The following is a 72,089-nucleotide window of genomic DNA, read 5'->3' as shown; positions in this document are numbered from 1 at the left end:
TGCCAATTCGCTATCGTTTTGTTACAGGAGTTGTAATATGGCTATGGTGTAATTTTGTTTTAATTTTTTAAACAAATATTTGTTTAAAATTACAAAGAAAAATATGTACACACTGCGCTGGTTAGTTTTCAAAGCTACCAATAGGACTTTTTAGGTTCGGGTGTTGAGCGGTTTTTAATATCAAAATCGAAAAGCTTCTGTAATTCACTGAATCTCGTTGAAATTTTTTCAAAATTGCTTTGGGATTTACTAGAGCCTGCCCGAATACTTTTTTTATTGTATATAAGTTACAAAATGGAGCTTTATTTCTTACGAAAAACCATCAAAAAATAGCAAAACTTGTACACCAGCGCCTCCTAGCGTTAATTTTAGGTAAAAATAAACATCAACAAAGAATTTCTCGATCTCAAAAACAGCAGGATGACATAACCTTTCAAAGGAAGTCCGGAAAAAAAGCATGTTTTGATCGAATTTCACTAAAATTTTCCTATAAAAATCAGCCACTTTAAATACTTATATATAAAAAAAACAACAGGTTTATGGCTAAAAAGTATTTTGGGTTTCTATTTTGGGAGGTGTATTTGGGTCTCATCAAATATCTGCGTCGAATCTTGTTGCAGTGTGCCATTTAAATTTTCATACCCAGAGTTGGCTTCGTACTCGGCATCGAGCGAATGGTAGTCATACACAGACCCACTCGGCTATGGCGACCGACACTGATTTTTTGTTTCATGACGGAAGTAATGCGAATATGTCGGATGGCACCGATATAGGTAAGTCTTGAGCTTAGAGCGCAACGTATGACTATAGAGCAGACGTTCCCACGACAGTCGGCTCTACGTTACCGGAACGACCCAGATTTATATCCAGCCAATGAGTGTCACTCCAGCAGCAGTATGTATGGGAAATGTTTATGATGCTACAACAACAACAACTAAAGAGCAGACAGGATGAGGCAGGCATCTAAGCTAAGTCATGAAATAATTTAGAAAGGAACACAGATAAAATCAGGATCGACTCCCTTTGGTTGCGATGGTCTGAGTTGAGGCCCTCGCCTCATTCGAAGTGATGTTTTTTGGGTGTTTCTTTAAAAGCGGATTGCAGGATTCACAGGTGTCTGAAATCAAAGAGACAAAAATGCTCTTGTTAAGTATGAATTTCGTTATCGTGTGCACTGTGATCTTAAAAAAAAAAATTGACAAAATGGCGGACGTTCAAAGATGAAAACCCATTTTTTTACCCTTTTTTACTTTAAAGGTCCGAAAAAAATTACTAAAAAAATTCCAAATGATCGTATTTCACACGATAACGACATCAATTCTTCGTCATTTAAATTTTATTTCATCAAAATCGGTTCAGTAGAACCGGCTATATCTGCTTGCATTATCCATGTGAAGACCAGTTTTTGAAGGCTGACAACTTTTTGAACATACCAAATAAAAATATTTTTTCGTTTCCGTTTTACACACTTTTAAAGAAACTCCCAAAAAACATCGTTTCAAATGATGCGAGGGCCTTAAATCAATAACTTTAAGAGCAAATTCTATATAGAATTAGGAAATAGGTTAAGCTGGAATGGCTCTACTTTAGATGAAATAGTCCCACTTGAACATCATAAAGAGCTACACAGATTGAGCAGCTTCGGAACTGGAATTTTTTAATCCAGAAAAAGCTTGCGAGAATTTTCCAGGCCTCAATTCATGCTATAAAGATATAAATGTATACATTTATCCTCACCATGGGTATATTTTTATTCTATAAGAAGTAGGGATAGTCAGGACCGTGCACTTTTTTTCGTGTGAGATAAAATCCTCATTGACGTTTGAGTGATATTTGCTGCATCTGCAAAAAATACTATCTAGCTTATCTAGGTCCCAATGCAAATAGGCATAAAGTACTTAGAAAAGCTGTTTGCCCTGCAAAAAATACTTCTCTGGGGCTCCATGCAAATAGACAAAACAAAGAAAACAGATAGTTTGGTCAGAGAAGCTTCGGCAGAAGGGAAGCAGAGAAGAGCTTGATTAAGAAAGCAGCAATGAAACCAAATAACAGGGAGATAAAATAATCTACTAAGTACAACAAGAAAATGGTTCACAGAACCTCTCTAGGAGAAGCTGGAGGATGGTGGCAGCTATCTTCGCAGGTCAGTGTAGACTCAAAGCAAATCAAAGAACGATAGAATGCAAAATAAACAAGATACTAGTCATGACGTAATTGTAGATGCGATGTGTGAGAGTACCAAGAAGAGTGTAAAAATAGTGAAAATTTATAGACGAAAGTGAAAAGTTGGGTTAGATTAATATAAAAAAAAGAAGGTAATAGAGTAGAGAATAGAAGATAAAAAATTGGTTTGCAGACAAAATAATTTAAGCAAGCCATTATATTAAATCAGTTCAACTCTTGATTTTGTTAAATTCACTGAGTGCCAAACAGCAGTATTGAGATGCCAACCAAACAAGTGCGCTGGGTATAAAAAACATGTCTTTTATTTCTGACACACTTCTGCGTTGTTTACAGTTACCACTGACGTATGCAGGTAATTCGCTAAGCTTTTGTACTAAGTATTTATGTACCTGTGTACGTCTTCTGGGCGATTAATGGGCATTAATTGGCCTTTGTTTGCAGTCGTGGAATACAAGGCAATAAATTCAATTACCTTATCAAGACAAACGGCAATATTAGAAATTTAAAGGAAACTTTTGTATTTATTTACGCAAGCATTTGTGCTATTTTAATGCTTTACAGGGCTGCATATTTGCTTTGGCATAAATATTTTAAGTTTGCATGCAGTGGTAAGAAATAGGGTTTTTTTGTGCATACATAAACAATTGTGTAAGGTGAAAGTCGGCATTAGGTTGTTTACCAAATTAAAGCCACACAAAGTAAGAATTAATAGTAAAGTAAATTAAAAAAAAAAATTAGTTCTTAAGCTAAAAGTCAATAACTTGGTTCCGAGCAACTTAAAAAAATTATTCTCGGATTGTTTTCCCTCCATTCATGGAAAAGTACAGTTCCAGTACAGTAGTCACCTTGTGGAAACAGATACAAAAAATTTTAATTTTTAAAATTTTTCAATTAATTTTTAATTTTTAAAATTTTTTAATTACTTTTTCATTTTAAAATTTTTTAATTAATTTTTAAAATTTTTTAATTAATTTTTAACTTAAACTTATTCTTAAACTCGCTTTTGTGGTACTAAAATTAATTTTAAAAAGTTTTCAATTAATTTTTAAATTTTTTAATTAATTCTTAATTTTTCAATTAATTTTTAGTTTTTAAATTTTTTTAATTGATTCTTAATTTTTCAAATTTTTTAATTAATTTTTAATTTTTCAAATTTTTTAATTAATTTTTAATTTTTCAAATTTTTTTATTCCTGAAATGGTTTTAAACTCGCTTTCGTTGTACAAAAATTAATTTTAGAAATTTTTCACTTAATTTTTGATTTTTAAAATTTTTTAATTAACTTTTAATTTTTAAAATTTTTTTATTCCTAAAAAAGGTCTTAAACTCGGTTTTGTGGTACTAAAATTAATATGTACGCATTTATAAAGGCATTTATAAACAGGATCTCTATGCCTCATATTGCTATTTTTGCCCTAAATATGCACACACATACATACATATATACAAATTATACCAAAATATAAATCAATTATTAACCGTTTATCACCCACAAATGGCAATGGCATTCACCCAATTGACTTGGCAGTTGTTCTGAATTGGCACTTGAACGTTTTGTTTGACACATAAAATAAAAAAAATTAAAAAAAAAATGTACTCAAACAAGTGTTTAATCTATTGAGTACACTCTATCTATACATTAATTACGTGCATCCGTACACACTTGAAGTATGCAGCTAATTAAGATTAGACCAATTTTTTACATTCATTGACGTTGTCGTTTTGCCGTGAAGAAAAATTAAAAAACAATAACTAAAAAAAATTAATTTTTTTTTTTTTATTTTAATTAACTAAAATACAATATTATCTAGGAAACGAGCAAATTGGAACATGAAAAAAAGGTTTTCGAAGCCAAAAAATACTCAAGTACTCGAGTTATGCCACTTTTATGTGACGGGAATTTTTATATACCGCCTCGGAACGGCAGATCGAATTTATGGGGTACTTTCTCATGGCAGAAATACATTCGGAGACTTAGCAATGCCTGCTGATGGGCGAGGATTATTAAAGTTTACACATTAATTAATTGACATACGTGAAAGCTAAGCCTCGCGTTCACGCTCCAGTTTCTCCAAAAAAAAGTTGTTCGTCATTTTCAATGACAGTGAGGGTACTGTTCAAATTGTCAAACCACTCGTTTTTCATATAATAGTTAGAGAAAACGATGCCCTTTGTTGTAGTTGCGGTAGCAGAATAAACATTCCCCACACATATATGAGGAATGCTGCTGAAGTGACAGTCCTTGGCCGGATATAAATCCGGAACGTTCAGTACAGTCCGGTGCCCTTTAGTACATTCCGGTTCACTTGATTAGAGGCAATAATTTTTATGGAACAAAATGGTCTTTAAAGTAACCGTATTTGATCTAGTAGCGCAAGCGGTTCTGATAATCCAAGTGAAGGCTGTAGTTTGCTCGAAACTAAACATGCATCAAAATATATTTAATATTATTCCATCTAACGGTTGTTGTTGTTCTTGCAGCAGCTCTGTCAGTGCAATATATGTAGATTACTGGGACTTGCTGTTCCGACAAGTTGGATCCAGAGGGAGCGGGTGTTAGATGAGTGCCAGCCGGTTCTACATTACCGGAATGACTCGAGTTTTCCCCGACCAAGGGCTTCCGCCCCAGTACCAGCCCTACACCATACCTATTCCATCTAACGGTCTTTCGCAGCAGTAAAACTTCAGCAGTTGTAATATTCTGCCTGAATTATTGGTTCACTTGAGTAGAGGCGCTCACGTAGCCTACATTATTTGCGCATTTAAACTGTAACAAAGGACCGTATTCATTGTGTTTGGTCGAAAACTTCTTAATTCAAATAAAATGGGAAAGCAAAAAGGTTTAACAGGCCGTGAAAAAGGTCCTCAGAAGGACCTTCAAATCCCAAAATGGCCAAAAAGATTGGTCGAAGTCCAAATGTTGTGGGTATTTACGTGAAATAACGTGCCTCCTATGGTAAAAACAGAACTGCGATTGCTTTAACACCAAAGGAAACCCCCAAAATCATTAGGATTGCATCAAATTCCACCCCTTCAAAAGGAAAAAGTAAAGAAATGGCAAATCTTGCAGCGAGAAAATCCACTGTTCAAAAAGATATTCTGAAAGCGCCACAAGCATAAAAAATTGCAAAAAAAAACAACCTTAGAATTAATTTCGCAAAGAACGCCGACTCGATTTTGCCGCGGACCACATGGCTGGGAGAATAAAATACAGTCTGAATCAGAAAAAAGGAACCGCGATTATTCATGAAGTAGAAAAGATATAAGTATATTTTAAAAATATGTACAAAACTACGAGTCGCAATTACTCAATAAGCCGTGTATTCTCCATAGTTGTCGAGTATAGCCTGACATCTTCTCGGCATGCTTTGAAGCTTTTTTGCGTAGCTCGTCGACAAAGAGGACCAGATTTCGCGAACTTGACACACGAGTCCCTTTAAACCGTGGACAATCTTTTAGACAAGATGCGTTTTCATAATTTCCACACATTTACAATGGGGTTGGCGTCTGGGGACTGGGAAGGCCAGTTCATGTGTTTTTCTGAGAGTAGTGGTTTTGACGAGGTGGGACGGCAGGCTATGTTCGCCTCCTTCAGTCGTCGTCCGCTGATTTTGATAGTCACATCTATTCCCTTTTTAGCAAAAATTGTGGCGTGCTTGGCGTAGTCACAAAGAAAGGTACCGCTTAATAAGTTGGACGATCACTTTATCCTGCTTTTTTGCTCGGAAAAGTCATCAACATTTTTGTACACTTTATACCGCTGATTCGCTAATTTCGGCCCTTTCGAATGAGTGCATAAAAATGCCACCTCAAAACGTCTCGGTGTACTCCTCACTCATTTTTGTTTGGTTGCGTTTACGGGAAAGTGTCGAACGACACTAACCTGAGCTAGCACTGGCGTCGTGGCCCTTGAGTGGGACTATTACGCAGCAAAAAACAGAACAAAATATATCTTGAAGTTACAAGAAAAAAACCGGTAAATTATGGAAATTATTAAAATTTATAAAAAATAAATTAATCAGTATAATTAAAATAATTTTTGGTCCATTCAATTTTAGTGCACTTGGTGCAAGTCGCAACTGGTTACAAAAAAGTTAGTAGAATCTATGTCAAGACGCTTAGAAACTGTTTCCAAAAAAATAATGGTTATCATATTATATACAAGGTGAAGTCCAAAATAAACAAGACTGAGCTAAAATGGAAACGACAGGAGCTTTATTCTGATAACTTCAAGTTTATTTATTCAAAATAGTCCCCTCTGGCTTCGATACATTATTTTGCGCGATCTAAAAGCTTTTCGAAAAGGTGTTTCAGCTCGTTGACCGGAATGTCCTTCAGTACAAGCCTTTGGAATGGTCTCTACGGACGCAAAACGTTTTCCTTTCACGGCCAAATGCAATTTTCCGAATAGGTAGAAGCGATTTCTAGTCAAAAAATCAGTCACAAGAGTGGATCGATAAGATGGTGCATTTTCGTGCAATAAGCACCAGCTTCCGCGGTATTCAGGACGAGTTCGATGAATGCGATGCAACAAACGCTTCAAAACGCCAAGATAGAAAATTGCAGTCCTTGCGGACAATTCCCTTGGAATCGTAAAAACAATTGAGCATCAACTTGCTTTTTGACTTCTTCAAACGCGATTTTTTGGAAGGTGGCTAGTCTGAGACTTTCCATTTGGCACTTTGACGCTTAGCTTAAGGTTCATGTTGGAAACACTACGTTTCATCACCAGTTATAATCATCTTTTGGCTCTACAGCTCTTTGTGACCTTTAGCCTGCTACACGTGGAACCTCCATACGTCTCGAACGCTTGCGACTTTTTTCCAGTTCGTTATCCTAAGTCTCTTGATGTCGTCCTCTAGTTCGTCAGCCCATCTTGTTCTCGGCCTTCCTCTTGCTCTAGTGTTGAACGCTTTGGCTTCTATGTGACCCAGCCATCTTTACCGCTGCGCTTTGATGAAACGTATAACATTTTCGCCCTTTATTAGTTGATCTAGCTCGTCGTTCCATCTTATCCGCCACTCGCCGTGATCTTTGATTGCTCCAAAAATTCTTCTGAGTACTTTTCATTCATCACCAGTTACAATGTTGTAAAGGAAGTTCTCGCCTTTTCTCGCCTCTTTAATGAAATCTTTCGAATATTGAATTCTGAGCAATTTTTGGTCCTCAGTAAACTTGTGCGGAATGAAACGTGCACAGACTTTTTGTAAGCCCAAATGATCAGTTAAAATGCGATAAATCGATGTTTTAGAGATATTCAACTCCGATTCCATGAATTTCAACGATGATTTTGGTTTATTTTTGATAAATTTACGAACGATTTCGATGAAGTTTTCGGTGATTATTGATTTTGGACGGCCCGTATGTTCGTTGTGATTTATGTCCTCACAACCATCTCTGAAACATGTAAACCACTCATGAACTCTGGCACGAGATAGACAATCATCGCCATAAACTTTTTTCATCAATTTAAATGTTTCGGTAAACGTTTTACCGATTTTAAAACGAAATTTGATATTAGCTCTTTGTTCGAAACTCATTTTTGTACCGATGACACAAACATACTGACACTTGAAACGCAATAACTTCGCTTCCACTAAACCGAATTTCACCAGGCTTTCACTGGAAGTAAGCTAGGGATGTAACTTCCAACGCAATAACTCATTAAAAAGATGACCCCAACAAAAACATTTTTATATCATCAGTCTTGTTTATTTAGGACTTCACCTTGTATAATTGGCACTTACCCCCTTTTTGGGTGATTGTCCGAGCATCTACTCCTCTTTGTGACGTGCGTATTTATGTTGCTCCACAAATGAATGGACGGACCTACAGTTTTAAGCAGAATTTTTTATGAGGAGCTTTTTCGTAGCAGAAATACACTTGAAGGGGCGAGGGGCGACCGCTATCATAAAAAAAAGTTCAGCCTTTTTCATGCCATTTTGGATTTTCATGCACGGAGATTCGTAACTACGAACTTCTGAAAGGTAGTCACGCACCAACCTTGAATACTCATTAAGTGCTTCCAAGAAATTGTAACTTTTGGCAGCTCTTTTCCAGTGCTGCCAACATTTGTTTACTTATGCCAGTGGCGTCATCTATTCGCCACTCGCCAACATTTGGCGAATCTAAGGCGCCTATATATTCGCCAAGTTTTATTTAAAATTCACCCTTTTCCCTGTACCATTTGTTTACACCGGGAAAAATACCAAAAAATAGCTTTGTAATCACAAAAACAAAAAGTGGTAAACAACCTTTTTATTTGGTATGATGCTTGGTATTAGTGGTAAGGCAGTACACAATTTTCCACTTCTGTTTATAAATACATACTTACATTGCACTTATAAATAATATATATATTATGCAAATAACCAACAAAGGCACATATTTACCGCCAACCAATTTACACTTGTATTAACAATAACAATAAAAAAGGAAGTGATGTAAACATTCCAGATATTCAATGAATTCTAATTAGAAAAGTGTAAGTAAACTAAAAATTTATGCAGGTAAATATGTACGCAAGTAAGTCAAGGTGAAATCAGAACAGAATCGCCAACCAGCAGTTTTTTCCACGAATTATGCACTCAACCACATAAATTTCGAGGTACGTAAATATCAGCATTTGTAAACACAACTTCATGCACTTAAGCCTTTATTTGCATGTATTAGTTTGCATAGCGAAGGAAGAAGTAGCAAAAAATATGAGTTAAAACACTAAAACGGTAAGAAAAAACAGATGCAGCAACATTGCGGCGTTAGTGCGGTCAAATTTGTTTTCCGCTTTGTTTGGCCTTTTTGACGCGTTGACACAGTTACCGCGTTCCATGTTTTCGGAAAAGGTATCAAGCAGAGCAAAGATTAAATTTGTTATTTTTGCGTTATTATCTCTGTTGGTTAAACAACAATTTATTATAATTTTTTGTGTTTTTATGAAATTGATCTGCTTGGGTGTAAACACAGTACCGTTGTTTATGTAAGCAACAACGGGACTTTGTGTGAAGTGAACACTTCCGTTTTGCCATTTGAAAGTTGATAGCTGTCACAATCAGCTGATATGCCAGGTATCTACTATACAAGGCACGCGTGTCATGCATGAGAGCGCACCCACATTGATGACAGAGAGCAAAGGAGAGGTAGCGTGCGATTATATGAATGAAATGTCACAATGTTTCGATAAGATTGTCAAGCACAGCAGTGTGTTTTATAAGCGTGTAATGTGGCAGCAAGCAAACGAAAAATTCAAATTGAAGGAATAAGTCACTAAAAATTTCAAAAGCAATTGCAACACTTTAACAGTTTGCTGGCAATGTACTGACTGCATTTGGGAATTAGATTAGATTAGAGTAGATTAGATTAGAGTAGATTAGATTAGATTAGATTAGATTAGATTAGATTAGATTAGATTAGATTAGATTAGATTAGATTAGATTAGATTAGATTAGATTAGATTAGATTAGATTAGATTAGATTAGATTAGATTAGATTAGATTAGATTAGATTAGATTAGATTAGATTAGATTAGATTAGAATAGATTAGATTAGATTAGATTAGATTAGATTAGATTAGATTAGATTAGATTAGATTAGATTAGATTAGATTAGATTAGATTAGATTAGATTAGATTAGATTAGATTAGATTAGATTAGATTAGATTAGATTAGATTAGATTAGATTAGATTAGATTAGATTAGATTAGATTAGATTAGATTAGATTAGATTAGATTAGATTAGATTAGATTAGATTAGATTAGATTAGATTAGATTAGATTAGATTAGATTAGATTAGATTAGATTAGATTAGATTAGATTAGATTAGATTATATTAGATTCGATTCGATTAGATTAGATTAGATCAGATTAGATTAGATTAGATTAGATTTGATTAAATTAGATTAGGTTAGACTAGATTAGATTAGATTAGATTAGATTAGATTAGATTAGATTAGATTAGATTAGATTAGATTAGATTAGATTAGATTAGATTAGATTAGATTAGATTAGATTAGATTAGATTAGATTAGAATAGATTAGATTAGATTAGATTAGATTAGATTAGATTAGATTAGATTAGATTAGATTAGATTAGATTAGATTAGATTAGATTAGATTAGATTAGATTAGATTAGATTAGATTAGATTAGATTAGATTAGATTAGATTAGATTAGATTAGATTAGATTAGATTAGATTAGATTAGATTAGAATAGATTAGATTAGATTAGATTAGATTAGATTAGATTAGATTAGATTAGATTAGATTAGATTAGATTAGATTAGATTAGATTAGATTAGATTAGATTAGATTAGATTAGATTAGATTAGATTAGATTAGATTAGATTAGATTAGATTAGATTAGATTAGATTAGATTAGATTAGATTAGAGTAGATTAGATTAGAGTAGATTAGATTAGATTAGATTAGATTAGATTAGATTAGATTAGATTAGATTAGATTAGATTAGATTAGATTAGATTAGATTAGATTAGATTAGATTAGATTAGATTAGATTAGATTAGATTAGATTAGATTAGAATAGATTAGATTAGATTAGATTAGATTAGATTAGATTAGATTAGATTAGATTAGATTAGATTAGATTAGATTAGATTAGATTAGATTAGATTAGATTAGATTAGATTAGATTAGATTAGATTAGATTAGATTAGATTAGATTAGATTAGATTAGATTAGATTAGATTAGATTAGATTAGATTAGATTAGATTAGATTAGATTAGATTAGATTAGATTAGATTAGATTAGATTAGATTAGATTAGATTAGATTAGATTAGATTAGATTAGATTAGATTAGATTAGATTAGATTAGATTAGATTATATTAGATTAGATTAGATTAGATTATATTAGATTCGATTCGATTAGATTAGATTAGATCAGATTAGATTAGATTAGATTAGATTAGACTAGATTAGATTTGATTAGATTAGATAAGATTTGTGGAGGGTTCGACAAGTCCAAACACTTAGTCAGGAAGGTCTTTGTACTACAACCGGATAGATTACAAGGGAAAGAAAATAGAGAGACAGGATAGATACGGAAAAATCGGTTGGAGGTCACTTTTCTACGAATCTTTTGGATTCATTAATGAATCTTAAGAGATCCGGAAGTGTACGAGTATAAACTTTATCCATGCTCAGTACATCGTACTCCAACAGACAAAGTCTGATTCTTGAAAACGCTGGACAGCTATAGAAAAAATGCTCCGAAGTGTTCTCATTCTCACGACAAGATAAGTATATTGGATCGTCAATGATTCCCATGATAGCCATATGCTGACGACAGACGTTGTGCACCAATACTCTCAGGTCCTTTCTACTAAGTTTTAGTAGAAAGGTCGGTAATTTCTTGTTTGGTTCTTTCACAAAGCGCTTAGCTACTCTGCAGGAGCTCAACTCAGACCAACGTCTTTTATGGGTAGACCTCTTGAAGTCGTCAATCCATAGTTAAACCGGTGCAGAATTGACCCCTACGAACAGTTCAGGGCTCAGTTCTATGCTTGAAAAGCTTTCATTAGCCAGTTTATCAGTCAGTTTGTTCCCTGTAATACCGCAGAGTTCAGGCACCCAAATAAGACAAACTTTGTTGTGTTTTGCAACACTGTTCAGTTTTGTCTTACATTCACCGACTAATTTCGAAGAGCAGCGTGGGTTAGCAAGGACTCTTGGTGCAGCTTGATTGTGACTACAAATTCCAATAGTACTACCCCGCCACTTTTTCGCAACTAGTCTGAATGCTGCGAGATGGCATAGACTTCCGCTAAGACTACCGTAGTCACCTCTCCTGTAGTGTAGGAATACTTAGTGTCTTCTTCTAAGTACCATCCACATCCGCTAACATCACTGGTTTTGGAACCGTCGGTGTAGAAAGTGTGTTGAAATTCCGTTAATAGGTTATCTGAACTTAACCATTGATCTCTATCTGGGATCAAAACATCATACTTCCTACCGAAGCTAACGTAAGGCACCCAATTGCCCGCTGACATCGAGAACAGTGTGCACCGCTCCGACAACTGGTGGCATATCTGGCAGTGGCCAGTGTTTTCTTCGTTTCCCCAGACTCCGTTTAACTTGAGTCTGTACGCCGCCGTAATTGCTTACTTCTGGATTTAAAGATCTAGAGGCAGCAAGTTCAAGATGGCCATAATTTAGGGATTAGTTGCTATGTAAAAGAGCTCCAACTTTATGCAGTTTTCTTCTCTTTCGCACCACGCACAATGCATATATCAACATTCAAGGTAAAATTGATCGGTGGGGACAATGCGCCGCTGCGTCATATACACTTAAAAAAAAACTTACAGCCAACAACGAGTGTCAAAGAACTGTCGTTTGCAAATAAATAAGTAGTGAATCCATAAAAGCTTGTGAGTATGAATGAATGTTATGTAAATTTGTTTTACTCACGAATGTGGCGAACCTTGTGTGAATGTCAAGCACATGCATTGAACTGTGGACTTGAGTGCATTCCACATTGGTAGTTACTATACCTTTGCGATGGTAAAGGAAATGTGCTAATGCGGGCGATTGAACTATTTCCTGGTAGGCTATGGCTGCAGCGGCTTTTAAACCAAGTAAAACGTTCGCCCGGTCATACATACATGCGCATACATATGTGCATATGTATTTGTAGCCATGTCTTCGTATGTCTCACCATTCAAGACAAAAGAGGATTACGAACGTGCACGCAGCTAGGTGATCACAGGGTGTGCCAAAAGGGGGTTGATGCTTGAAACGAGGCGAGCTTTTCCTCGACGAAGTATTTTTTTCGAAAGTAGAAAAAACTAGCATATAGAATTTTTCCAGCGGCACACTAATATAAATCAAAATTCCTGAAAAGGTTCTGTAGGAGCTATAAATTTTCGGTTATAAAGTATACGAAAACATACTCATGCCGACATACGCTGCACACTGACCTACTTATCCAACTGCCATCAGCCCAAAGAAAACACAAAAGCAATTTAATTTACGAAAATCGCAATAGGAAAACCAAAGACTTAATATGTGACCGCAATATGTAATAGAGCAAAAAATAATAAGAATAGCCAAAAATAGCCATTATGCGTAAACTCGCTCGCTCGTTACAAATCAAAATATTTACTCATGCAAATGCGTATGTTTGGGGTGTTCCATTAAGACCGCATATTTTGCAGTTTGCAGAAAACAAGTGTTTATTCGAAAAAGTTTCATATTTTTATTGTAGCAAAGCGTGCTGACATTTACTCATATATACATACATATATTTGGGGTGTTCCATTAAGACCGCCCATTGCGAAACCAAAAAAAAATTGTTTATTGAAAAAACTATTTTTTTTTTATTGTAATAAAGCGCGCTGGCTTTTCCTCATGCGTATGCATATGTTAGGGTGTTCCATTAAGACGCCCATTTTGAAAAAAAAAATTGTGTTCATTAAAAAAAATATTTTTTTATCGTAATAAAGCGTGCTGGCATTTACTCATGCATATGTAAATATTAGGGTGTTCCATTAAGACCACTCATTTTGAAAAAAAAATTGTGCTTATTTAAAAAAAATATTTTTTTTTTATTGTAATAAACCTCTGTATTTAGGTTACGTCCACCGCATAGTCCAATGGATTGGTGCGTGACTGGCATTCGGGAGCCTGTAGGTTCGAAACTCCGTGCATGAAAAAGTAAAATAATGTAAAAAGTTTTTTTAATAGCCGACGCCTCTCGGGCAATGGCAAACCTCCGAGTGTATTTCTGCCATGAAAAAACTACTCATAAAAAATCATTTGCCGTTCGGGGTTGACTTAAAACTGTACATCCCTCCTTTTGTGAAACAACATCAACACGCACACCACAAATGTAAGAAAGACCTCCACCAAGCACCTAACAGAAGTGTGCGCGCCAATTATTTATTAATTTTTTAAATTTTATTTAGGTTATGTCTCGGATAGATTATTCGATAAATGGCCTGCTTGTGACGCTGGTAATTTAGGTGAAATTTAACATAGCCCTGGAACTCATTAGCTGTTTTAGCAAAATTTTTGATAATAATTGACATAAAGCCGGCTAAGTTGCGTTAACGGCTCATCAAATCTCATCGTTCAGTTCATGAATTATTCTTGAGATCTTATAATTACTGATTTTATTTGTTAGTAGTGGCCCTCTCCCATTGCCACGGCGCGAGATAATGGTATTTATGCACTGTTTTAGCAAAACGCGTCGCTATTCGTTAATGAAGTTTTAGAATTTCTAGCCGTTGTGCCTCCTTTAAAAATGACTAACTAACTTTCAATTTCACTAAAACCCGAATACGCGCACAGGACAGCTGACAAGCCACAATGCTGAACGACCGATACAAAAAACGTTACAACGACAGTCGGTTCTGCGTAACCGGACGACCCAAATTTATATTCGGCCAAGGATAGTCACTTCGGCAATAAACAAAAAACAAATAGCGCTATATTAAAACAGAGCGTTCTTAATGGTGCACCCTTTACATGCATATCTATGAACTTGGCAAAACAGCTTAAGTTAACTTAGCATTTACTACCTTTTAAGCATCAAGTTACGGGATTCCGTTGCAATATTTCAACTGTGGAACTTACATAGCTATAGCTTAGGTCTCTATTTGAATCAAACCTGAATAAAAATATTACATTTTTTCGTAAAAGTTTATGATTGATTAATTTAAAAGCAAAATCTACTAAACTCAATTATGTTGTTTTGTCGAAAATTCACGGGCGGAAGATATTTATGTAGTGTTGCCTCACGCATTTATTATTAGCAAGCCAAATAACGTACAATGAAGCCAGTGATAAGCCATATCACACGCCTTTGTCCCTTTAGCTGTCAGACAGCCTTATGTTTATGCAGCTTTGACTGAGCTGTGAAAGGGAAAAGTGCGAATGGAATGTAAGTCAGTGAACTTTTACAGTAAACACGCGTCAATGAAGACAAACAAATGTAATGAGTCGTGTACACGCTTTTGTGCTATTTTAAAAATAGCTGATACTCATACTAGCAGCGGGCAAATCTTGCGTCGAAGGTATCGAAGTACTGTTGGCTTTTTTGAGATGAACAAAATTAGCACTGCATATCAATTTTATTTGTACACTAAATTGTTAAAAAACATTGCAGATTTTACAAGTAAAATCTAGGCTGCATTAACTCTCCGTTGGGCGCCCGAGACTTTTGTGGCCCGACTTTTTCGACTTTGAACGCATTGGCTTGAGCTTTCAGGTAGGTTGGGCTAGGTTGAAGCGGTTGTCCACTGTGGGACACACTCAGGCTCATGGCCCATTGTGATGCCGAGTGGAAAACTAGCCCGTATCCCTCGTAAAAGCAATGTGTTGGTTGGTTGATTGGTTAGAGTAGTGATTCATCCAGAATCCAACTAGCGCATCCGCACCATTTAGTTGCCACATCCTCGTTACCAACTTGTTTAACAGTTATTTACAGCAAGACTATATCCAGTATGTGCGGTTTAGGAACCTTATTAGGCTGTTGACGTCTAAGCCAGACAGTTGCTCGAGATTCTCGAAGAGCGGTCTGCCCAGGGTTAACATTCTGTCATTCCATAGGGCAGAGCATTCGCAGAGGAAATAGAAGATTGTTTACTTTTTCCCCGGTTGTTTACATACCAATGTGTACTTTTAAAAAATTTTGTAAGATCCTTAATTTCGACAGAACCGAGATCTTCCAATTCATTTAAGGATTGTCTACCCAAAATGGCGAGTCCACGTCTGGATAGAACAGGACAGTGTCACAGAAAGTGCGGAATCGTCTTTTCCTCTTCCTCGTCTAGATAACTTCTGTAGAAGTCATGTGCCTACCGATTAAGCAGTGCCCCGTAATAACTGAAATCAGTGTGTTAAGACCGTGCATATCTCTTCTTAGTAGAAGTTCCGTGCGTTTAGCATTGAGAGTCGGCCACAGCTGTCGGGCGATTTTGCAAGTGGCTTCATTACGTCATCTTTCATTCGCTACTCTTACAATTTCTTCGAGAATACGTAGTTTACATAATTTCAAGGGTATACCTATATCATTGTTTATGTACTCGTCAATCAATTTGGTACCGATTTTCGCTACTTCATCGTCTCTGCAGTTCCCCTCAATGTCGCAATGGCCATCAACCCATACTATCATTGAGTGAAATGACTCAGCCATCTCGTTAAGAGATGCGCGGCATTTCATGGCTACCTTGGAGGCTATCGACTGTTTTGTGAGGGATTTCATAGCCACCTGGCTATTAGTGAAAATGTAGATATCATCTCCAGGTAGCGCATCACACTGAACCGGCTTTCATTATTGCCACCAGTTCATCCTGAAAGACACTACAGTAGTCGGGAAGCCGAAAACTGAAGGATATGCCCAGATGCTCGGAAAATACACCTCCGCCCACGCTGCTCTCGAGCTTTGAGCCATCTGTATAGGTAGCTTCCTACATTTTAATTTTCTATCGATTGATATAACCTTTTAAAATGGATCCTCCTACAGGACTAAAAAAAGCCTGACCCGGGTGCTCAACCGAAGATTTTAAAAAAGGTGGATTAAACAACTATAGCCCTACGACCTGTAGACAAGTTTTGACAATTTCTTTGTTTTTCATTTAATTTTTGTAACTTTTTATTGAAATAAATTTTTTATTATTTTTCCTCCTACAAAATCGATATATAGTAAATCGAAATTTCAAATTAGTGCAAATTAAAAAAAAATAAGCAAATTACCACACTTTTTAATCAGAATTTTTTTTATAAAAATTCCGACTATGCAATTTTATAGCCCATTGAATTTTGTCATAATAAAGTGCAAGTTTCAAGTGGCTCAAAATTCGCGTTGACTTTTGACAATTTTTTTTACTGGCTGTCAAAACTTCTCAATGCCGCCGTGTGGCATAGTTTTTTTCAAGCAGTGTATTAGCTCTACATTATACTGAAATTATTAACTATGCATTTGTACTTATTGAAATTCCGCGGAACAATGATCTCATACACTCGGTATAATTCCATTTCGATTGCGGTAGAATCGACGTGCAAGCAACAGTCTAAACATACTTACAGTAATACATTTCGCCTAATTAAAATTAACTGATTATTCTATTAATCACTGTTCACTAGAAATGCCATGTTATCAATTAATGGAGCTTTACTAGCAGATAAATAAAGTGTTTGTAAGTGCGTGTGTGTGCGAATAAAAAACCATATTATTAGTTATCATTGCTAGTTTCGGGATTTCGGGATAATTTTAACGTAGTCCCGGTACGAATTAGCGCGCACACTTCTATTAGGTATATGGCCGAGTTCCTCCTCCTATTTGTGGCGTGCGTCTTGGATGTTGTTGCACAATGGAGAAACTTACAGTTTTAAGTCGACTCCGACGGCAGATATTTTTTATGAGTAGTTTTTTCATGGCAGAAATACATTAGGCGGTTTTCTATGGCCTGCCGAGGGGCGACCGCTATTATAAAATTTTTTTCTTCATTTTGGTGTTTCATGCAGAGACATTCGAAGCTATGTACTCCGAATGGTAGTCACGCACCAACCTATTCGGCTACGGTGGGCGAGTTTGCCAATAAGTCGACGAACATTGAAACGGATGTCTTTAAGGTAGTAAAACCTATCCAACGCAACCCAATATTCTCACGAAATTTCCAAATGGTTTTGTGGTGACATCCATTTGAAACAAGCACCCACAAGCATTTTCGTAATAATAAAAAAATATAAATATAAAAAATATAGTTCCATGTGTCCACTAATCACATGTGTCCACACTCTCAAATTTCACTCCAAAGTTCACGTTCACTGTTTGTACTACTCATTTCAACCGATCCCGCACCGCGTAAGCTGAAACATGCTTAGAAACACAGTTCTCGGGATTAGCATACCTAATGTGTATTATTTCTATGTGAAGGTTATTGAAAAAGATCGCATCTGGTTTTTGATTTCATTATAAAAACCCGATAATTAGAGGTCATTGAGGGCTGGCACATATGACGATCTTAATGGCTGTAAAATGCTAATTTTATGCATTGCCTTTGGCTCGGCTGCAAGCGAACAAACGGGTCGTTAACATATAAAAAAAAAGAAAAAAAAATACAAAAAGCTGGCTAAAATAGAAAACAATGATTTGAGGGTATCCACTGGGATTCTCTATTTATAAAGTGTTCGTTCCGATGTATTTCAGATTGACCTGCCGGCTGAACATAAATCAGCTCTTAGATTTTTATCAAAGCAAACTAGCGCTGATCAACGTCTGTCAAGGATTCCGGTCCCAAGATGCCTTAAAATTTCTGCTAAGTGAAGAATTTGAGGCGGTTCTACCAACGGCAAAACGTGGTTACTATGCACAATCAAATCACTCAAAGCCCTGCCGATACGGTGTAATCACCGCTCGTCATCATCTATATCATCTAACAGTAGGCTCAAATGTGCCGACAGGTTGGGTCCAAAGGAAGAAGGATATTAGGTGAAAAGGTTTAAGTTAAACGGGTCAAGTGAATACGTGGCTAGTATCGTTCGGGATATCTTCACAAGTCGGACATGTATCGATTATGTCGGGCTCAATTCTGGGTAGGTATTTGTACTGCAATATCTTGGACGTAATTGAACCAAAGCAGCTGAAGCCGTGAGGAGTGGAGTTCATCACACTAGAGAGGCAAAACTTACTGAGGCAACAACCCTCGGTTGGGGAAAAACCCAAGTCATTCCGGTAGGTAGAACCGGCTGCTTGGGAATGATCAGGTCGTTATACCGGCTGCCACATAGCTGTAGCGTCTTCGAAGCATTTTCCTTTGCTACAGGTAGCGTTACCAGTTTTCTGAAAGGTGGCAAAGTTTGTGCTATCTATCCTAGCTAACGGCATAGACATAAGAAGTAAAGGATATTTTAAGATTGAACTAAACTTTTGTTAAAAGCTCTTTCCGGCATCCACACAAGATGTTGTGTTTTTGCATTGATTATTAGATGATGCCGAACTCAACAAGTTCTCTCTGCCGTAGTTGTCAAAATAAAGAAATAGCAGTATCGATACCACACGATTCCAATCAAAGTGACTCAATTATTTGGAGTAACGCTGCTTGACGATATTGGCAGATAAAATGTCGTACCTCTTCAATTTCATCAGGGATGGAAAGTGCAATAGTTTAAGAGGATTGTGTTTTGAAATAGTGAAGGAATCCCAGTTAGAGAAGAGCAAGGCGGCTCAACAGCTTACTGAGCAAAAAGGCTCAATGATTTTATCGCAACTTCTCCCAGAACTCACATAGGGCACCAAAAACCACCTTCAAACATAGCCTATCCCAGTCAGAGTGGGAAGCCTGTTAATATGTAATTCCTGAACGTGCGCCCAATCTAGAGACTCTAAAATCTTCAAACTGGTAACTGGTGTCAGCCCAGAACAGCAATAACAACAATAAGCTATTCCATCAGAAAACTTAGCACCTAGCACGAAAGGGTAGTGATGTGCAAGTTGAAAGGGTATTGATGTACTACGAAATTATGCTTCTCACCTCTAACAATCAGTCTCCTTGCTTTTCCTTCAAATTGGTGATGCTGTTAACCTTTACTCGAGACTGGGTAGGCCATCATTGCAGAGAAAATTCCAGTGGAGAGTAAGTAAGGTGGAAATAAAGTAAGGTCAACACCATCCGGAGACGGACTAGGGACTCGAGACCGACAACCTCCTACCCGAAACTAATTGTCGAGAAACCGCAACAACAGTCACGGAATGATAATCGAACCCAACGATGCAGACCAACGCAAAAGTTCAAAGCCAATGATTACCGACTTTCAAGATGGAATATAGGATAAAACACGGAAGCAGTGGTCCACCCAGGACTGTCATGCTAGGAAAGAAGAAGCAGGTTTTAACTCGGCAACAGAATTTTTTAGGCAATGAAGAATGCGGGTTCTCAATCGCGAATAACAGAATGAATAATGTCCATTAGGTGATTCTGGACCATACAGAAGTAAGCCCAGAGTCCGATAATGCGTCTGAACTAAATATTTATTAAAGTTCTGGCTACCTAATGGTACTTAATTGAGTTCAGTTTCATTTCGAAAGAAAGTTTATTTTGTAATTTACTTCAATTTACTTCTGCAGAATCTGAATTTTTAATATTATATTTTATGAGAATGAGAATGAGATGCTTGAGGACTTTTTTTTAATATTGTATTTAGGATGTTTTTCGAGTTGAAATATTTTTGTTATATTTTTTTTTTTTTGTTTTTTCAATGTACACAGTTCATTCTTTAACAAAAAATATATAAATCAGACTTTCAAACTTTATATAAAATTTAGAAAAATGCAACAAATTTTCATCTTCGTTTTGATCTGATTTTTTTTTTTTTAATTTTCGGGTACAAAGAAGCATGAAATTTAAATGAAATAAATTTAAGTTTTTAAGCTTCAATTTTATTTTTTTTTTCTGATGCCTTCTTGAACTTCATTCCAAATAAAAATTAATTTCTTGTGGAAGAAAATGCGCAAGACTGTTTGCATAAAAAATTAAAATAATAAATTATTAATTTGCATAATTTGCATTTGTAATATGAAAAAAATCGCAGAGCCGTCACCAAACATTTTTGTTTTTTTTTTTCAAATCAAAGCTATTCTTTAGCCGTTCAAAACACGTACTTTTTTATACCAAAATTCAATGGGCTATAAAACTGCATACTCAAAAATTTGTCAAAATAGGTAGATGGTAGGTCTGGTGGCTGCCAAAATGACACACTTAGACCTGTCGTAGGTCCATTGTCATATCACTGGAACTTTTTCCCTACACTATGGGATCCCTTTCAAACTATCCTGTGGCTTTTATAAAAAAGCTTAACTTCGTTAGTTTAAGATGCGCTATATTCGCTACATCTGTTAAAAATGCATTACCAAGCGTGTGAAGTCTGCTTCTAGCTAATCCTTCACACTCGCAAAGGAGGTGTTTAATAGTTTCCTCTTTTTCTGTATTGTAACAGCCTCTAAAATAGTCATAATATGGAACTCCCAGCCTTCTTGCATAGTTAAAATTTGCCAAAAAATTAGATGAAAATATTAAAAAAGAAAAAAAGTTTACCCGAAAAACTATTAGGGTATTCACAAGAGTGTCGTGTTGTTAGATGTCGTAAACTTAAAAGGTTAATAAAAATTGTACGACATAAAGCAAAGCGGCACCTTGTAAACCACCGAATTGTATGTAAATATAAAAAAAATCGCCATGCACTGTTACTCTCGCCACCGTAAGTTTCCATTGAAGGCATTGTGGAAAAAATTAAAGTTCACCTTTTTCCCCCTGAGCGGAGGAAAAAACTGACTGCGTTTGGGAATCACCTGAGCATCAGCTGATTCAAGGCCGCTAATAATGTGAGTCATAAGTGTATTGTATTCACTAATGTGTGGATTCACACAAATCTGAAATTTTTACAGAAAAAATTCCTCAATTGATTTCGGAAATAAGTTACATGAAATTGAATTGTTGTTTTTGTTTTTTTAATTCGCTTGTTGTTCTTGTTATGACAGAATTACCAAATCTTTTCTCCCTGGTTGCGCACACTGCCAATATCAAGTAAGTGGCATTAAGGGGTAACACCACTGTAGAAATTTCAAAAAATTGATTTTTTTTTATAAGCTTAAAAAATTCTTTGAACCTTTTAAAATACAGAACAAAAAGTTTTATGCATTACCAAAGTCTATTTCATAAATATTTTAAGCTTTTAACCAAGCGTTAGTGACTGCTACCTAACGACTTCTCCAAATTTCCAAACTTTAAACGCGTTTTTTCTCAAAACACGTTTTCTGAAATTGGCACGCAGCATAACTCAAACAATTTTAAATATTTTTAATCAGGTTTTTCACTACGTCTGTATAATAACCTTCTTAAGAGAAGAGCGTAGGGGATTTTCGATAGATTAATTTAAACGATTGTTATAATTATTTAAGTGCCGTTTTTTTAGTCCAAAATAGAGTTTTTTCCTTCAGATGCTTGCTAATTCCCCAAAAATAAATATTTTTTAAATCCCCTACGTGTTTCTCTAGATATTCTTATCTAGATTGAGAAAAAAAATGTTTCTTTGTTCCAGATTAAAATTTGCACCCTCTGTGCTGCGTGCCGCGGAGCTCCTTCAAGAGAAACCACATTACAAAAATGTCTCCAATGCCGCCATTTTGTAAAATTTTTCGATCAAACTTTGTAGTTTTGTATTTTAGTATATAAGTAATAACTTCCCAAATCAGAGTGATTGTTTCCCCTTTCCTTCTATACAAAAAAATTCTTTAAAAATCGTGTTTATTTTACGCGTGTACAGTGGTGTTACCCCTTAAATGAGTCGTAGGCGTGGAACAAATTTTCTTTCACTGACTATATAAAAATGTACACACCCACTTTGTTGTTGTTTTAATGACTCTTTCAAGAAATATTTGTGTGAATGTATGCATGGCATGTATGTATGTATATATATATCTGGTGAGAAATGCTGCTGAAATGTTACTGAAATATTGGGTGAACCACTTTTATTGCGCATCCATTAACAAATGAAACATTGCGGAAAATATTTACTGTGAAGAAATCGAGTTCGTTTTATCGAAGACTTTTAAGCAGAATGCAAGACTGTTTTTTTTTAAGCACTTTTTTTTATTTTTTACGCATCAGATGATACATTCCAGCGTATGTTTTCTTAAAATTTAATTAGGGCAGATTATTCATTTTGGCATTTCTTTTATTATTCCGATATTTTTCTGCTGTCGGTAGCACACCCGTTTTTCAACCAAAGATAATCTGTGCTCCACGATACAGGGTTATATTATCTGGTTCATAGCGGATACTGTCGTGCGAATTCGACTTTTGCTATTATTTTTTTTTTTTTTGCTCTAGCGTACAGTTGCAGACATAAAAATTCGGACAAGTAGTAAGTTTGCATTCAAAAGGTGATCGAATTTAGCAGGTATTAGATTCAGCACGTAGTCGAATATAATATTTTAGTATAAAAAGAGGAGTTGGCTCTCTCATGTCATAAAATTATTATAAAAAAAATGTTTTCTAAAATTTTGTTGCTTCATACAAACAGTAAACATAGGAAAACGAAAATATGACTAAGCTGGTGTAGGACGGATAAATGTGGCATTATTGCGAAAAAAAAACACTTAGATGTCCATACTTAAGGGGCCGAAAAAAAGCGAATTTTCCAAATTTTTTTTTTTCAAAGAAAATTTTTAAATGTATTGATCTAAAAATGTGTACACATATTATGTTATCTTTTAACTGTATTTTAAGACTTAGTATTAATCATAATATTTATTTGGAAAGGGGCTACAGCTGATCTCCGGGAGCTTCTATCAAAAACGACGTTTTGCGGGGATCACTATATCTCTGAACTGGATCCTCTAAAATTAAAAAACCAAACAGATTTCGTTAAAGTTAAGTCAAATCTAGTAATTAATCGAAGGAATAAGCAAATAAATCTTTTTGACAAAATGGCGGTTTCTCAAAATAAAAATCGATTTTTGACCAAAATATCGGCCTTAAATTGTTTATAAAAATAAAATATTTATTGGTGGGAAAAAATTTTCGATTAATTACTAAAAAATATATAATATTTAAAAAGCTCGTGTTAAAATTTGAGACTAATCGGTTTAGCCGTTTTCGAGTAATGTTGGTCACCGACTTGGAAAACACCATTTAAAAAAAACGCGTTTAAAGTTTGAGAAGCTCTTTACAAGCACACTGAAACGCCTTTTCAAATTTGCTTGTAACTTCGAAAATATTCAACGGAACGATATTAAATTTTCTGCGTGTATGCTTAAATATACTTATGTACATATTATACATTAAGAAAAAAAAACATTAATTTTTTCAAAATTCTAACTGCATATAACCCCTTAAATCATAGCTTTTCTACTCTTTTAATGCGTAGAATTCGGTGCAAAAATTTTATTTGCCAAAAGAAATTCTCACTCTAACTTGAACACAAAATGCAGCAAAGAAATTCAAAATAATTTACTCGAATTCATTTCCATGATTTCTTCCATTTCGCAGTTATTTCAGTTACTTCGTGTCGCCTTTGTGATGCTAATTACGTGCAAATTTTAGCTGAAAAAATTACTTTGGTTTTCTATGGCCCAAAGTTTCTTCGCTCGCTCGTGAATTTTTCTAAGCCTCCTTTCATTCTTTGATATACTGAGCCCCCTGTGCTTTGATTTCTTACACAAAAATATTTTGACCCAGATTTCACGACAAACTTTAGAGCTTTGACAGCTGAAATTAGTGATTCAACCAAATGAAAATGTAAATACAAAACTTTGAAATTTGTAAGAATTATTTTTCTTTATTTTTATGAGATGCATTTAATCACGAAATACTTATGTATGTATGTATGTATGTATGTATGTATGTTTGTGCTTGCCCTAACGACTATTACATAATTCGAACTGCTACGATTTCTTCTCATTCGCAACCGGGTGTTGTAAAATTATAAGCACACCAATACTTTTTTCATACTACAACAAAAACCCTATAAGGCAAAATTTCGTAAGAACTTGGTACACAATTTAAACAAAGCTTTCAATTTTTTAATCAGAATTTTTCTGGGTTTTTTGTAGCAGCATAAACATTCCCTATACATATTCGGGGAATGCTGCTGAAGTGACAGTCCTTGGCCGGATAGAAATCCGCGTGTTCCGGTTACGTGGAACCAACTGTCGTGGGAACGAATTCTTCTGGGTATTTCGGTATTCAGTTGTATAGCCCATTGAATTTTAGTAAAGTACAAGTTTCAAATGTCTAAAAAAATACCGTTGATTTGTGACAATTTATTTTCGCCTTTCATAAAAACTAACTTCCCGGAATTTTGTGTATTTAAAAAAAAGCTGCGCACCATCAAGAACTGTCACTCCAGCAACTTTAACCAATATTTAATTTTTTTCTACCATTCTAAAATGTTTCAGTTCTTCTTCTTCTGAAATATCTATCTCTCTAATAATGTTTTATTTAAATATTACAAATTTTTTTTAAATAAAAAAATGTTTAATTGATTAAAAATACATTGCATAAAATGTGCATTTTGTCTAAAGCCTGATTTTCGCGTTAATTATTTACGCTTTGTGCACAAGCACTTCCATCCTGATCATACACATCTAAAAGTTATAAACAATTTTGTTTAATTCAGCAACTGGTAAGCAACTCCGACAATTACACACACGTAAAATGATAATTACTTGTTAAACAAAAAACAAAAAATAATATTATAATAATATTATTAATGCTAGAATAGCTCTTAAACACGTTCTACTGATGACGGCAACGACTTGGTTATAAAAAAATTGTTTTAGAATTTATAAATATTATGTGAGGTTTGCTCTTTTAGCAAGCAGTTTCAATAATTTTTTGAAAATTTTAAATTTTATTAATATTTTTATTAAAAAGCGGTCAACCACTTTACCAAAAAGTATTAATTGGAAGATTTGTGTCACTTTATCCCATTTTTCAGGTGGATCGCTGTAGTCGCGCATGGAAATGGTTCGGTAGAATAAAAATTGAGTTGTCAAAAAAATGTAAAACTATACGTCTATCCACGAAACAATAAGGGAAGCAAGTAGGCAGATGCCAAAGATGACATAGGTACAAAGCGATACCGTCCGGGAGTTATTCACTACTGACATCTAGGCGTCAATTTGAACGATGCTTTAATTCCATAACACATGAACAAATATTTATGAGCAAAATTTCAAATCTGAGTATTTTTCCAAAAAATTTATATTTATATAACACATGGGCTGAAAAGTCCCGGGCATAACGAAGAAATCACTGTTTTATTTTGATCAAAATTAACTTTATTCAACAACATAATTTCCATCAAGAACAACGCAATAATTCCAGGTCTGCTCTAATATTTCAAAACCACTTTTTGCAAATTTTTGGCAAAATTTTTGCATTTGCCTCAAAATAGGCCTCAGTTTCAGCGATAACCTCTTCATTCGATCGAAATTTCTTACTGGCGAGCGTTTTTTAAGTCTGCGAACAGCCAGTAGTCGCTGGGAGCCAAATCTGGCGAACATGGTGGATGTGGGGCAATTCGAAGTTCAATTCATGTAGTAGTTTTACCATTGCTCAGGATCAACACGTTCTTGTTTCTGGTCAACAGTGTGCAAACGCGGCACCCACTTTGAACAGAGCTTTCTAATAGTCAAATGCTCATGCAAAATAAAGCTAATGCGTTTTTTTTTGATATCTTTACGATGTCAGCTAACTAACGCAACTTCACTTTTCCATCATTCAAAACGATTTCGTGGATTTTTTGATGTTTTCTGGTGTTGTCGCCTCATTTGGACGTTCACTGCGTTGTGCACTACCGGTGTCTCTACGACCGCGTTTGAAGTCAGCAAACCATCATTTTATTGTTGAACGGTATTTTCCCCATCAAGAAGCAGTGTAAAATTAAAATTTTAAAATAACAAAAGTAGCATCACTCTTAGCACAATAACTCACAAACTAATGAATAGAATACTATGAAATGTTAACAGCTGTGTTTTTAAGGTTAGAACTAATTGAAAAAGAGGTGAATGTAATAAAACGAGTGCCGTGTATGTGTTAGGCCCGGGACTATTCAGCGCATGTGTAAACCACTTGAAGTTGATTACCTACGCAAACAAACTCAGGAAAGTCAAGAATAACAAAGAAATAGATTGCGCCTTCCGAATTCGTTGTGTCGTAGGAGTCCATGAATAAAGAAATAATAGGAAGAGGAATTACTTGTGTGTGAGGAAGAAGAGTAGGCGAAAGCAAATGAAACTACCAAATACAATTATTAATTACTGTTAAAACAACAACAACCAAACACAAGAAGTTATACGCACACACGAATACTTTTTTGCCATGACGTCTTTTGCATAAAAACGCAAGCAAACTGCATTTGGAAGCTTTATTTTAATTTGTGCTATCACAATTTTACAGAAGGCCCTACGTTTTCATCAGCTTATTTACAGTATGCAAAGTTCGTATTAGTACACCCTCTTACAAATAAAAATACCACGTATATTTTCAAATTTACTTTAAAGCAATTGATTTCAATCGTAGTGCGTTATTATATAATTCACTAGCAAACCCCGCCCCCTTCGCTGGGCACACTAAAATAGAATAGATATGGTTTAGAACAGAAAATATATGATTTTCATATTATTTATTTCTTTATTCTTTATTCAATCGCTTTGGCATAAACAATATTTTTTGTTTTTCTATTTGTTTTTGAGTAAATATAAAATACAAATTGAAAATCAGGAAAAAAGAAGATTGTTTTTAAATTTCAAATCAACGCAAATGAATAACTAAGAAACAACCGTCTTTTTCCTGATCATCCATGAATTTTTCGTTTCAATTTATATGTTTTATTAAGCATTGGAGCTTTTTTAACCATTATCCATTTATATTTTTCAAAAAAAAAAAAACGAAAAAAATTGTTTTTTCCACGAACACATAATTTCATTCGGATTTCACATTAAATTCTCAAATTTCGTAAGAAATTATTCACTGTTCCAAAATCCACTCCAAAAAAATTCACAAACAATTTTTACATGTTGCACTTACGCTTTTTCCTTATGGCATCCAAATCAGAAAGAAATATTGACACATTGTAACTCACACTGTCAATTTGACAGTTCAGTTCCGCCCCAAGCGTTAAAAAAGTAAGCGACATTATGGCTGGCTCAAAAGAACGCTGTACCCGTTGCCAGTGCTCCGAATTACAACCAAACTTTACGAAACCCATTTTCAATACTTACTTAACAATGTGCGTAAGTTTGGTTTAATTCGGTGCAAAGACACGGCGGGTCCACGTTTTGGCATATATTTCGAGACCCTAGTCATCAATAGGTATGAAAATTACCTCGTATTAAAGCACTTATCAACAGCTTTCATTTGATATCAATATTGTACAAACACATTCTAGGGTCCACGTTTTGGTCTCTATCTCGAGACCCTAGTCACGGAGCGGTATCCATACTATACGGAAACCATCTTCAATACCTCCTAAACAATGTGTGTAAGTTTGGTTTAATTCGGTGCAAAGACACGGCGGGTCCACGTTTTGGCATATATTTCCAGACCCTAGTCATCAATAGGTATGAAAATTACCCCGTATTAAAGCACTTATCAACAGCTTTCATTTGATACCCATATTGTACATACACATCCGAAGGTTACCCGGGTCCACGTTTTGACCTATATCTCGAGACCCTATCTACCAATAGGTATCCATACTATACGGAAACCATCTTCAATACCTACTTAACAATGTGTGTAAGTTTGGTTTAATTCGGTGCAAAGTTACGGCGGGTCCACGTTTTGGCATATATTTCGAGACCCTAGTCATCAATAGGTATGAAAATTATCCCGTATTAAAGCACTTATCAACAGCTTTCATTTGATATCCATATTGTACAAACACATTCTAGGGTCCACGTTTTGGTCTCTATCTCGAGACCCTAGTCACGGAGCGGATGGAAATACTCTGAACTAAAGCATTCACCAACAGCTTCCATTTGATACCCATATTGTACATACACATCCGAAGGTTACCCGGGTCCACGTTTTGACCTATATCGCAAGACCCTATCTACCAATAGGTATCCATACTATACGGAAACCATCTTCAATACCTCCTTAACAATGTGTGTAAGTTTGGTTTAATTCGGTTCAAAGACACGGCGGGTCCACGTTTTGGCATATATTTCCAGACCCTAGTCATCAATAGGTATGAAAATTACCCCGTATTAAAGCACTTATCAACAGCTTTCATTTGATACCCATATTGTACATACACAACCAAAGGTTACCCGGGTCCACGTTTTGACCTATATCTCGAGACCCCAGTCACGGAGCGGCATGAAAAATACTCTGTACTAAAGCATTCACCAACAGCTTCAATTTGATATCCATATTGTACAAACACATTCTAGGGTCCACGTTTTGGTCTCTATCTCGAGACCCTAGTCACGGAGCGGCATGAAAGATACTCTGGACTAAAGCATTCACCAACAGCTTCCATTTGATACCCATATTGTACATACACATCCGAAGGTTACCCGGGTCCACGTTTTGACCTATATCTCGAGCCCTATTTCCAAAATAAAATATGATCCATGTTACTCGTGGATGATGTAGCTTTCGAATGGTGAAAGAATTTTTAAAATCGGTCCAGTAGTTTTTGAGCCTATTCGTAACAAACAAAGTTTTCCTCTTTATAATATTAGTATAGATTAGTATAGATAAAAAAATTGAATAATAACAAAAACTCCGAAACATTTGCATAGAATTGAAAAAAATAGCTTTAGTAGCAGTGTAGCCATTTCTACTGCAGGCAAAATACGTATTAGTACACTTAGTATGCGTTGAATTTGTAAACAATTTGTTGGTATTTACCGTTATTTTCGAAACGATTGTGTTAAACATTCAATGCTTAACCTTGGGCAGTTGCGTTTTAGTAGCCATTTGTTGAAGTTCGCGGAGTTAGTTTGCAATGTCGCCTAAAGTAAGTGAATTATCAAACGAAACTAGGGGATTAATAATAAATATGAACAAAAACGGAAAGTCCTTACGCGAAATTGCGAGAACATTGCAGAAAAGTGTGTCTACAATACCAAACGTAGTCAAAATTTATAGAGACAGTGGAAGGATTGACAAAGAGCTTCGAAATGTGAAGACACAAGACTTATTTGAAACGCCTTATCAGGAAAGATCCCACCGTCAGTGGAGTTTCACTAGCTGCAGAACTAGAAAAATACTTTTCTATCAAAGTTACAGCTCAAACAGTGCGTAATTATGTAAAAAAATTGGGATTTAGAAGCAGAACTGCGGTTAGAAAACCATAGCTCAGTCAATAGAAGAAAGCGTGTTATATTCGCTAGGCAATATTTAAACAAAAATATGCGGTTTTGGAAAAGGGTAATTTTTTCGGACGAGTGTAAAATTAATATAAAAATGTCCGATGGAGAGAGTGTAATACTAGCCTTCAAAAACGTAATCTGCAGCCTTCTTTCAAGCACGGTGGTGGTTCTCTGATGGTATGGGGATGTTTCGGGGCAAACGGAGTCGGAAAGTTGCATTTTATTGATGGAATTATGACTGCGAGGCAATATATTGATATTTTAAAAAAGAATGTACGCAAAAGTGCCAAAAAATTGGGTTGCAAACAAAAATTTATATTCCAACAAGATAACGACCCTAAGCACACGGCGTTGGATACAAGGTTACGGATCCTTTATAACTGTCCAAATTATCCCAAAACACCACCACAAAGCCCGGATATTAATCCCATAGAAAATTTATGGTCGATTTTCAAAAAGCAACTGAAACATCATCAAATAAGGAACCGAGAACATTTAAAAAAAGTCCTCAAATCAGAGTGGAAGAAGATTTCTCCAAATCTCACAAAAAAGTTGGTGGAATCTATGCCGAAGAGATTGTCTGCTGTTCTAAGGCAACGAGGGTATCCTACAAAATATTAATTTTCTGAACTATCTTTTATTTACTCTTAAAATCATTAAAAATACATGTGTAGTAATACGAATTTTGCTTCTGTGAAAAGTGTTAATTTTTTCTTTCTTATTTTTTTTTTTTTTGCAATTCAATACACTTTGTGAGCGGTTTTGTTATTTGGCCTTATTTTAATTAATTATCTATAAAATAAAACGGATTCAAGCATTTGTTTTAAAATTAATTTGAAAATATACGTGGTTTTTTTAATTATAAGGGGGTGTACTAATACGAATTTTGCATACTGTAGTTTAAATTTAACAAATCCCAATATTACGAAGACATTCACTGACATGTATATTTTCTCCTCCTTTTGTTTGTTTTGTATTGGCAAGGAAGCTGACGTCAGACTTGTCAAAATCGCAAAAAATAAAGTAACTGTTTTATTAACGCGCCACCTAAGGTACTCAATTAGCCTTGGGTGATATCTGTAAATCAGCTGATTTGTTTTTTTGTTTTACTTACTTTCAAAGTGTCAATGTGGCTGTCAGCCCAGAGTGAAACAAGGCGAATTCATTATTTGTTTTCTAGTTTCCCAATACTTTGCTTTGACAAGCAAGCGTACAATACTTTGTTGTTGGTCTAGTGCTACCACCTTTAAAGAATGCGCCTTGGCTGTCCACTTTGAGACAAGCGATTTTTTCGACAGATAATTTGATGAGTCACCATTTACTTTTGTTGACCGATGTAGAATTCCTCGTGTAAATACTGCATTAATTTGAATTTTATGTTGACAATAAATTATGTAAAAGGTTTTTCAATAAGGGCGGGTAGATGTAGAAATCGTCAATCGTGGCGTTTGCTGTGCGGCACGTAGCGCCGCCCTGCTGGAACCACATGTCGTCTAGGTCCATATGATTCAATATGGGCCATAAGAAATTGGTTATCATCGTTGAGTAGCGCTCGTTGTTGATGGTGACCGCCTCACCAACGTCGTTTTCAAAAAAGTACGAACCAATGACGCCGCCGGCCCAAAATCCACATCAAACGGTAACTTTTTGAGGATGCATTATCACCTGGTGAACCTCGTGTGGATTGGTGTCGTCCCATATACCGCAATTTTGTTTGTTAACACAGCCATTCATCCAAAAATGCGCCTCGTCACTAAAGATGATTTTTCGCCCAAAACTGGGGTTCTTTTCCAAACGATTCGAAGCCCAGTCAGCGAACAAACGGCGTTGTCTATGGTCATCAACTTTGAGCTCCTGGGTCAGTTGGATCTTGTACGGGTGTAGGCCCAAGTCCCGACGCAAAATTCGCCAAGTTGAAGTCTGCGAAAGGCCAAGTCTACCGAAAAATGGGCGCAATGCGCGCAACGTTTGCGTTAATGAACACTCATTTTGATAATAAAGTTTTATCATTTGAACGTGCTGTTTAATCGTGTAACTTGCCATGATGATTTGGCATAAACAACTGAATAATAAACAAAAGATTTGACAGATATCACCAAAACAAAATGGCTGCCACAGGGCGCCAATATCGACCCGCGTCAATTGAAAAACCCTTTACTAAAAATAAAACCGATTTGGTTATTGCAGGGGTTTTTTATGGAAAGCAATTTTGATTGAGACATTTAGAACTTATGGTGAAAGATTGGTTTATTGTGCAACTTCTAGCCATATTTTGGGATAAGTGTTGTTGGTTCACTATAGAAACTCAAAAAGTATGCACGGATTTGCACCAAAAATTAGGTAATAATCGATTACCAATCAAGACAGGAATAAAAGGTATTAAATTGGTTGAATATCGTGGACTAAAAGTAACAGTAACTAAAAGCAGTAATTATCAATAAATCCACAAAATTAATATACTACTCATTCACATATGTCAGATTAGCTGCAAAATTGACAATGAGCTGTCAATACTGTTTTGAAGGGTGGTAGAAATTGGTTTGGTGGAATATTTAAATGATTTTGGTTTGTTTAATTATTATTAACGATATGAAGAAAATACAAAGAGAAAAGAGTTAATTTAATATATTAATATGGCAATAATCTCAGATTTAGGGAGAGAAATTTTGTATGGGTAATCTCGCTTTTTAATTACGCTTTGGGAGTGAAGCACGAAAAAGTAGATAATCTACTTATATGTGAACGTATTATAAGAATCCAAAGCAAGGATAGTGTCGATAAATCTGCTGATTTGTTTTTTTTTCTTTCGCCATGTCCATTTGGCTTTCAGCACAGAATGAAATAAGGCGAATTCATTCTTTGTTTTCTACAGGGTAGGCCATTTAAAGCGGGCCCATCTGGCAACCCTATAACTTTTGACAGGAACGTCAGATCGACTAATGACATAGCGCGTTGGAAGCGTCAGTCCAAGACAATTTTTACCATGGAGCAGTACACTCCAAAAGAACGCGCTGAAATAATTCAGCTTTACATCCAAAATAACTTCTCAATTGTGAAAACTCAACGTGCGTTTAAAAAAAAAAATAAAGTTAAAAGTGCGCCATCCAAAAGCACTTTACAGCGTTTATACGCAAAATTTATTAACCACGGTAGTCTCAGCAATACCAGCCACGCATCCAGACAACGTACACGACGTTCTGCTGAAAATATCGAGGCTGTACGAGCCAGTGTTGAGGAGGCTCCGCGAACATCGAGTTATCGTCGTTCTCAGGAATTAGGCATCGCCAGGACAACACTCAGGCGCATAATTCGCATCGATTTCAAAATGTTTCCGTACAAAATTCAAATGGCACAAAAATTAAACCCGGCTGATTACCCGAAACGGCTTGATTATGCCAAATGGGCCGTCGAAACCGTTCGAAATGAACCCGACTTTTGGCAAAAAATCATCATGTCAGACGAGGCTCATTTTCAGTTGAATGGAGGCGTAAACAAGCAAAATTGTCGCTTCTACGCTGCCGAAAATCCTCAATTAGTTGAAGAACAGCCTCTCTTCGATCAAAAAGTGACTGTGTGGTGCGGTGTTTGTGCGGGAATGGTCATCGGACCGTTCTTTTTCGAAAATGAAAATGGAGCCTCTGTCACCATCAATGGAGAGCGTTATCGTGCCATGATACGCGATTTTGTTATGCCAATCATCGAAGAAAATGACATGGAAGGCTACTGGTTCCAACAGGACGGGGCTACATGCCACACTTCACGCGCTACAATCGATTTTTTGAAGCCATTGTTCCCTGGAAGGTTGATTTCGAAAAATGGTGATTTTCCGTGGCCACCGAGATCACCAGATTTGACGCCACCGGACTTTTATTTGTGGGGTTATCTGAAATCCAAGGTATACATCAACAAGCCAAGGACTCTAACTCAACTTAAAAACAATATCCGACGCGAAATCGCCGCCATACCGGCCGAAATATTGGCCAAAACGATGGAAAACGCCGAAAAAAGGACACATTTGGCCATCAAGGCCAGAGGCAAACATTTGAAGGATATCATTTTCGAAAACTAGCTGGAACAAATCTCCTTGAATCAAAATAAATGATTTTTCATATCAACACAAAAAAAAATGTTTTTTTCAATGTTTTTTTTTTCAGAAACAAATGGGCCCGCTTTAAATGGCCTACCCTGTATCTTGCCATGACAATCAAACGTACAAAAACATTGTTGTTGCTCTAAAGCCACCATCTTTAAAGAATGAGCTTTGATACCAAGGTTATTTTCATACAGATATATAGAAAATTGAGATTTTTAGCTCTATTTTGCATTCCAAACGGTTCTCGGCAGACAAATTACAATTATATTTCAACAAATACCCCTATTCGTATCCTTTTCAGCACGCATAAAACCCAATATTTCAATATTTTTAATATTCGTTGCTTTATTTATTACTAAACGTTTTCAAATATTTTTGTCATTTCAATAATTATGTGTACGGTAAATTTTGTATATTTTTTAAAAATAATTTCTTTCTTCGTTTGTTTGTTGGTTTATTTAATAACATATACGTGTAAATGTATTAGTCACTATTGAAAAATAATTCTATATTATTTACATCTATGTTTTTTTGTTTTGTTTTAAACAAATTAAAAACTACAACTAGCACATGGGGAAAGCATTTTTCTTCAGGGAGGAAACCAATGAATTTACAAAACTGGCTGTGAGTGACAAGTCAATAGGGGTATGAGCGCAGGCATTGCCGTCTGCCTAGTAGCTGTACAATTACCCCTGCGTAACCACAATTATTGTATTGCCCGTCATGCTGCCATCGATGCAACCAGTGCCATCTATACTGCCACCCGCCGAGCCTCCAGGTTCATCATTGTCCCCTACACCGCCGCTACCATTCTCTATTGTCACCGTGCCACTGTGCACACCCGCCTGTACGTGCGTATGCAACATATCCACATCTTCAAAGTGTATGCCACATTCGCCACATTTGAACTTCGGCTGCTGTGAATTAGGATGTTTGTTGTCGGCATGCGTACGCAGCGTTTGCGGCATTGAGAATGTTTTTCGGCAATTATCTACAGCACAGGCGTAGGAACGCAGTTGATGTGTCTGTCGATGACGATATAATATCGCTTTTGATTTGAAACTTTTGTTGCAGATGTTACAGGTGGGTGTGCGCGCCGCTGACTGATGCGTCTTCATGTGCATCTTAAGCATGCCTGGACCTTTGAAACTCTTTGAGCAGATCTCACATTGCGGTTGCTTCTTGCAGTTTGCGCGTATCCAATTCGAATGCTGATGCATATGATTATGCAATGCTTTAAATTGTTTGAATTCGTGACGACACAAATTGCATACGTGACGGCCGGAACCGAGCACACTAGTTTGCTGACTTATAAATTCGGCTATTAATTTGGGATCGATTTCAAAATCGTCCGCGGCACCCGATGTCGCTATCGAGGAGGCGGTAGCTACGAGCTGGCGTGAATTCGCCACAGCCTTGGAATTCGATTTACGCTGACGCTTAGGTGTTGGTGTTTGACTGCCTACAGACGCACCACCTACACTCACATTTCCACTTGATACATTGTTGACAGTTTGATTAAAATCGACTACAGTGTGCATGTCGGAACCACAAGCGGCTTGCAGCACCTCCTTGACGTCCGTTTCAACGAGCTCATCGTCGTCTGTGCCCGCCTCCATCACAGTGTACTGAAGCGGATCACCGTTCTCGCCAACTAATTGCTGCTGGCTGACATCTTCATCACTTATGAATTCCCTACCGTCCGACTCCATTACATGCATCACGTCCGCGCCGTCATCCTCGAGCAGTTCCTCCTCTTCCATGTGTATTTCTTCAATAATATCATCCTCATCATGCAGCTGTATATGATGTTGCTGGCTTGCGTCGCCATCACAATCGCTTAACTGTTGATAATGCTGAGTATGATGTTGGTGATGTTGCGAATGTCCCGCATTCGACGTGGTCACAGTTACATCCTCAAGGTACTCCAGTTCTTGCGTTTCGCCCTGCGATAAATTATCCTCATCCACGATAGTATGGTGGCCAGCAAGCAACTGCTGGTGTGTCAGCTGATCATCTTCCACCACAATCGTCTCACAAATTTGTTCATCTTCTTCTTCTAGATCACCATCATCTGCGTCGATAAGGTGATGTTCGTCTGGCGTGATTAAGGCATCATCATCGACAATTGTCGTAGTGCCATCCTCTGCAGTGGTTACCATCACGCTGGCACCATTTACTGTTGTGGCTAAAGTGCGCTGCGGCAAAACCTGTACCAACTGCAATGTTTGCTGTCCATTCGGCTGTTGTATCAGATGTAATGTCTGCCCACTGGATGTTTGTATGATCTGCGGCGTGAATTGTGGTTGCGCAGTCACCGTAGTGGTGGCTGGATTTGTTTGCACCGCTGAACCATTCGCAGTGCTTATGATCTGCGCAATCTGTGGTGGCCCAGCGTGGGTGACAATCTGCGCAGTGGTGAGTATTTGCCCATTGGGCAGTACTATCTGTGGCGGCAAGGCGGCTGTGGATATTAGCTGTTGAGGTTGCGGCTGCGTTTGTAACGTCCCTTGTGCTGTTTGCAGATGCTGGTTAGCTGACTGCGCTTGCGTACGTGTGGGTGTAACATTTGGCACCATCGTTTGCAATGACACTTGTTCAAGAGTTTGCTGATGCTGGTGCTGTTGTTGCACAGGCTGCGGCAGCAAATGTGGTTTTTTTGACTGACGCTGAGATTTGCGTGCTGTGCTAATGGCTTTACGTTTCGCGGGCTGCTGTGATTGAAGTTGTAAATGCTGTATTTGCTGCAATTGTTGTTGTTGCTGCTGTTGCTGTTGTTGGTTTTGCTGTTGCTGCTGTTGTTGGTTTTGCTGCTGCTGCTGTTGTTGCAAAATTAATTGCTGTTGTTGCAGCTGCAATTGATTGTGTTGTGTCTGCAATTGGAATTGAGTCTGTGGCTGTATAAGTTGCAATTTAGGAGGCTTCTGTGACAAAATTTTTGGCTGCGTTGCCTGTTCCATCTTTACCTCACTCGAGTCTTCTATCACCACACGCACCGTCAGGCTTTTGATATATTCTCTTAGCTCCTTGTCGCTGCGTTCCACTAGCTTCTTGAACGCGTGGCAACGTGAGACAGAATGAACACACTGGATGCAAATTTTGTCAGGCCAACCTTCAGTATCTTCAATGTTTACAGAGGCACATTCCATCAGCATTTCCGCAATTTTCTCGCTAAACAATGGACGCATATCTTTGCGTTCAGCTATACATACGCGACATATCTTATCCAATTCCAGCACCTTTTTACGTTCCATCTTGTGTGGTCTTTTCCGCTTTTGTGTGGTTTTGGAAAAGTTGAATAAAACTTAAAGTGCGGCGACTAAAACAGAAAAATTTATAATGTAAAATTAATCAAAATTCTCTGAAGCAATGTGAAAATGCAAAATAAGGCGACAGCCACTAACTGCTGACGAGGATTGTCAATTGCGTTTGAATATGTGATTGAATATGTTGCAAAAGCAAAGCACTATTTTTGGGAATTTAATTGGAGCGAAGTGCTTTTGTCATTCGTGTAAAAAATATATAAAACCTTCAAATTATGAATTTCCAATATAGCCGCTGTAAGGTAAAATGTTACCGATTTCACAGTGGCGCTCGAACTGCTAGCAGCATGTTGCAACAGATTGCTGATGTTTATTAATGAACGTTCTCTGGCGGCAATATGCCCAAAACGTCAATTTCATGTAAATTTAAATATTTTTCTATTCGGTACGTATATCTAAGCTTCCACGACTCTAAAAATAAAACACCGTTTATATGATTGACGTCCTACTTTACAAAGGCCATGGTAGTACTTAATTGTGAACTGCCCTAATAAAACGAAACATCGGGTTAAACCAAATTGAACCAGCAACATGTTGCAACGCCCTAACAACAAAATCTTATGTTTTTATAAATCTAACTACTCAAGTTTAATTCGTTAACTCATGAAAATTGTATTCTCAAATAATTTCTATAATGCTACATTTTGTTAAGTTATTTATATTCAAATCAATTATTCTAAATTTTCATTACATTTCTGTGCCCAAATTTTTGGAACTAACTCAGATGCAACCCTGTTGTGCTGTGGTTCTCACTAATAAAACTTCTTCTTCTTCTTGAATAGCAATCCACACGCTCTATACATTTTTATAGAACAAAAAGAGAAAGTCAAATAATTTTGAGCACAAACAAAAACGTTCTCCAAATCGGGTGCTAAGCAGGCACGCACGACACTACTGCCAACGCATATTACAAAAAAAAAAAACAAAAAAAAAACAACTGTGGGAAAAGTAGCTACGCGACATACGTATTGGTCGCAACAAACACGCAGAAACGAGATAGTAACATTATTTGTATATATAGCGAGACGTGCGAATGAAAAGGAAAGTGCACTACAAAAAAGCCCCACCAGAAACAACTATTTGGTACCAACAGAAAACAACCAATTAAACTATTTTTATAATCAGTGCAGTGCACTAAATTTGACAGCACCAACAAAACACACTTAATTATTTCTACACTTCCTAATGATGCACCCAGTCATTTGCTAGCACCTTTCGTTGCATTTTCCATTGCGTTGTATATTTATCATATATCACATCACCGAACTTACAGCTGCACTCGTTCTTATTGAGCAATCTTTTGCTCCTCAGTTTATAGTTATTCAATTCACCAAAGTATGCTCGATTCAAGTCACTTTATAACCAATGGCTTTCCAAGTGACGATCACTTTTACGTGCCACCCGTAAGGGCCCGTCCCACTTTTCTCCAAAAGGCAGTACACGCACTTTTAAGCCGTTAAAAATATTCGTAAATATTGCACCCACAAGCAATTAATGCAATATAAACCGTTACAAAAACATTTACACAGCAAGGAAACGAAATAACTAGATTTTCTTGTGCGAAATTTTATCACAATATAGCTGGAATTTCCTTTTTGACCAGCGCGCTTACGTTGTGTACGTCCTTTTGTCTTCTTCTGTCGTCGGTAAATCACAATGGCCGCCGTTGGCCGTTGCTGGGTAGTAAGATGAGTTCGTTTCGTTTCGTTCGTGTAATGCGTACTTCGTGGAAGAAAGACGATTCGATTGTCGTTGAGGTTGTCAGTTGTGTCAGTGGTTGTTGCTACGCTAAATTTTACTTTTCTTGTATGTCTCTACTAAACAGAGATGGGAATATAATCTTTTGAATTTCAAGTGTATGACTGAGATGATAGCAAAATTATTATTTTTGTTTGCTTACGGCAGCAGTCAGCTGTTGTGTTGATATGTTAATTTACGTGGATTGATGTTGCCAGATGAAGCACAATTAGAAGATACGCATTTATTTTTACTCAATCACCTAGAAAAGATTGTAAATCCACAATAATAAAAACCAAAAGATATTGCAAACCAACCAGAATAAAATTCCAACAACGGCATTCGAGCATCATATACAATCAATTTCTAAAACGAAAGATATTTCCTATCTTTACACCAGCACAAAACAAAAAACTTCATTTGAATTGAATTAGCCCTTTTTTACCCGGACTTTATTTTAAAAATACATAAGATTTACAGTATCATAATTTACGATATTTATATATACATTTTTATATAAAAAGATTTATATGATTTCTGGAATATCAAAAATTTATACAGTTTATGGGGAAACGACATAAATACCCCATCATATTTTAAAACTAAATTACCAATGAGCCAGAATGATTATAAAAATAATACATCACACTTGATTATTTTTAATTTTTTTTATATGTTAAAGTTCGCAGGAAAGATTTATTTCCATGAACCTCTTTCCTTACAGAGGTATTTATATAAAATATTAAATCTATAATTTGTCTTCCTTCAGATTCAACTCTTGGAAACTAAATGGTTTGAAATTCGAAAATAATATACTAATAATAAATAGTTTGTGTGAATTGTTGTTATATGCAAGTGTGTCCCTTTAAAAATAAATAAATAGATATTTCTTGATGAAACCATATTTAGAATATTCCAACAGGAAATTTAACAAAAAATCACTCACCTTTAACATTAATTCGGCAACACTAAGAATCATAAATCGCAACCACTTTACAATTGCCAAACCATATTTGGATGCAACACTGTGCTAGAGGGAGACTATGACTCTTTTTATATTTTCAAAGCTTTCTCGTTCACTAACACATTCGCTTTTTTATCCCAATTGATTTTTCCCCCACTTGCGCCTTTGTCAAATCGCACACTACCCTGTTGTTCTAACACCCCTTTTTTAACTAACCAACCTGCGACGAAACTGACTGCCTTTTTCACTTGCTGTCAATAACCAAATTCTCATTTGCTTCTCCTGTTATTTATTCGCAAATACAAATATTAATGAAAATAATTGTATTCAAAGTTAAAAATATATTGTATATAACACTTTCTGTTCATGAAATGGAGGTGCAATTTTATGTTATGTGGCTTTCGCAAAAAATGCTTTTCATCGTTTTTTCACAGTCTAACCGAGAGAGAATAGAAATGTTACTTCGAAAGTTGAAGGAATCCGATACGAAACTAACTTTGAAAACGAGAAGAGCAATGCAGAAAAGTAGAAAATAGGAAAAGTAGGGGGCATACAGGGGTGGAATTGGATAAGATGCCTGTGAAGGCGATGCTTCTAGTTGGAGTTGGAGCAACAACAGTAGTAGTGGAATCTGGTAATGTTTTCCTTTCATGTTTCCAAAAGGCGTTGTGCAGGGTTTCGACTCGATTTAGTGGAACAGGACTTGCAGCTGACAAACCGAGATATATGTGTGAAGATGTGAGCGAGTGAGAGAGAGGTAGTGAGCTTTTTCTGTGTAGTGGGTTAAAGTGCGAAGTATTTTTGGCAGATTTTTTTTTTTTTTGTTGTTGGTTCGCCGGTTGCACGACATTGCCAGATAATTATATATTAAAAGAGTAAATCGAAAGCAGGAGACGAAAAATAAAACCTATGAATGTGAATGCTTTTTTGAATAAACAGAGATAATTAAGGAGTTAAATTTCTAAACATTTATTTAGAAAACATTCGTTGGAATTACCCTCTTAGAGGTATTCGCGCTACAATAATTCTTTATTTACCAAACAACTAAAAATTCGCTCTAAATGAAGGAACTCTCCTATGAAAAATAAAAGGTTGAAGAACATTTGTTCGATGTGAATACTGTTGACTTTAAAATTAATTTAAAATATTCAATAGATTTAAAGAATTCCATAGCATTAGAGAAATCCGCTACTTCCATTGTGCTTCCATTAAAACTATTTTAAATACTTTTTTTTATATCTCATTTGTTTCCAAGATATTAAAATTAAAAATTTTTACCGATTTTGTTTAAAATTACAATAAATGTGCGAAAAGAAAAGAGTTTATATAAAAATATATTCCAAATGGTCAGAAATGGAACTAAAATATGAGATCGCTCAGTTCTACGTAACCGGAACGACTCGGCTTTATAACCGGCCAAAGACTGTAACCTTAGCGGCATTCACCGTATGCTGCTACATCAATGACATCTTCATAATTTTTTTTCTGTATAATTTAGTGAAGTGTTTTTTTTCTTTAGATAGATTCAGATTTTGAAGTAGTTTTATTTTATTTTTTAGATTTACTACAACAAAGCTTTCTTTATGAAAGTAAAAATTTATTTTGATATAAACGTAGAAACATATGTATGTTTATAATTAGAGTTCCTTTCTGTGTAGACGGCCTTCTGCTTGGATTTACTTCAATTCATGGAGAAAAAAAAACTTTTTTTGTCTTAATGAGTTTTCAAATGTGTTTTAATAATTTTTAAATCATAAACTTTTTATCGTCTTCGTAAAATATACACACACATATATTTACTATGTACTATAAATATACATCCATACATACATATATTAATATCTTCGATAATACCTATTCAATAAAAATAACTTTCGATGCGCTCCACGCATTATCTCTGCTTATCAGCTTCATATATGCCCCGCCTCCGCTTAAGCAGAGCTAGCGGCCAATTTGTAGAGTTTTTTCTCCTCAATCTTACTCCAAGCGCGCACCATGCCGATCACTACCGTCAACAGCACCACCGCTACCACAATGGTGCCCACTACGAACCACGGATAGAAGCCCGGGTACGGATGACCGTCATGCGATGACCCGGAAAGCTCTTCATCATCCCAGCCTGCCATTTGCGTACCATTCTCCCCATCAGCCATTTCCATGCGTTCGAATTTATTACCCCCCATATTGTGTAAGGTGGACGCCGCAAGGTGTTTGGAATCTGGTGTTTCATAAACTGGTTCGGCACTCTCTATGCGCGTAAATGTAACTTCACCATGATGGATTTCATTGCGGTAGCGTTTAATGCCATAACCGAAATATTCGAAAACATCGGCATTGAACTGCTGATGATGCTCAGCCCACTGACCGATCACTTCCACATTCACTGAAGTGCGCGCATCCATAAAGCGGCCGAAATAGGCTTTCTGGTAAATGGAGATGCATTTTTATTTTCAATTCATAATTCTATAAAATTATATTCTTACCGTTGAGACTTCCACACCACCCACACCGACGTCATTCAATTCCAGCACAGCACCCGCATGTTCGAACAGCAGCGGCAATCGGTCCAAATTGTGGCTATAAATGGTGCTTACATTCAGATGTACCTTCTCGACGAAGCCATATTTTATGCTGCCATAAATTTGTTTTGATTCGCGATTTGGATTGTGAAGCACTGTTCGATCGAGCAAAGTCTTGTAGCTGGTCGAAACATTGATCCAGGGCAAGTAGGTGATGTTGCGCAGTTCGTACATAATAGGATTTATTTCGACTAGCACGTTGATGTTGGCATCTTGACCATACTGAAAGAAGAGTACGAGAGGTTTTGTGAAAAAAGTATTAAAGAAGTATTATTTTTAATTTCAGACTTACAAAGTTGTCTTCGAAAATCATGACGATGCACGCAAATAGATCTGCTGTGATGTTCGTAACGAGATCGGTATGACTGAAGTGACAGAGTTCCGTCTTTTCGCGATCCACATCAGTTGCCTTGCCAATATAGCTCAGTTGCTGGAAAATAATATGTTTTTTTGTTTATTTTTTTTTTTGTTTTTGAAAATCCTCTTTGGTAAGGTTAAACGGTCTGCTATAAAATATGTTAAAAATAGCTATTGTGATGCTTTCGAAGGAATCATTTTATTTATCTTCTCCCTACTTAGCTCTAGGCATCTCTATTTTCCCCTGTACTAATTGATTTCCCTCTTTTGCCACTTACGTATTTCTGGTGGAACCACTACGTTTTCTTGATGAACCATTGAAAAGTTGTTGTTGCATAAACATTCCCCATACATATAGGGGGAATGCTGTTGAAAAGACAGTCCTTGGCCGGATATAAATCAGGGTTGTTCCGGTTACGTAGAACTGAAAGGCCCATACAGCTTCTGCAATAAGGGTTAAATGGTAACCCTAAATTTTTCGCGTGTGTGCCGATCGTCCAGTGACCGGTAAACACAGCTACGAGTTTGGAAATTGAATGACGCGGAGTCCAAAGGGCTTTCTAAGTCCTCCGTATATTGTACTGGGGCCAAAAGGTTTTCGAAATAGCCCATGAAGAAATGGAGCTCCATCTTTTCTGCGCTTTCCTAAAAAATAATTTATGCAGTTTCCCTTTAACAACTGTCAGCGGGATGCCGGGTAAGAAGTCTCTGAGGCCAACTTAGTCCCCTTCCTGGCAAGCTCATCAGCAATTTCATTTCCCTCTATGTTCCTATGACTCTGCACCCAGATCAGAGAAATGTTACCTGCACACCCAAGAGATTTGATCTCCTCCTTACAGGAGTTTACTAATTTCGTCCTGAGCCTTGACCGCGGCTTGACTATGAAATGTTAATATCTCCCTCGCTCCCGCTTTCCCTATGTATTTTGCATGCCTGCAGGATCGCAAAGACTTCTGCTTGAAAAATACTAGCAGTATTCGGCAGTTTAAACAAGATACATAAATTGGCTGATTTAGAGAGAACCCCTGCTCCGACTCTCGATTCCATCTTGGAGCCGTTAGTGAAGACAGAGGTGCAAGCTTCGGTGCAGATTTTCCCCTCGATCCAATCCTGCCTATTTGGAAAGATTGCCCTAGTACGATCCTCAAACTCTAGTTTGCAGATAGAGGGATTTGTTTGAAGTTCGGAGAAATGCGGTGTTAACTGCCCGAAAATGCTGTCATGTCCCTTGAGAGATTTTACGACTTTTAAGTTATTTCCATCGCAGCTCAAAGTGCAATCAGGTTAAAGGAGATTGATCTGATTGAAGTATGTCGTTTGTATGGATGCGAGACATGAAACACGACAATGTACGATATACGAACTCTGCAAGCATTCACTTCGGGAGCTTCATGGAGATATTGCACAACCAGCCTTAGACTGGTGCCCAGAAGGAAGTCGCGGCGCAGGAGACCGTCCAACAAGTAGAGGGAGGCGACTAGTTGAAGCAGAAGCGCCGCAAGCAGACCGTTCATGGAGGCAAATAAAATTGCTTGCATTAAATAAATCTAAGTTTATTTACGTCCTTTGTTCCTCTTAGGGAAATATACAATATATTGATTAAAGCCGCGATGTCTGAATTTCGTATCCTCCAAAACTAATACGGCTATGAAAGATGACGTTGCACAATACCAGCAGTGCCGTCAGAATTGGGAAGCACCTTTCCGAGCCGTTTGATACCAAACGAGGTTTCAGGCAGGGTGACTCGCTGTCATGTGACTTCTTTAACCTGATGTTTGAGAGAATCGTATGAGCCGCAGAACTTAATCGCTCAGGCACAATTTTTTATAAGAGCGTGCAATCATCAAAGAAACAGTCGGCGTATTCGCGTATTGGCACCCATGTCACTGTTGACAGTTATGATTTCGAGGTTGTAAAAGACTCGGTTTATTTAGGAACCAGCCTTAACACCTATAACAATGTCAGCCTGGATATCCAAAGTAGAATCTTTCTTGCCAACAAGTGCTACTTTGGACTAAGTAGGCAACTGAGCAGTAAAGTCCTCTCCCGACGAACAATCCTATGGCGCAGAAGCGTGCACGATGACAACATCCGATCAAGCGACGCTTGGAGTGTTTGAGAGAAATGTTCTGCGAAAGATTTTTGGACCTTTGCACGTTGGCAATGGCGAATATCGCAGGCGATGGAACGATCAGCTGTATGAACTTTATGGCGAAATAAACATAGCGCAGCGAATATAGATCTAGCGGCTGGATCATGTCATCCGAATGGATACAAACGCTCCGGCTCTGGAAGATGCGATACCAGCTGGTGGTAGCAGAGGAAGAGATAGGACTCCTCTGCGTTGGAAAGATCAGGTGGAGAAGGACTTGGCTTCACTTGTTGTGTCCAACTGGCGCCGGTTAGAACGAGAACGAAACGACTGGCGCGCTTTGTTAAACTCGACTAAAATCGCGTAAGCGGTTATCGCGCCAATTAAGAAGAAGAAGAAGATTAAAGCCTAGGGAATTCTAACCTAACTTTTTTCAGTTTATCAAATTACTTTGTCGAATTGAAATTTCGCATATGAAATTACATTATGTAACATTTTTGTTTAGTAAATAAACAATTTCTTACTCACAACTTCTTTTACTTCGACCAGGTGAGAATATTCATGACATTCATATTGTCACAAATCATCAAATAGTCAGTTTTGTTTGTCGATCAATTTGTCCGTCGTTTAACAACCAATGTAAGCATAAAAAAGAAAAAGAAAACTTCGCGCTTACGGGCAACTTGATTATCATAATCAATTTAAATTCGTCCGGCAAATTATAAATCAGGCAAAAAAAAAACCAACAACAACAAAAACAGTCGTGTAGCTGAATGGGCAACTAAAGGCGTGTACCAATAATCACTTCCCATATTTAATGTTTTTATTACAATATTATTATAAATCTATAAAAAGGTGATGAGTTCTGTAACTCTCACCCCAGCTCGCATTTGTGGGCACCTAATATTTGAGGTATAATATTCGTAAATAAAATAGTATTCTTTTATGATTAAAAACAAGGCGCATTCATTGAAGGTGGTGGCACTAGACCAACAACAATATTTTGTACTTTTGATTGTCAAAGAAAAGTATTGGCAATTTAGAAAACAAAGAAATAATTCGCCTTGCTTTATTCCGGCTGACAGCCACGTGGGCACGGCGAAAGAAAAAAAAAGACAAATCAACAAATCAGCTGATTTACCGATACCACCTTTAATAGATTCGCCTACTTTTTCATTCAGCATCTCCACTTTTGTAACCACTTTGTGTGCTCTTACCTCTTTCGGATTCAATTCCTGCACGAAATTCTCCAAAACCATATTATACGGCACCCAGGCAAGCAAAGGATTTCTCATGCCATCGCAAATCTCTTTGTGCGTTCCCCGTCCACTTAGTTCACCATTGCGTAGTTTGAAGAAATAATAGGTATCCTTATAGGACGTGCCGTGATCCTTACACATGGTCGCCAGGAAACTTTCCTGAAAAAGAGTTTTTTTATTTTACTAATATTTGTTATGAATGATTTTGAATTCAAAATGTAGCGAAACGCAAAGATTTTTGTACAAAGATACTCAAGTTTCAAGGACTTACACCAGGCATTAAAAAAATTGGAAACAAAATTCACATTCACAAATTCTTCTTTCGTCTAAAGGAGTATCCATTCGATTGAGAACCTGTGGTTTGCTCCTGGAAATATGGGACCTGCGTCAACTCAGCCAGCGCTGGGCTAATGCGCAAATGCGCAAAGTCGCGTGAATCTTCTGGTCACGGGTAGATCAGGAGCGCTCGAGGAAACTTCTAAGGCTAACAAAGCTTCAGTGCTCGAATTTGGTGGGCATTCCTACCGGGCATTATCCGTTAGGTATTCGCGCGGTGGGACTTGGGATTGCTTCAAGTCCTTTCTGCAGAAACTCTCTGGAGGACGAGGTGGAATCATCTCAGTATTTTCTTCTCAGCTGCCCTACTCTTGTCTGGCAAAGATTTAGACCACTGGGCTCTCTTACTTCTTCGCTACACCTGCAGATATTGGGGGCTTAATTAACGCACATCTAGTGAAATTCATCAGTAACTGTAAGCGTCTAATACGAATGTAAATAGCCACCGTTGCCCGTCATTCTCTAATCAAAAAGCCCCTGCTTCCTATTTTCCACCCCTCCTTCCTTTCCACCACGAAATTCAATAAAAAAATTAGTTTGAATTTTTCAATGAATTCTTACGAAATTTCATATGAAGCCCGCTAAAGAAGGTCAACATTAAAGAGAACCGAGTGAAACTATAACATGGAAGCGGTAATAAACGTGATTAAGGCTTTTGAGTCGAGCAATGAATAATAATAATAATAATAATAATATTAGCATTGGATTTGGGCAATGGCACAGGCTCTGGCTGATTAACAAATTTTCATCACTACGAAAAGAAAAATGGATAATCTAAAAATATTACTCGAAAGATGGGAGAAAGTATAGACAAACGACGGTGACCACATTTTTGAAAACAACGCTTTAAATTAAGGGACAAAACGGCGAAAGCAAAGTTGTACAACACATGAAATAATAAAAAAAATATAAAAAATAACAAAATAAAAAATAATTAAAAAAATGTCTATAGAAATATAAAAAAATGTAAAAAAAAAATTTTTTAAATATATAAAAAAATAAAAAATAATAAGTTTTCTAATTTCAATCACTTTATTTAATAGCTATACCTCATATAATATTTAATATTTATTTATTTTGTTTGTTCTCTATTTGAGTACTGTAATTTTTTTGATCAAAATGTCTACAATTTAAAAAAAAAAATAAAAAATAGAAAATTAAGAAAATAGAAAATTAAAAAACTAGAAAATTAAAATATAGAAAATTAAAAAAAAAAAAACAAAAAAATGGAATATTTAAAAATTAGAAAATTAAAAAAAAAACAAAATTTAAAAAAAGTAGAAAATTAAAAAAAAAATAGAAAATTGAAAAAATTAGAAAATTAAAAAAATAGAACATTAAATAAATATAAAGCTTTAATTATAAAAAAAAAATAATAATAAAAAAGTTGAGTGTAAGTGAATGTCATAAGCTATTTATATGGACCCAGTGTTTATGCCAATGTTTTTCACAGTTTCTTTACTTAATGGCCACACCTCGTAATTACTCCTAATAATTAATACTTATATATTAAATAATATTCTATTATATACACGTACATTGCATACCATTTACTCTATACGATTATTAATTATATGATTACTGATTTACATGCATACATACATACATATTAAATATACAATACCACATACCGTACATTTTTTAGGCATAAGTGAATTAAAAACACAACAACAACAAGCAGTTGATTTGTTCCTCAAAATGTACACAATTTCATAAATTTTATGACACATTTAAAAAAAATTTATATATAGGTTGTCGAAAAAGTCTTGCGGTATTTTTATTGAATTTTCAATTGTTCATAAAATTGGTTATAATAATGCGATTTAAGTCAAATACAGTAGGTTGTGTTTTTATGCGGCTTTTTTTATGCGGTTTTGAAATAGTGCGGTTTTTTTTTAAATTACAAAATGCATGTCGACCTATCGGGAATTGTACATATAAACAAGATTCTAAGCCAGCTAAGCAAAACCTCATCACAGATTACATCAGAAATGCTAACCCTACAAGTATGGAACCGCCTGCATAACTATCTAGATCAGACGTGTACATTTCCTCAAGTGACGAAAGTGATTTTACGCCAAATCCTAAACGAACGCGCAACATGTGGGTATTGTCTGATTCTATTTCTGACTTAAATTTATTTTTCGATTCTGACGTTTCTTAAATAAAGATATAATTTTCAAAAATACAATATTTTGTTTATGCGATTTTATTTAATTATTTCAGATTCATGCGGTCTATGGAACGTATCTATAGTTATAATATGGGACTAGTGCCCTTTTTTATGCGATTTTATTACATTATTTCAGATTTATGCGGTTTTAGCACTTTTGAAACGTATCTATAGTTTTACTATAGAACTAGTAGCTTTTTTATGCTGTTTTTTTTTATGCTGTTTCTTGCGGAACGTATCTACCGCATAAAAACAGAACCTACTGTATGCGCCGTTTTGTTCGATGACGAGTTCCCAACGAGATGCCAACTTCATAATGCCCCTCTTATAGAAGCTCGCTTCCCTATTGTCAAAAAACTCGGAGAGCCAATTTTCACAGGACTCTCTTGTGGACAACTTCCGACTACCAAGCTCGTTCGCCATAGACAGAAATAGGTAGTAATCACTTGGTGCGAGATCCGGACTATACGGTGGATGCAAAAGAACCTCCCATCCGAGCTCCCGGAGCTTCTGGCGCGTCACCAAAGATGTGTGTGGCCTGGCGTTGTCCTGATGGAAGACAATTCGGCCTCTGTTGATCAAAGATGGCCTCTTCTGCATGAGTGCTGCATTCAAGCGGTCCAGCTGTTGGCAGTATAGGTCCGAATTGAGCGTTTGGCCATAGGGGAGCAGCTCATAGTGGATGATTCCCTGCCAATCCCACCAAACACACAGAAGAACCTTCCTGGCCGTCAATCCAGGCTTGGCCACCGTCTGGGCAGCTTCACCGCTTTTCGACCACGACCGTTTGCGCTTCACGTTGTCGTCTTTTCATCGCCAGTCACCATCCGCTTCAAAAACGGGTCGATTTTGTTGCGATTCAGAAGCGATTCGCATGCATCCATACGGGCAAAAATGTTTTTTTGCGTCAAGTCGTGTGGCATACATCGGGCTTCTTTTTGAATCCAAGCTTCTTCAAATGGTTTATAACGGTTTGATGACTCATGCCCAGCTCTTGGCCGATGCTACGGCTGCTACTATGCCGGTCTCTTTCGATCAATTCAGCGATTTTATCTTAATTTTTGACGACAGGCCTTCCGGACCGCGGTGCATCTTCGATCAGCTCTGTACCAGAACGAAAACGTTGAAAACATCGTTGTGCGGTGGAAATGGAAACTGTATCGGGTCCATGAACTGCACAAATTTTATTGGGAGCATTAGATGCATTTTTGCCTTTATCGTAGTAGTACTGTAAAATATGCCGTATTTTCTCTTTATTTTGCTCCATGTTTGCGACGCTATAACTCACGAACGACTAAAAGCAAACAACAATTAATCAAACACGTGTTAGCACGAGAAAAGAGCTTTCCAAAAAGCTCTAGCGTGAACCGATGCTCGAACTCGTGGAAGCTGAGCCAAATTTGACAGTCGATATGATAGCTCAGAGGTTAAATTCATCGCATGGAACAGTTCACTGGCACCTGGTTCAGTGGGAAAGGTTTCAAAGCTGGAAAAATGGGTTCCGCATAGACTTTCCGTCGCCAACCTTCAGCAGAGAGTGAATATTTGTTCTCAGCTGCTGTAACGGCTTGAAAATGAAAGTTTTTTGAACCGTATCGTTACTGGTGATGAAAAATGGGTCCTTTACAATAATCCTGTTCGCAAACGCCAATGGTTAGATAAAGATGAAACACCAGAACCGACCCCCAGAGATGGTCTTCACCGCAAGAATATTCTCCTGTCTATTTGGTGGAATATGGCCGGTATTATTTATTATGAACTTCTGGAACCAAACCAGACGATAACTGCTGATTATTATTCCCATCAGTTATCACACCTAAATGAGGCACTTAAAAAAAATCGACCGTCTTTAGTGAATAGACGCAAAGTTTTGTTTCACCACGACAACGCAAGACCTCATACCGCAAGGCAAGCATTAGGCAAGCTGAACGAGCTCGGAAGGGAGCTATTGCCGCATCCACCATACTCTCGGATATTGCACCTTGTGATTATCACCTTTTCCGTGGACTTCAATCCCATATGAGTAACCAGAACTACTCCTCAAAAGAAGCTATAAAATGGGATATTGAAGCGTATTTTGGCTGCAAGGACAAAAAACTTTTTGAGCAGGGAATTTAAAATTTGCCCAAACGTTGGTAAGACATTGTAAATAATGAAGAAAAATATATTATTGATTAATAAATACTTTAAACATCTTTTTTATTAATTTAAAAAACCACCTTTAAAAAACGCACGAACTTATGGACTTACCTGATATATAACAACAGATTATTTATTTAGGACCAGTGATTTTTATCATTGGGCATAAAAAACAGGGCGATCGCATACGCAAATTGGAATGTCCCACGCTTTGTGTGATAACAGCATTTCCTCTTTTCCCACCCTAACACCAACACATAAACTTTCAAATACATTTTCTTATCAAACCCAACATACGGCGCGTTTCAAATAAGGCCGCTAAATTCCACCTGTGCATACAGAAATCAAACCAAATGGCGTGAATTAAATGAGCAGATAATTGGTCAATACCCGTACAAAAAACAATATGTGGACATTTTATTACATTGTTCTACAACTTTTATTTGAAAAACTTGTCTAATAATACCGTAAGCACACATTTTAGTTCTTATAAATCATATTTTTTTCAAATTTAGTATTTCTATTATTTATGTGCAATATTCACTAGCCCGCCTATGCCAACTCATGTGTGTGTGAATGTGCAGCACAAACACCAAAACAAACATTTATGACAACTTTTTAGTCGGGTTGCTTAACAATTAAATTTAGAAAATTGATATTATTTGGTATTTTCATTGCTAAGAAAACTGGTTTTACAGCCAAGTAGCGATGAAATTTTTCTCGATTTTTTGTTAGTTGCATTCAGTTAACATTGCAGTAATTGAAAATCGCTTTGTATGCACTTTTTGAAATATGCATGCACATATGTATGTATGTATGTGTGTCTGTCTATGTCATGCATTTCTACCAAATATGGTTTATTCTTGTTAATGAAGAATCTATTTTTGGTCGGTGTGAGGTGATTTGCTGTAGAATTTCGTGAACATCGACGTGCTATGTGGGGTCATTACGTAGACGCATAGAAAACTCGACGGGTAACCTTATGCTTTTAAAACATTGCAAATTGCTTTGTTTTTTTTTTGACGTGATAACGTCTTATAATTCGATTTAACAGGCTGCACGCACGAAAAAATGTGTCGTTACCTTGCTCATTACTGTTCATTGCCGTTACCTTGCTCATACTAGTGTTACCTTGCTCATTACTGTTCATATGTAGTTACCTTGCTCATATGTAGTTACCTTGCTCATATGTAGTTACCTTGCTCATATTAGTGTTACCTTGCTCATATGTAGTTACCTTGCTCATATGTAGTTACCTTGCTCATATGTAGTTACCTTGCTCATATGTAGTTACCTTGCTCATATGTAGTTACCTTGCTCATATTAGTGTTACCTTGCTCATATGTAGTTACCTTGCTCATATTAGTGTTACCTTGCTCATATGTAGTTACCTTGCTCATATGTAGTTACCTTGCTCATATGTAGTTACCTTGCTCATATGTAGTTACCTTGCTCATATGTAGTTACCTTGCTCATTGCATTGAATGAACTGCAAGCGAAAGAGCGGAAGGAACGACAAAGCAAACAAAGCAAACGAACGGCAACGTTCGACATCTTGCTCTCCCCTACTTAAGTGAGCGTATATATGTATGTATGTATATGCGCATATGTACATATATAAATTCACGTATTTGTATTGGCATATGCCTTCTTATTGATTATTATTATTTTGATTTACTTGAGAATTTCAAATAAAACCAAGTTTGTTAATAATACCTGTTGTTTTAATGTTATTATTATTATTATTTTATTATATCTGAAGGAAAAAATGTATGGTAATATTTACCATATCTATACTAATATTATAAAGAGGAAAACTTTGTTTGTTTGGTTGTAATGAATAGGCTCAAAAACTACTGGACCGATTTTAAAAATTCTTTCACCATTCGAAAGCTACATCACGAGTAACATGGATTATATTTTATTTTGGAAATAGGGCTCGAGATATAGGTCAAAACGTGGACCCGGGTAACCTTCGGATGTGTATGTACAATATGGGTATCAAATGAAAGCTGTTGATAAGTGCTTTAATACGGGGTAATTTTCATACCTATTGATGACTAGGGTCTGGAAATATATGCCAAAACGTGGACCCGCCGTGTCTTTGCACCGAATTAAACCAAACTTACACACATTGTTAAGTAGGTATTGAAGATGATTTCCGTATAGTTTGAATACCTATTGGTAGATAGGGTCTCGAGATATAGGTCAAAACGTTGACCCGGGTAGCCTTCGGATGTGTATGTACAATATGGGTATCAAATGGAAGCTGTTGGTGAATGCTTTAGTTCAGAGTATTTCCATCCGCTCCGTGACTAGGGTCTCGAGATAGAGACCAAAACGTGGACCCTAGAATGTGTTTGTACAATATGGATATCAAATGAAAGCTGTTGATAAGTGCTTTAATAGGGGGTAATTTTCATACCTATTGATGACTAGGGTCTGGAAATATATGCCAAAACGTGGACCCGCCGGGTCTTTGCACCGAATTAAACCAAACTTACACACATTGTTAAGGAGGTATTGAAGATGGTTTCCGTATTGTTTGGGTACATATTGGTAGATATGGTCTCGAGATATAGGTCAAAACGTGGACCCGGGTAACCTTTGGTTGTGTATGTACAATATGGGTATCAAATGAAAGCTGTTGATAAGTGCTTTAATACGGGGTAATTTGTTATGTTATGTTATGTTATGTTATGTTATGTTATGTTATGTTATGTTATGTTATGTTATGTTATGTTATGTTATGTTATGTTATGTTATGTTATGTTATGTTATGTTATGTTATGTTATGTTATGTTATGTTATGTTATGTTATGTTATGTTATGTTATGTTATGTTATGTTATGTTATGTTATGTTATGTTATGTTATGTTATGTTATGTTATGTTATGTTATGTTATGTTATGTTGTGTTGTGTTGTGTTGTGTTGTGTTGTGTTGTGTTGTGTTATGTCATGTTATGTTATGTTATGTTATGTTATGTTATGTTATGTTATGTTATGTTATGTTATGTTATGTTATGTTATGTTATGTTATGTTATGTTATGTTATGTTATGTTATGTTAAAGTATATTATGTTATGTTAATGTTAACTCATTCTCTATATCCATACAAAATATCTATCAAACAACTAAAATTAAAATTTTCTTTTGAAAAATGCAACCATTCAATCAGTATTTTCTTATGACGTTATCACGTTAAACTATCGTCAGTAAACCGACTTTGCAGACAACCTCTTTTTTTGTTTCTTGTTTCTTTTTTGTTTTTGTGCTGTTACATGTCTCAATCAGTAAGTTGTAGATTATTTGACAGGCTGAAAGCAAGTTAACAATACAGAGATATTAACACTCGATTTCCGAATTCTCGTTGATTCTCTTAAAAAGAGTTCTACCTATGACACTAACTAATTGAGTTATTTAAAAGAGCTTATTCGTATAGCAAGAGAGCGAAAGTTCAAAAATCGTCACGATGTGCGTGACCTAATTTCGGCGATCTTGGGATTCTTCTTCTTAATCGGCGTATCCATGCTGGATGTTCGCGATTATACACATCGTCGTCATCCTGATCTTAGTCGCACGGTTGTCAGGTCACATTATTAATGATGTCACTATATTTGTGTCTGTTTGTCGCAGCCACTGTTAGTTCGCCGATTGTTTTGAGACCTGTCCACTCCTTGATGTTGTCTAGCCACGTCATTTTCTTCCTACCAATCTCTCTTTGTCCTTAAATTTTTCCTTGTATCAGCAGTTGTAAAAGGTCGTATTTGTCACCTCTTGTTATGGTTCCGAAATAAGTGACTTATCTTCTTTTTATGCCCGTTAGCATGTTCCTAGAGGTTTGCATTCTATTTAGCACTATGTCATTTGATATTTTGTCAGTCCAGCTTATTCTCATCATTTTTCTATAGCACCAATTTTCGAAAGATTCTAGTCGGTGTATGCTTATGGTTTTTAACGTCCAGGCCTCGCATCCCTATAAGAGTGTCTTGTCTTTGACCCCAATTGGTATTCTATGAAAAGTTTTCATCGCGCGCTCAGGCCAAGTTATGGTGGACATAATCGTCCCACCGAAAGCACTATTCGGCAAACCATGGGCAAAATTGAGAATAATTTAACATTATTGGATTATACTCGACCGATTAGACCACCTACAGCCCGAAATGAAGCGAATATTCCGGCTGTAAATGAGAGTTTTGCCGAAGACCAGGATGAATCGATTCGGCGCTGATTTCAAAAACTTGACATCTTATGGCACTACTTGGGCGATTTTATGCAAAGATCTTGGTTTGAAAGCGCATAAAATACAATTAGTCCAACATATGAAGGCGGCCAATTTGCCAAAGTGTCATAATTTCAGTCGTTGGGTTTTTGACAAGCTTGCGCTAGATCCGCAATTCGGGACGCAAATTTAATGGCTACGGTAATAAGCAAAATTGCCGTATTTGGGCTGAAAAGCAACCCGAAGCCCTTCAAGAACAGCCTTTACATACATTGAAAACAACCGTTTGGTGCGGCCTATGGGGTGGTGCAACCCATATTTCTTCAAAGACGAAGCAGGCGCCATGGTAACAGTGCAAGGCGAAAGCTATCGCACCATGATAAACGCCTTTTTGATGCCGGAAATTGAAGGTCGTGTTTTCCACAGCATTTGGTTCCAACAAGACGGCGCTATTATCCATACAGCTCGTGAAAGAATGGATTTACTGCGTCGTCGTTTCGGTGAGCGATTTACCTCTCGTCTCGGACAAGTGGATTGGTGTGTGATATCACACCTTTGAACTTTCATTTGTGGGGGTATGTAAAGTCTGAATGCTTTGTGGATAAACCAGCTTCGATTGAGGCATTGAAAGCCAACATTACTTAAGTTATTTACGAGATACCGACCGAAGTCCTGCAGCAAGTCATTCAGAATTGGTGTTTACGGATGGCCGAATTACGGCGCAGTTGCGGCCAACATTTGAAAGGCATAATCTTTAAAAAAATAAGTTTCATGAAAGGTTCTACACAAAAATAATAAAGATTGGCCCATCAAATTGAATTGTCGTTGTTTTATTGTATTTCAATTAAAATTTCGATACCTCTAAATTTATCACCCTTTAGAACTCTATCTGAATTTGACTTTGTGTCAAATTTTTTGAATTTAGATTTATCGTATACCAAATCTGTACTACAAATAAAACTAATAACATTTTTTTTGTACATTAATTTTTTAATGTATTTAAATTTACAAAATAAACATTAATAATTAAAAAAAATAAATAAAAAATATATAGCAGCTTTAAGAATAAAAAGAGTTATAAAAAAACCAAAATTTAATTGAATTTTATTAAAATTTTTGTATTTAAAAATATTTTTAACTTTATAATAAACAAATAAATAATTAAATAAAAATATTTTTAAAATTAAGAATATTAATAAATATATGCAACTAAGTGTATTAATTAAATTTAATTTAATTTTTAATATGTAAAAATGGCTTAAGTTTAATATAAATAATAAAATTAAGCTCTAATTTATTTTATTAAATTTATAATTGATTTATTTAATTTTTTATATATATAAAAATAGTTTTAAAATTCATAATAATATTAATAAAAACAAAAAATAAAAAAAACTAGAAATATAAAATTTTACATAATTTTAAATATTTAAAAATAGTTTTAAATTTAATATAAATAATAAAATTAAGCTTAAATTTATTTTATTAAATTTATAATTGATTTATTTAATTTTTTATATATAAAAATAGTTTTAAAATTCATAATAATATTAATAAAAACAAAAAATAAAAAAACTAGAAATATAAAATTTTACATAATTTTAAATATTTAAAAATAGTTTTAAATTTAATATAAATAATAAAATTAAGCTTAAATTTATTTTATTAAATTTATAATTGATTTATTTAATTTTTTATATATAAAAATAGTTTTAAAATTCATAATAATATTAATAAAAACAAAAAATAAAAAAAACTAGAAATATAAAATTTTACATAATTTTAAATATTTAAAAATAGTTTTAAATTTAATATAAATAATAAAATTAAGCTTAAATTTATTTTATTAAATTTATAATTGATTTATTTAATTTTTTATATTTAAAAATAGTTTTAAAATTCATAATAATATAATATTAATAAAAACAAAAAATAAAAAACCAGAAATATAAAATTTTACAAAATTTTTAATATTTCAAATAGTTTTAAATTTAATTAAGGTAAAATTTTATAATAAATTACGTATTTTAAAAACTCCTTTAATTAAACTTTATTTAATTTTTAGCAAAGTAAAGAGCTTTATAATAAAAAAATGAATAAAGATACAAAAATTGATAAAACTAAATATTAAAAAATAATAAAAATATTTGATTTAATTTTTAATATTTGTAAATAATGTTTATTTTAATTAAGCTAAAATTTTATTACATTATGTAATATATTAAGGGGTTTCGTGGGTTCAAAAACGGGTTCGATTTTTTGCCTATTAATTTCTACAACAACTCAAGAATATTATCCTAAATTTTGAAGTCGATCCGAATAATAGTTTCGGAGATACAGCCTTTGGAATGTGTGGGCTCCAAGCCATTTTATTGTTACTCAAAACTTTAAACGCGTTTTTCTCGGAACCGTGTTTTCAAAGTCTGTTGTCAAATGTTCTACTAAACCCATGAAATTTTGATAAAATTTTACACAGGTGTTCGAGATACAATTTACTCGTGCTTACACGAAGGTTTTTTTTCAATTACAACTATTTAAAAAAAAATGTCAAGCAAATTTTACCGAAATTTTCATTTTTTCGAAAAAATGTCTGCCAAAATTCCAATTTTTACTTTTTTTCTTTCCTTCGTTCAAGCACGAGTTTATGGTCTTAACTAAAACACTTTTTTTTGTTTTTTCATTTTCGATGATCCTGTCAGGAGTTATGCTGACAACGCGGACGCACCTTTTTTTCGAGGAGTCACCGGAAATGACGCCCCAATGGAGGAGTTTAAATTTTTTTTTTAATTTCAAAAATTATTCTTTAAATATGTATCTATAAGACAGAAAAAAGTTTGAATTAAATAAATAATTTTTTGCATAGAAAAAAATACTGAAAATAGGCCTTTTTTACCCGACAAAACCCATGTAACCCCTTAAAAACACTCTTTTAATTAAACTTTATTTAATTCTATGTATATAAAAATAGTTTAAAAATTAATAGTATTCGTAAATAAATAAAAAATATTAGTAAAAATGAGTTTGCTGTCAAATACTTTTTAAATTTAATAAAATTATAGTTTCAAAATTAATATAATTTGTTAATAATTAAGTTTCAAAAACTAACTAAAAAATGTAATAAAATCAACCATTGCAAAAATAATCCAAGGTTGTATATTTGACTTTAATAAATAAAAAAATATAAAATGTATCTAAATTTTATTTATTTTTCAATTTTTTAAATTTAATGTATATTTTTTAAATAATTATAATAATAAAAATATTAAATATTATATATGAAAAGAAAAACATTAATAAAAAAAGTGTAAAGCATCATACATATGTTAAGCAAATGTTTATATATATTTTATTATATTGTGTATATCACCTATAAATAGTAAAAATAATAATAATAAGTAAATAATAAAAATAAATAAAAAATGTCATAAAACATTAATTTTATTTTCTCATTTAATTTTTTATTAATTATTTTTCAATTTTTTAAATTTGTTTCAAAATTAGCATAATAATAAAATAATAAATACATAGAAAGAAAAACATAAAAAAAACAATAAAAAAAGTATAAAGCATCATATTTTAAGCAAATTTTTATATATACATATTTTATTATATTATTATTATTATTAGGGGATATCTATAAATAATAGTAATAATAATAATAATAAATATTTAATAATAAAAATTTTTATAATTTCATTTATTTCCCCATTTAATTTTTCCGTTTTACTATTTTTTTAAAACGTTTTTAAAATTTATAGCTCAGACTTAAAAACAACCGCCTATTAAACGGAAATGCGGAGATAGAGCAAAATTTCCAAGTCATGAGTTAAAGTAGCAATTAATTTGAGTCGGTCTACCTGCCGTTTGTACCTGTGTCCACCTTCTGTTAAGCAACACCTTGTGGCAATAAATAATAATAATCAGGCCTAACCATTCTACATTCCGACTTACATACAGGTATATTGCGGCTTTAAAATAAATAGAAATTCTCGAAATGAGATCACTTCGATTTGGAGCAGCTTTTTCAGCATAGAAACCCCAACAAAGCTGACTTATACCCCATCCACTTACCTTCTCCTTCACGGTTAGCGTTGTGGCCAGCACTTTGCAATTGGGATCACCGTCCAAAGGATTTACATGCTTCTCAATATCCGCCAGCAGCATCGGTTGAGTGCGTATGCAAAATTTATCATTCTCCTCGTAAGCGGTGGTGACAGCAACACAGCACCACTGCACCAGTAGCAGGAATAAAATTGGCCCAAAAATAGACGAACAAAAGGATACGCTACCAAATGAACGCATTTTGCTGCGATACACCGCCATTGAAAATCAGTTCGAAAACAAACAAAAAAAAATACAAAATCAATTTGAACCGTTTCAACGACACACTTTTTTCATTAATGAATTTATGTATTATGTGGTTGTTGGTGCACATGCATTCAATTAGAAATGCAAACACACTTAACACCACCTCGTTTTTGTATTTAAGAAATGCAAAATGTTAATTTCACCGATTCGAATTGCTTAAGCGCGCTAAGCGAAAATTGTACGAAACTCAACCGCGCATTTGAAGCGCAAAAATCTTACTAAACTTTGTGTTAAACGTACGAATTCAAATCAAATTATCAGCGGCTGAATGAGTAAAAAGCTACAAGCAACGCTAATGGCAGAGAGTTGCGCGCTTAAATAAAAAGTGACAGCAGCAGCGTAGTCAGCTACTTGGTATGCAGCCAACTGTAAGTTTAGTTTTGGTAGCTGAGCAGTAAAGCTTTCACTAAGAAATTTTCGCAAGTAAATCTAAATAACTTTTATGAATTCTCTAACACAGCATTTTTTTTATTTCAAATTGAATAGCTTTGGTGTATCTCTTTTCTGAGCGGCCAGCTGATGGTATATATTTAAATGGAACTAATCGGATTACTGTCTTAAAATAATTGAAGATAAGATAAATCTAGGGAGTACGCATTTCGATTTATATACAGCTAAGCTGTTTATTATTATTGCCATGATTATTTATTATAAATGTATATATGTCTGTCTGTAGGTACGCAAGTATTTCGTTAGATAAGCATATATCGAATGCAAAAAATTGTTGTTATTTTTTTAGTTCAAGAAATGAATTGAATTAGTAGTGCAAAAAAAATGTTTTCTAAAATATTTTCAGAAATTGACTAATAATCAGAAAAAACTCGGTATCATTCATATAGCTTTACTTCGTGCAAAAATTAAACGGCACGACTTGCAAGCAAATAAGATACAGTCCCACGACAGTCGGTTCTACGTAACCGGAACGACCCGGATTTATATCCGGCCAAGGACTGTCACTGCAGCAGCATTCCCAGTATATACATATATGGGGATTGTTTATGCTGCTAGAACAGCAACAACAACAGGCTCTCAAACTAACACCAAACTGTTGATGAATAATGAAACAAATCATTTCGTAAACTAAATATTTTACTTCTTTTTTTTTAAGTATCACTTTTTATAAGTATCACTTTTTATAATTTGGCTACTTCTCGTTGCTGGTTCCTCAGTAACAACCAAACGCTGCTTCTTTATGAAGTGCTCAATGCGGTTCTCCAAGCTCTCTGTCGAATAGAGTTTTGAGTAAAAATTTCGCTTTCTAATTTTCTTAAATTATTACAAACTCTTACCACAACGTTTGCGATTTAAAAGCTGTTGATATTGACGTGGCCGCACGCCGTCTTGCAGCAACCAAGCCTGGGCCTGCACAGGTGCCGAGTTTTTATACTCCCTTCGCTGTATCTGTTCTAACTGATGTAGCACATCGCGTATCATAGTACTTCTGTAATGCGGAAAATGAAAAATGCAGCAATGAATTGTAAAATATGGCTATTTTATATTTACTTTATGTTATACTGCATCCATTCACCTTGCACTGCTTCAATAAGCTTTTGTAGATGTTCCTCGCCATATATCCAAGTGGTGGTATGCTCCTCATCTGCTGGCGGTGCTGAGTGCTCACTATTTGATTCAGTATTAGCGGGTTGTATGGTGTTTTTACGAAATTCGCAATGAAAGAGGTTCAATGGCAAACCAATGGCGGGTGTATACTGTGGTTTACTAATGGAAAAATGTGCATCTATTGTAAGAGCTACGGAAATGTCTAATTTTATCACTAACCATGGATTTTTCTGCACATCAAGCAATTCATTTATGACCTCTGGCTCCTCTTTCTTTTCGCCAATGAGCAGCAATACAGCCATAATGCAACGTATTTGATGCCACAGAAAAGCATTTGCCCTGATCTCCAGCATATACATGGCGTAGCCTGTTGAAATTCTTTATAGTTATTCGCCGAAAAGTTCTCAATATTCAATTCCCAATTATTTACCATCTTTATCATCATCAGCGTCATTCTGTTCTACCTCACACCGCTGAACACTAGCCTTAAATATCTGCCTTATATAATTTGTCACGCCATTATTAACATCCATTTTGCAGAAATTTCGAAAGTCTGTATGTCTCGCCAACAATTCACAGCCCATTTGCATTGATTCGATGCATAAATCACCTTTTGGAAAGTAGTAACGATATGTCCGTTCAACGCAATCAAAACGCGCGCTGTACACCGGGCTACGCAGTGGCATCCATGCTACAGCTTGTATGTTGCGCGGCAACACTCGATTCAGCAGCGCGCAATAGTCAATTTCATTAGCCAGCGATTCAGGTTGTAGCTGCTGTACCGGCGTATATTTGCTACGCAAGTCTATGGAGATGACTTGACAGAAGGCGCTTACTTCTTTGTCTGTACGGCCACAACGGTGGTAATGTGCGGTTTCGCGAGACTCAATTAAACAAGTGCGAATGAGTGCCTGGAATAGATGGTGTTCTAAAACAGAAGTGTAAATTGTAAATTAAATAAAGTGTGACTATAAGACTGGACACACCTATTGTAGCATTTGAATCTTCCTGTACTGCCAAGCCGTGATAATCCCAGCCGAAATAGAGCAATTTCATCAGCACGTGCCGCTTGTGGCTACTGTAGTGAAAATTGTAAATGCTTAGCAAATGTATAAGAAATTAAAGAACTGAATTTTTACTTCTTAAAGTCAAATTTACGTTTATGTGGTTTTTGGTTTGACTTCGTTTGACCAACCTCTGGTACATTATTCACAGTTGGACTTTCGCCGGCCTCTAGTTTGGCGAGCTGCTCATAAAATTCTCCATCACTTTGTCCCAACTTCTTTTGTAATAAATTCCGGATTTGAAAATTGTACGCATCCAGTTGTAAGACTTTGGATATGAGTTCCTCTTTACTCCAGTCTTGTATTTCCTCGCGACTCACACGGCCTTTTCCGCGTTTATTTATTTGCACCTTTTTCTCATTCATCGTCCTGTGGAAAGAATTTTTGTAAACAATGTGGATTGTTTACCGCACAATGTGACACATTCGCAAATAAGACACATTGAAGGATTTCCGGCAATATTTTGGTTTTTGAGAAATTTGTAGAAATTTTTTCATTTTGCTGCAGAATGTTGCCATATTCAAATTTTCGTGTTGAAGATTTTTATACCAGGGGCTCTCAAACTGTCCGCATTGAGTTTATGTCGGTGTGATGTTTAAGGCAACGAAATGTATGATAATTGCCAGCGCGCTCAATCTTGTGTGGAGGCTGAGGATAGTACCAGACTAAGAGAGGTACATTAGAGAATTTTATAATACATGTAAAACTGTGAAAAATAAACCAGATTTCCTAGAAATAAGCCAGGGCATGATAACAGATAACGGCAGCAAAATAGCGCACTCGCTAACGGTCATAGTAAAGACGTCAATTACGAGAGATATATTTCCAAATTCACTGAAAGAGTCAATGATAACTCCGAGCCAAAAAATAATTAAAGCAAAAGGAGGTTTGGGCTTATTAATACATTAAAAACTATTTGGAGATTTTGGTAAGCGTAGTGAAAGAGCAACTTATAGAATATTTGGAAGTTAACGAACTTTTCTCAAAATTCCATAGGGGTTTCATAAACATCATTCATGTGAAACAGTAAAATTATATCATAAATGATTGGGAAACCAGTGAAAAACAAAATAAAATTATGGCGGGCTTTTTGGATTTCAAGAGGGCATTTAAGACGATTGACAGAGGAATTTTGTTACAAAAAAAGTACAAATATGGGATTCGAAAAGTGGAACTAGATATGTTTAAGACATACTTAGAAAATAGTCACTGAAAAACTAAAGTAAATGGTATTATTATTATGGTAAATGGTAAATTGTAAGAATATGAAATGACTAAAAAAGGAAAAAAAGGTTATAAGGAGTTGTAAAATAGTACTATACGGTGATGACACCCCGATTTATGCTGAAGAACAAACTGAGGAAGAATGTAAAAATAAAATATTAGTTGATATAGAGAGGTAACTAAACGGTTGAAAATGAGAAAACTTAAATTAAATTTAAAAAAAAAGACAAAAATGCTAGAAATTAACATTGGCGTGACATTTGAATTACAAATAAACAACAAAATTGAAAAAAATGTACACAATCAAAAATCTAGAAATAACTAATGACAAAAAAGTAGAATTTAAAGGTCGTATTGAATATATATGCAAGAAGATTTGTAAAAAAGTAGCATACTTTAGAAGAATTCGCAATAAAGTAGTTATAATGACCGCAATAAAAATATATAAATTCGTGATTAAAGATTCAAATGGAAAGATTGCAAAAATTACAGAATAAGGGCATGTGACATATAAAAATGTCGTATATACTCGTATACATCAATTAAGGTTAAAGTTAGATAATTTAAAGTGGCTTAATATTATATAAAAGAAAGATTTGCGCAAATGTCTATGTTGCAGAATAATTTATTGAAAATAACAACTTTATCAATTCAACATGCTAAATACCGCTGTATAGCCCGAAAGAAAAATTTGTAAACTATTTGCTTACATTTCTTAAATACCAAAAAATTATTTATATAACGCGCTTTCACGAGGAATTTGTGGAGGTAGTGGCAAAAACTTCATATAATTTGTGGTATATATGGGCCTATATATTCATTAATTTTTGAATAGTAATTTACTAAAAATTTGATTTCTCTTGTAGGCTCCTAACTTGCCTTAATACAACCCTGTCATTGAGTTCGCCATTTTTTAAACATGTTATACGCTTCTCTCTTTCTCGCTTATATCGACAAGATGAAAGACCACCATATTGAATTTTCAGCAAGTATAATTGTGACGCGACGAGTTTTCACTGCGTCGAAAAATTAATATTTAATGTAGAAAAAGTGTGAATTTTCTTGGAAAAATATTAAAAAAATATAGTTCAATAAACATTTAATGCGCAAGTGGTGAATGTAAGTTGCGAAAAAGTCGAAAAGTGCGTGAAATTTGGTAGTGAAAAAATTAGAGTTAGCGGAGCGCTACCTAAAATTTCCATGCGTATATATTTCACCAAGGTGGAAGAAGAAGAATCTATAAGCAATTAAAAAGTTATATGAGCATAGAAAAGTAGCACAGAAGAATAAAGAAAGAAGTGTGCGAGAAGCGAAAGGAGAAGAGGCAGCAAAAGCAACTCGTGAAAAAAGCCAAACAAACGCGCAAGGCGTACGTGCTGCTGCGTGGCGTGTTAGTTTGTAGAAAGCAATCACGACAAAGGTGCGGGGTAATAGTCTAAAGAGTCTACTAGCTTCTGCGTTCGAAAAAAAACGTTAAAGAAATTTTAAAAACTAATATAAACTAGTTTTGTGGCAAAGTATTTGCCATCTGTACTGTAATGAGTGTCGCTGCAATGACTATGGACGATCAGAGACCTTTGATGAACAGTTACGATAAAATGTCGAAACAATATGAACAAAATTTGCACGGCAATACCGGAGTAGGTGGTGGAGGTGGTGGCATCGGTTTGGGTGCTGCTGGTGCACCACCATCTGGACCTGCCTCGCCAACGCCATCCGGTAGCGAAGAGCCGCAGCATCAATATCATTCACACCATCATCACTCACACCACCATCATCATCATCATTCGCGGCATATGCATCAACATGCGACCCATATGCTAACGTCGGAACATCAGCCACCATCGCCGCCGCCAACTCAGCAACAGCAGCAACATGTGCACCACCACAATCAACATCACCAGACTCAGCAGCAGCAGCAACAACAGCCTGGTACTGTTGCTGAGGCCGTTACTGCTGCCGAACATCGGCAGCGGTTGCTCGAAGGTATATATTGAATGAGAACAATTTAATAGTAAAAAATAGAGATGAATTGAAGACAAAAAGACAAGTATGAACAAAGTAAAGAACGTATGCTACAATACTCGGTGTGTGTTGAAAAACATGTTTTATTTTTCAAAATATTTTTACATATTTTTACTAGTAAACAATGTACTTTTACTTTGATTTCTTTTTTAAATTGTTAAATATTTTTCTGTACTGACTTTTGTACATTAAGCAAGTTTTATATGCGAATACTTTTAATAAAAGTTAGCAGGCTGTGACACTAATCCATAAATTATGGATAAGTTGGGCTAGAGCTAAACTTGCGGTAAGTGCGGATTTTACGAAGTGTATTAAGTGGAGCGTGTGTAATGATTGTTTATGAAAAACTCAAATGTTCAATCGTACAGCGAACACTCTTTTTGACTCTTTCAGAACTTTTTCATTCGAGTACTACTAATCATTATAGTTTGTAAGCGTGACTGTGGTGCGAATTAAAACAAAATAAGGTGCAGAGACAGCAAATGAAAAATGTTTATTTAAGCAATAACTTGCTAAATAAACAAATGCTTATGAAAGGCATAATAAAGAAAATAAAGATAAGTGATATATAAACTGTGGAAATCAAAACAAAGGAATGAACTGTAAACGAAACAAGTGCATGAATAATACAAAATATGATAACTTTTTTTTATTAATACTTGTGTTATAGCCAATCATGAACAAAATTTTCAAAAAATAGCGAAAGTGATTGGAAGCAATATTTAAATAAGCAAAAAGCTTTCAAACAAATTTTTTTTACTAAGTGTATTTTAAACATCTTATTAATCGAAAAAATCAACAAAAGTTTCTTCTGTATATATTTCCATTCTGCAACTTAAACCTTTATTGCAATACACTATTTTGCAACCGAAAATAGATACCAATTATAAAATAAAAAATAAATCAGCGGCCATAGTTTTTGTTGTGAGCGACAATTCTCAATCGTCGTTGGTGTTATCTTTTACGTCGTGTGTTCTTGCAGCTCTTCGTCCTTTTTCTGCTCCTGCCACACCCACGGTCGTTTCTCTATCACCATATTGGTTATTCAACCAACCCTGTTGCATCTAATTCTATTACAGTTGTTGTCTACATGTGCTGCGCTCTCGTGTCTCTACGTTAAATATTTGCTGATATTATTTGCAGAAAAATTAGAAGAAAAAAAATAGAAAAATGAAATAACGTATTGTAATGCAGCTAAGAATCGAACTTAAAAAATGTGTTCTCAGGAATGTAAGTGTGCTATTAGCGCAAAAAAAAAAAAATTAAGAAAAAGTAAAAAAAAAAAAAAAAAAAAAATCAAATTTATATAAATAATATTATATACTTTTCTAAAGGGCCTTATAATAAAGCGTATAGTCAAAAGTTGGCGCGCAAGTGTGTGTTAAAAAATATAAAAGTAGTGCCCTAAATTTATAATAATATATAACAAAATTGTGAAAACGGCAAAGAATAAAGTTGCAGCATTTTTTTGATTGTATTAGCATAGAAAACTATTGTAATTTTCATAAGCGCTTTAGCTTTCAAAACATTTATTAATGTAGGTATAGGTTATTGGTAAAGGAAAAAAAATGGACAGATATTTTAAGCATTAAATAATTACTCAGAAAATTCCAACAGTTTTCTATGCTTCGCTTGTCAAAAAAAATTTGTAACACGACAAATAATAAATCTTCACGAACATTTGTATATAGAAAGCTTGTAAAGTGTAAATATCGGAGTTATCTGAAAAGCGTCAGAAAAGAGTGTGGGTTGTCGATGCAATTGTGTTTTTCTTAAAGAAATCCATATAAAAAAATGTAATAAAATTGAGTGTATAAAAATGTGTGCGTTGTTGGCATGTTGAAATTCGCTAAAGGAAATTCGCTATCAAGCAAAAAGCATTTCAGCAATATTTATGTAATTTAATCAAAGGTAAAATATTGCCTTGGCACACAGAAAAAACTGTTTGTAAACAAAATACAGTGCTGGTTGTGCGCGTGAAAGCAATATGAAAAGTATCTGAAAAAAAAAAAAAAAATAGTTCGTTGCGTGTGTTTGTGTATTGCGGAAAATAAGTCAGATAAAAGTTCACCAGAATTGTTTTTACTAAACTGCTTTCATACGAAATACAAATATATATTGGCGTTTAATTCGCGTCGCAATATACGTAACGATACGATCTGGTTTAAATGGTCTGTTGTCACATTTTTCAACACTGAGCTGACCGCCTTCCAAGACATATATACACAACAACAACGTAACGAAACGCAACGAACAGAAGAAGCAACACAATCAGAAAATAAAATGCCAACTCCAAAATCACGAAATGGGCGGCAATGCGCATACAAACGTACCTTGTTGCACTCAGTATTGGTATGATTTCGTATTAAGTTCCATTTAGAAAAAAAAAAAATTAAATAAAATAAAAAATAAACAATATGTAATTAACTATTTTATAACTTGTTGATATAATGTACGTATGTGTATGTATTATGTTAAATTTATGCTTTCATTCCAAGTATGTGTCAAAATTTCATCTCATATCTATAAAATTATTTAGAAAATTCTAACAAATATTTGTTCAAACAAAGTAGTTTATCTTGAATCCTATTATATGAATGACTTTTTTCGTCGTCAATACAGATGAAATTGAGAGCCTCAAGCTGGAGCAGGCGCGGCTTTCGCAGCAATGCGTTGACGCACAGCGGCGAGAAAAAATACTCATGCGCCGCTTGGCCAATAAGGAACAAGAATTTCAGGATTATGTGGTAAGAATTGAGATTGCATTTAATTACAACAAAAATGGTAACAAATTCAATTAATTTAGAGCCAAATTGCCGAATATAAAGCAGCACAAGCACCCACTGCATTGGCATTGCGATCAGCTTTGCTCGATCCAGCTGTTAACTTACTTTTTGAAAAACTTAAGAAAGAATTAAAAGCTACCAAGGCAAAGTTGGAGGAAACACAAAACGAGTTGTCCGCTTGGAAATTCACACCAGACTCGAACACAGGCAAACGTTTGATAGCGAAGTGTCGTTTGTTGTATCAGGTAAGGTTTTTTCTTTTCTAATTTTGTAATATAATTTAGAAATTCACTATACATTTTTATAATAATAGGAAAATGAGGAGCTGGGTAAAATGACCTCCAATGGTCGTTTGGCTAAACTAGAGACTGAATTGGCAATGCAAAAAAGCTTCTGCGAGGAAGTAAAGAAGTCACAATCAGGTAAATAGCGAGATAAATACATGTATTAGGTCTGTTCATGTAAAAATTATCCTATAACTAGCCATTAACTTAATTTCCGAGAATTCGTTCTCAAAGAGAAAAATATCAAAAAAAGTAAATGAACGCAAAACCCGTAACAATTTGCAAGTTTTGCGAACAGCTGATTAAATTGTTGGCGTGAAAAATCACAAAAATTAAAAAAAAAAATAAGCTGAGCTGCCTCGTATTAAATAAAAAAAAAAATAAATAAAAAACAAAATAAAAAAAAAAAAATAAAAAAAAAAAATAAAAAAAAAAAATAAAAAAAAATAAATAAAAAAAAAATAAAAATAAAAAAAAAAATAAAAAAAAAAATTAAAAAAAAAAAATAAAATAATAAAACAAAAAAATAAATAAAAAAAATAGAAAAAAAAAAACAAATAAAATGCAAATTAACGAGCTCAGGCATCACGTGATTTTATTTTGTACACAATAATTTGTGCCATTCCCTCGCTTTCATTCCATTAGCGATTGTATTTTTGTGGCAATCACAGCTTTCTTCAAATTTTTCTTGCTTCCGTCCTAAGCACGTATGTATATATGTTTATTTGCCAAATTAATTAATAACTAACCAAGATGTACAAGCATAAAACATAAAAGATATCTTCAATGCTTTCGATTTGTATTTCGGAAACTGCGGCAACGTTGATTGGAGGTTCTGGTTCAGAAGTATTTATATATTTTATCCTTTTATTCTTATATGGATCATAGGGTCTCAACAAATTGTTTTAACTGGACCCGATTTTGCGCCAGTAATTTAATGTCGGTCCATGTTTTATTCGTCTTCTGCATCTCCATTTCTACCATGCGTCTACATGTGTTTGACGGTCTTCCTCTGTGGCTGCCGGCCTGCGTGTTCCGCTGAACTGGTTCAGAAGTACATACCTTTATATCATTGGTCGATGCCTATTTATTATATGACTTCAATTAAACTTTATAAATTTTATATTTTTATTTTATTTTTCCAAAATATGTTTACTTACATTCTCCATTTTTATTAAAATTTAGAATTTTTACTCAATTCGCAAATTTTAATTCGAGTTTTTTTTACCTTTCGATCGCAGTTTTTCTTACTTGCAAATTCGTAAAAGTAAAAATTTATCCGGTAAGAACTCGGAACTTCCCCTCAAAATTAAATGTCCTTTTGTGAGAGATCACCTACTTTGCAAGTTTTGTTTTTTTGGATACATCAACACCAAAACTTGATAATTTATAACAATTGTTACAAATTATTTGCTTCATGAACAGACCTAAACTGCTACAACAACAACATTACGTGTTAAATTGAAATTTGTATGCTGATCGCCTATTTATTTCCTTCTCCTTTCACAGAGGTCGATGATTTTCTGCCCGAACTGGACGAGGATGTCGAAGGTATGCAAAGCACAATCTTATACCTTCAACAAGAACTCAAGACCACCCGCGATCGCATACAAACTTTGGAGAAGGAGAACTATCAGATAAAAACCGGCACCTTGGACAATGAAGACACTGTGAAATCCACAGATGCAGAAGCCAATATTCCATCGCTGCACATTGGTTTGAATGGCGTTGTGGTTCCCAGCAATTTGCCGATCAACGCTGCCGAAACCTGTGCCATACCCTATAACAGTGCTGTCACAAACAATACCAACACGGAAAATATCCTACCGCAAATGCACAATATTCTTACACACACCAACGATATAAAATTCGTGGCTGCGCGTCCATTGGAAACGATCGATGAGAATGCTTGTCTACGCAATTATGCACCACCACCTAATGAGTACTACAACGGGATCGAGGGAACATCCCTGCCCCAGCAACATGGCCAAATCACGGGAGATGTTGATGCCACTAGCACTTTGAATCCGTTCAATGCCGCCACACCTACAGTAACAGGTGGCGCCTTGTTGCGAACTGTGGCTGCGCGCAAACGTAATTTTGAGTGCATTGATCCGAATGAAAGTCCAGTTATTGCAATAGTTGCGGCGCCTGCTACACCAACGCATGTAACCGCACCACGCACTCTGCCACCGAAGAAGTCTAAGCTGCGACGCTCCTCCATACAAACCAATGAAATAAATGAATATGACGCCAGTAATGGTATTGCAGGCAATGCACAATTGCTAGGTACAGGCGGAATAGGTGCCATCGCACCAATTGATCCTTTGAGTATCGTTGATAATGCGGTTGTTGGCATGGCAAATGAGGAGCATCCAAGTGGCATGGCGATCGATGAATCGGCCATGGATAGTAACACCAGTGGAGTTGCGCTACGCATAATGACGCGAAGACGTTCTGTACGCCAACAGCAAAATGGTAATATTGGTGGCGATAGTAATCACTAAACGTGAAATTGCAAAACGCTGGAAGAAATAGCACTAATTTATATATACACACATACATGTATATATAATAATATATAATTGTCGTTTTAAATTCTACTGAAATGAAATGCTATAGTGTTTTAACAAAAGATATAAGCAGAATTTAATGATGCTAAGGGAAAATCCAACAATAACTGAGAAACAAATAACGAAAATAAGAAACAAATTAAATAGCTATGCAGCAAAATAGTAAATAAATAATCAGCAATTAGTTAATAAAATATTACACGTGTGTACTTTATGGAGAAAACTGTACACTGCAAAGAAGTGTATGTGTTGATGATGAAGAATGCGCTTTTTGTTTGGTTTACAAAGCTACTACATACATTTTAAATTAGTAGCAATGTGCAAATAATTTTTTAAAATTTGTTTAAGTTTATGCACTGTTTTATTAATTTTATTAGCAGCTATGTGTAATAAAAATAAAAAAAGTAAAATGATTGAAAATAACCGATGAAATTGATGATGTACTTTTGCTCTGCATATTATTTTTATTTTATTTTAATTTCTTTATTAATGTGGTTCAAAAGGCCGAGATTTTTTTTAGTGAGATTACAGCGATAGTTGCATTAAGTTTTCGATGAAGAACAAGCTAAAAATATAGACATATAATTAATTTGTTTAAATTAAGTGAATAAATAATCAGGTTTAATACAAAATAATCGTTGAATTTCATTTATAGGGAAAGTGCGGTCGAAACTCGATAGTGGCAACTCGTGACTGGCTCATTACAAAATTGTTGCCAACGAATGTTTGGAGTAAAATATTGAATTATCAACATATAACGCACGCTTGTAGCAGGATAGAACTACATAAAATGTCGGGCATAATAAATAGTGTGATGTTTCAGTACGTAAAGTAATGCCAGTTTACGATAATCTAACCTATACACGAGCCGTTTACACAACGCAATTCGCAGTAAAAAAGA

The 72,089-nt window shown here is 35.3% G+C and overlaps 4 protein-coding genes across 6 annotated transcripts; 1 reads left to right on the top strand and 3 right to left on the bottom strand.

The window, feature by feature from the left end:
• Window positions 1-34,499: 34,499 nt before the first annotated feature.
• On the bottom strand, window positions 34,500-39,289 carry LOC129245755 (zinc finger protein 853). 3 transcript variants are annotated; one of them, XM_054884124.1, is made up of 3 exons: window positions 38,717-39,289; window positions 37,089-37,441; window positions 34,500-36,995 (listed from the first exon to the last, which is right to left on the bottom strand). In XM_054884124.1, the coding sequence occupies exons 2-3, from the start codon at window positions 37,374-37,376 to the stop codon at window positions 34,809-34,811; spliced, it is 2,475 nt and encodes an 824-aa protein (XP_054740099.1). In that variant the 5' UTR covers window positions 37,377-37,441; window positions 38,717-39,289; the 3' UTR covers window positions 34,500-34,808. The 3 variants fall into 3 exon arrangements, with proteins under 3 accessions (XP_054740099.1, XP_054740097.1, XP_054740098.1); XM_054884122.1 differs by having other exon boundaries at window positions 34,500-37,441; window positions 38,717-39,288; XM_054884123.1 differs by lacking the exon at window positions 38,717-39,289 and adding an exon at window positions 38,137-38,155 and having other exon boundaries at window positions 34,500-37,441.
• Window positions 39,290-41,903: 2,614 nt separating this feature from the next.
• On the bottom strand, window positions 41,904-59,872 carry LOC129245365 (uncharacterized). The gene is made up of 5 exons (XM_054883477.1): window positions 59,376-59,872; window positions 46,392-46,592; window positions 43,018-43,155; window positions 42,630-42,947; window positions 41,904-42,569 (listed from the first exon to the last, which is right to left on the bottom strand). The coding sequence occupies exons 1-5, from the start codon at window positions 59,625-59,627 to the stop codon at window positions 42,078-42,080; spliced, it is 1,401 nt and encodes a 466-aa protein (XP_054739452.1). The 5' UTR covers window positions 59,628-59,872; the 3' UTR covers window positions 41,904-42,077.
• A 910-nt stretch (window positions 59,873-60,782) lies between these two features.
• LOC129244346 (tRNA pseudouridine(38/39) synthase) lies at window positions 60,783-62,771 on the bottom strand. The gene is made up of 7 exons (XM_054881966.1): window positions 62,372-62,771; window positions 62,219-62,310; window positions 61,663-62,160; window positions 61,452-61,599; window positions 61,176-61,391; window positions 60,962-61,113; window positions 60,783-60,895 (listed from the first exon to the last, which is right to left on the bottom strand). Exons 1-7 carry the CDS (start codon window positions 62,659-62,661, stop codon window positions 60,783-60,785), a joined length of 1,509 nt encoding a protein of 502 aa, XP_054737941.1. The 5' UTR covers window positions 62,662-62,771.
• A 1,733-nt stretch (window positions 62,772-64,504) lies between these two features.
• Window positions 64,505-71,823, top strand: LOC129244531 (pre-mRNA-splicing regulator female-lethal(2)D). The gene is made up of 5 exons (XM_054882207.1): window positions 64,505-65,506; window positions 68,168-68,292; window positions 68,352-68,576; window positions 68,645-68,753; window positions 70,125-71,823. Exons 1-5 carry the CDS (start codon window positions 65,059-65,061, stop codon window positions 71,120-71,122), a joined length of 1,905 nt encoding a protein of 634 aa, XP_054738182.1. The 5' UTR covers window positions 64,505-65,058; the 3' UTR covers window positions 71,123-71,823.
• Window positions 71,824-72,089: the final 266 nt, after the last annotated feature.

The sequence above is a fragment of the Anastrepha obliqua genome, chromosome 4 (assembly GCF_027943255.1).
Source record: "Anastrepha obliqua isolate idAnaObli1 chromosome 4, idAnaObli1_1.0, whole genome shotgun sequence".
Lineage (NCBI taxonomy): Eukaryota > Metazoa > Arthropoda > Insecta > Diptera > Tephritidae > Anastrepha > Anastrepha obliqua.
This window is presented reverse-complemented; position numbering and strand designations above follow the sequence as displayed.

Coding starts and splice junctions, on each gene's coding strand:
- LOC129245755 (XM_054884122.1), bottom strand. CDS start 37,376: ATGGAACGTAAAAAGGTGCTGGAATTGGATAAGATATGTCGCGTATGT.
- LOC129244346 (XM_054881966.1), bottom strand. CDS start 62,661: ATGAATGAGAAAAAGGTGCAAATAAATAAACGCGGAAAAGGCCGTGTG. Junction 62,161..62,218: donor AGATTCAAATGCTACAATAG/GTGTGTCCAGTC, acceptor CTTCTGTTTTAG/AACACCATCTATTCCAGGCA. Junction 61,114..61,175: donor TGGATGCAGTATAACATAAA/GTAAATATAAAA, acceptor TCCGCATTACAG/AAGTACTATGATACGCGATG.
- LOC129245365 (XM_054883477.1), bottom strand. CDS start 59,627: ATGGCGGTGTATCGCAGCAAAATGCGTTCATTTGGTAGCGTATCCTTT. Junction 43,156..46,391: donor AGGAATTGAATCCGAAAGAG/GTAAGAGCACAC, acceptor ATTATTTTCCAG/CAACTGAGCTATATTGGCAA. Junction 42,570..42,629: donor GTGGTGTGGAAGTCTCAACG/GTAAGAATATAA, acceptor TCCATTTACCAG/AAAGCCTATTTCGGCCGCTT.
- LOC129244531 (XM_054882207.1), top strand. CDS start 65,059: ATGAGTGTCGCTGCAATGACTATGGACGATCAGAGACCTTTGATGAAC. Junction 68,293..68,351: donor AAGAATTTCAGGATTATGTG/GTAAGAATTGAG, acceptor CAATTAATTTAG/AGCCAAATTGCCGAATATAA. Junction 68,754..70,124: donor AGTAAAGAAGTCACAATCAG/GTAAATAGCGAG, acceptor CTCCTTTCACAG/AGGTCGATGATTTTCTGCCC.